Source organism: Halichoerus grypus, chromosome 7 (assembly GCF_964656455.1).
Source record: "Halichoerus grypus chromosome 7, mHalGry1.hap1.1, whole genome shotgun sequence".
NCBI classification, from domain to species: Eukaryota; Metazoa; Chordata; class Mammalia; order Carnivora; family Phocidae; genus Halichoerus; species Halichoerus grypus.
This window is the reverse complement of record NC_135718.1, coordinates 125,254,727-125,326,815: the sequence shown is the minus strand read 5'-3', so window position 1 is coordinate 125,326,815 and position 72,089 is coordinate 125,254,727. Positions and strand designations below refer to the sequence as shown.

Sequence of the window (72,089 nt, the reverse complement as noted above, 5' to 3'; positions counted from 1 at the left end):
CATTTTCTCTTGGTATTTCCTAACTGGGATGTGTATAGGGTTAAGGTCAATTTCAGCTTTTTGAGCTCATGTTTTAAAAGCCAGATAATTCTGAACCCTTCCTCTTTTGCTTTGTTATATTCTCCCCATTCTTTTTGGTTATGAATGAGCTTGAGTCCCTGGGGTCTCCCCTGTGTTTCTCCTTCAGATATCTTTGTTTTGTTACTGTGATAAATTAAATCTACCAAATCTTTTTAGATGTTACTCGGGGTTTTCAAGAACAGCTCTATATGGGGGTGCTGTAATACAGGAACCCCAACAGTATCTCATTTTACTAGAGCCTGTCACAACAAAGTAGAGCAAAGGGACTGTGGGGCCATCATATTTACCTCCTTTATAAGTTCTGTGCCACTGAGCCCCTCGCCACTGCTCTGTGTGGACTTCTGGTTTCTGGTTCTTCATGTGAGGAGCTTGAGAGTCACCACTCTATCCAAGCAAGGAGTAAAAAGCCAAAGAGACTGAAAAATCAACAACTCTTCTTGGCCCCATAAGAGCAGGGAGGACACAGGGTGAACCATGGCCTCAAAGTTTGGAAAGACAGGTGAATACAGGGAGTTGCAGCTTATGGAAGCAGCTGCTCGTGTCCCCTCCCCCCTCCCCCTCAGAAACCACTGGGGAACTAGAGCTGGGGTAGGGAACCCTGAACTGTAATTGATGAATTGCTGGAGGCTCAGTGCCCCAACTCCGAGAATCAAAAATTCCAGGGGGACCTAGTCATGGGTAGGGCCCTCAAAATATTGTGTGATTTAACTCCTGGAGTTCCACCAGGTTCCCACGGTGAATCTGGAACAGAAATCCCTTTGGACTTCTGGCAGAGGGAGCCATTTGAAATACATCAGTATGCCCTGTTCTTAACAAGGATTGCCCTTAGGGGAAACTGCTTAACTGGAGCTTACTCTTCTGGGGGTTATAGGTGCCTAACTGACCTGGGAAGTGAAATAAACAACTCTAGTCCACTCTAGCCATCCTGTTTCACCACCTAAGGTGGTGGTGGGTGGGTGGGGGGGGATGGAACATAAGAAACTCTTGTGAAGCTCACAGTCCAGAAGTGTAGGTTCACTAAAAGGCTGAGACCTAATCAAAGGACTATAGAAAGCTTTCTCTCCTCTCGTACCTCACCACCACATTACTACGGGCCTACTTACAGCAGTTCTTTTTACCCTGCACATTATGTCTGGCTATCAAGAAAAAAGAAATTACAAGGCATACCAAAGGGCAAAAAGCACAATTTGAAGAGACAGAGCAAGCATCAGAAACAGGCATGGGAGGGATGTTAAAATCAGACCAGGAATTGAAAACAACCATGATTAACATGCCAAGGGTTCTAATGGATAAGGTAGACTGCATGCAAGAACAGATGGCCGATGTAGGCAGAGAGGTGGAAATCCTAAGAAAAAAACAAAAAGAAAGGCAAGAGACAAAACACTATCACACAAATGAAGAATGGTTCTGATGGGCTTATTAGTAGACTGGACACAGGTGAGGAAAGAATCATTGTGCTTGAAGATATATCAGTAAAAACCACCAAAATTAAAAAGCAAAGAGAACAATTGAGGAAAAGCAACAGAATACTCAAGGACTGTGAGACAACCACAAAAGGTATAATATATGCATAAAGGGGACAGCAGGGAGAGGAGAAAGAAAAGAACAGAAGAAATATTTGAAACAATAATAACTGAGAATTTCCTCAAATTAATATCAGACACCAAACCACAGATGTAGGAAGCTCACAGAACATGAAGCAAGATAAATGCAAAAACCAAAACAAAATAAAAACAAACTCTACCTCAGCATATCATTTAAGAGTTACAGAATATCGAAGATACAGGAAAAAAAACAACCTGAAAGAAGGCAGAAGAAAAAAAAAACACCTCACTTCTAAAGAAATAAAGGTAAGAATTACATCCAACTTTATTCAGAAATCTTGCAGTCAAGAAGAGTCCAGTGAAATATTTAAAACTTTGAGGGAACAAAACCATCCAACTAGATTTCTGTATGCTGCAAAATTATCTTTCAAAAGTGAAGGAGAAATAAAGACTTACTCAGACAATCATAAATTGGGGGAATTTGTTGCCAGTAGATCTGCCTTATGAGAAATGGTAAAAGAAGTCCTTCGGGAAAAGGAAAATAAAACAAGTCAGAAACTTAGATAAAAGGAAGGAACAACATTAAAAAAGGATCAAGTGAAGGTAAAATAAACCTTCATATTTCTTATTTTTAAGTAACCTAACATATAACAGTTTGTTCAGAATAATTGAAACAATGTGTTCAATTATGTATGCTTATGTATCTATCTTATATATGTGTATAATATATCTGTATATATCCATGCTTATGTATGCTTATATATGAGTGAAATGAATGAGAGCAATGATACAGGGGGAAAGGATTACGGCACTAGGATTGCTTTGTTATTATAAGGTACTCACACTACCCATAAAGTAGTACAGTGTTATTTGAAAGTGGACTTGGATTAGTTGTAAATGCATATTGAAAGCTCTAAGGTAACCACAATAAAAAAGTTAAAAAAAAAGTATTACAGATATGCTAAGAAAGGAGAGAAAAAATGGAAACATGTAAAGCGCCCAATTAAAGTCACAAAAGAGAAAGAGTGAGAGAAGCAATGTTGTTGGCAGTGTTTGGTTATTCCTCAGCCATCAGAAATGCACAAATTTTGTGGGCTCAAGTGACTCTATCAAGTATATCTGGAAGTAATGAGTTTAAGGGAGAACACAACTTATGAAACTCTGATGGGTGTACCTCTTCTGTCTTTACTGTCTATATCCTCCATAGCCCATGGTGAGGGGTACTTCTGCTTGTTGGAAGTACTGTTCCTAAAACTGGCCCAACCCCTTCCCTCAGTGAATCTGCAACTTCTGTCTCTACTGCAGGATGACCGGACTGTCTGTGTGGGTGGACTTCTGCTTCACTGTGGGATGGGTCCCCACACTCCCTTACATGAGGAGGGTTGGTCCCCCTACATGGATGGAAGAGGGACATGTGACTCTTTCCTCTTAGATACATGTGACTAGGACTTTACCTTAGAAAGAGGTAGCAACTTGTTAGTATAATTTTCTTTCCTCATTTTCCCTAGAATGGCTCACACATCTCTTTTCGGGGACTTGGGTCTTCTTCCTGTCGTCTTTAGGGTACTTGAGAGCTTCTCCAGTGCCTTTTCCACTCTGGTTGCATACCATCACCCTCTTCCTCAAGCAAAGAATTTCCTCTGCTACCTTCTCAATTGGAGTAAACAAAAGCCAGGCTTCTACCATTCCCTCCCGTTCTCCTCCCTCCTAATCCACCGTTGGTTCACTTGATAAGCCTGCTTTATTTCATGTATCCCCACATCTCCTACATCACTCTATACCCCGGAGCAGATAATAGCGGGTCCTCTCTTTGTTTTTTCCTTACCCAGCCACTTTAATCTTTGCCCTACCAATTCAAAGGATGGGCTGTAACGTCACACACTCCCCATGGTTGTACTGACTTATCACAGAAAAGAGATGAATTCAACCAGTTGAGGCAATGTATTCATCACACAAAAGCAAACTTCCATGTGGGCTTATGCAGGCAGTAAGGGGTGTCTACCAGCTCAGAGGATCTCCAAGTTTCCTTAAAATTTTTATTTTAAACCAATTCCAGGGGCCATTTAGTCAACATTTAATATATGAAATGTCCACCATGTCACAATACTTAAGAACTCTCCAACTTAAGGCTTCTAATCAGAAATAGAGTTTTCCAAGGAGTAGAGACTACTGTTTTTTGAAGTAGACCTGCCAATGTCTGTAATGCCCTCACAACTACTCAGCCTAATACAAAGCTTCTCTCTACACCAGTTAAATTCCCACCTTGCCACCGGGACTATCTCCCTAAAAATAAATCAGTAAATTTTGTTTGAATGTCTCAAAGCTCCATGCCCTTCATGCTCTTTATAAACCTTTTATAACTTGTTATAACCTTTTCTCTCTTCTTCTCTTGGAGTTTTTTATTCGATAGAACTAACTCAAGGATGCCACATACACGAAGCCTTCTGTTAGCCTGCCTGGAAACTAGTCATTTCTCCCTCTATGGTGTTTTTTCAAAAAAAAAAAAAAATAAGAATACAAAGTTTAGTTATTGCGTTGTTTTGACATTTAACTCTCTGCAAAGCTATATTTGGTCATATGCATTGCTGGAAATTTTTATAGCACATAGATAATTACTCATAAAAACAGATAACTTGTATGAAAATAAACCCTGAATGTAAGCAACCACAAGTAAGCACATTTGCAGAAATCTGTTTTGAAAGTCTAGTGTACAAGTGAAAAATATCTAGTGGTTGGAATTGAAATCCAGCTGCATAGGCTTGCAAGAGCCAATTGTACACATCTTTCCCCCACGTGTTCAGTGATGTCACATCAGCCACGTTAGGTGTAGGTACATCATGGAAATCAGCAAATGTTCCAAATCAGGACTTTTTCCTACTTCCTCTTCCTCCCAAAGTCAAACATTCACCAGCACTCCACTGAAAAGATTTTTTTAAAACCATCCTGCATCTGCGGTTTGTAATTAAACCTTCTTTATTATCCTTATTTTAAAATTCTTAGTCTTATCATCAGATTTTATTTTCAAAGCATGTTTTTGCTTAGGAATACATTTCGTGGCAGCCTTAATTTATCTTTTGGGGTTACTTCCACAAACACTTGACAAGTTAAGCTCTATAATTGATTCAGTCTGATTGGTAAAATAATTCTGAATTTTAAAATCAGTATTTTATATCTTTATGATGTGGGAATATTATGTAAAAAATTACAAATGATGTCACCAAAGCTAAAAATTATTTCTAAGAATGAATGAATGATTTAAATAAACTATGAAATATAATGTAATTCTTCTATTACTTTTAACTTTTTAAAATTTTTCCTTGATACTTACATTCTGTTCCTTGCCTTTCCCTGCCGCTGGTGACTGTTGACATTCCTTGGTTTGTGGCCATTCTCTACCTCCATCTTAATCTTGCCTTCTTTTCTGTGTGTGTGTGTGTGTGTGTGTGTGTGTGTGTGTGTGTGCATGTGTATCTTCTCTTCTGTCTGTGTCGAATCTCCCTGCACCTCTGTCTTACCAGGTGACTCATAAATGTGCTAACATTGCACCCACCTGGATAATCTCAAGATATTCCCCATCTCCAAATATTTAATTACATCTTTTACTATTTAAGGTAATTTTTACAGGTTCCAGAGATTAGAACTCAATATCAGCCCACTATATCACGAATCATATTTTTAGAAAAGCTACAAAATATTTGCAAAAATCTATTCCAAGGGAGCTTAGATGTTTCAACTATTTTTCAAATGCTTGAACAAAGTTGTCCTAGAATTGCTAAGCATTCACTGAACACTCAGCAGTGGCTAAAATAAAGATGCAAACTATCTACCTTATTAATATATATGGATTATTTTTGAACTTCATCTTATGCATCTGTCATTTTAAAATTTGTTATATGTGAAATACCTAGTCTTTTCCTTTCAGAGGTATAGTTATAATCCCATAATCATTTTTAAAGCTTGGTTATTTATTCATGAACAAATATTTTTCAATACTCATCTTGTTTTAAGTGCTTTTTTATTTCTTACCTGAAGATTTTATGACAGGTGTTACCAATTATGTATTTTTTCATAAGTTCTAATATACATAAATCACATTGATTTGCCAAAATTCCTTATAATCATAAGGAAATGAAAAATGTTTTCCCACTAAAAATGTTTTCATTGAATGCCAAGTGTGCCTTCACTGTTTTATCATCTCAGAAAAATAAAGAACCACAAACTACTGTTAAGGAATTAGAGTTTTAAGGAAACAGAGAGAAGTGATCTACTTCCCAAAGATTCAGACCCTCAGTCGGCACAGCGGGTTTAAAACAAGGTATGAGCTTATTAATTCATATTATTTTACTCCTCCAGTGTTTCATGTTTACTACCTCATTTAATACATGGAATTTAACCATGGAGAAGTTATTCGTATGATATAGGCAGCTTAGTAGGGGGAGGGGGAGTGCTTTTGGATTCAGGCATAGGTTGATTTCTTGATTCTGGCTCATATGTAAGAGTGGACAAATCATTACCTTGCTGTATTCATTTATTCTAAATGACTAGACATAGTGAACCTCACAATATATGATAATGGCTATTAGGATAAATAAGATATAAAAAGACCTATATTATGTGGTTAGAGGTGAAGTGTGCTTGTGTGTTCATGAATTTTTGTTTAAGTGGCAATCAATTATTTTTAAGGGAGTAAGAGAAGGCTTTAGGAAGGAGGGTTTTCAACCTTTAAAGACTGAAGAAAGGGATGAGGAGAAAAGGCATTACACACACACACACACATGCACTCATCACACACACATGCACTCACACACACACACACAAGGGAAGAAGAAGAGGATCAGGAGGAAGAGGATAAAGTTATGGTGGATGAAACTAACATGGTATGTTTACATGACACTAAGAAGCAGCCCGAGTGCATTAGAAAGAATGTTGGGTAATACTAGAAAATAATGTTGCACAGTTAGAAGGCACAGATACTATAGATCTTGAAAATCAGGAAAAATTGGTTACATGTGATGAGACAAGAGATAGAGAACCATTGAAGGTTTTTGAGCAGAAGAGTGACATAATGGAAATAGTTGATAATTTGCATATATAGTGAAAGAGTTTAAAGAATACTAATCAAATGAAATTGGGAACTGAGAAAAATATTTCTTCTGAAATAGACAATTTAATGGAAAATAGTGACAGTATCCAAGAAAATAACATAACAAGAAAAAGACTTTGCAGAATATTGATTTAATGAATCACTTAAGCAAGAGAATATCTCAAACCTGCATTATCTATGCTCTATTTCCTTGTACCTTGGACAACTTATCTATTTACCTCCCTCCAAAGAACAGGCACATTTTTCTACATGAATTGTTTGCTTATGATGTATAGTATTTAACAGTATGATAAGCTGCATCTCAAAGAGAATTCAGCACTTTTAGAAGTTATGTATTTGTTAATATGCCATGGGTTAGAATATCATAATAAAAATGACTAAAATTAAATTCAGACCAGCAGAGGATAACTGCCATCATCATCATCTGTTGAAAACATATCACTGCCAAAGAAATCACTTTCAATATGCACAAAAGTTTGTAAATTGCAATTTGACCCCATTGTATAAATTTCAATAGTCATCTGAAACATCAAAAGAACTCATTTAAAATAATTATGTTGATTCTAAATTGTACATTCAAATGATATGTTCAGTTCACAGATTGGGGATATGACAAGAACATATGCCATAAAACCAAGATGAAAAGTTGAAGTTAGTTATCAAGACTACTGTTAATTTTTAGATGCAGGTATGGAAAATCTACCTCTTTAAATTAAGAGGACTAATCTGGAAAAAAACCCAACAAACAAAAATTGTGTGGTTATGTCTATGTAGTTACCATATTAGAGATAAAATTAGCCTTTATTACAAGGAAAGCTCTGTGGAATTATTTTAGGATAGAAAAATAAATGTCATTCCCCATTAAAATGAAGCAAATGCCTTATTTGGTCAAGGCAGCATGCATAATTTAATTAGATGCCTTAATATTCTGGAAAATGGCATGAAAGGGCAGCTCAAATATATTTAGCAGTTCTGAATTTTAGAGATACCATAGCTAAAAGATGTGTATCCTTACGAATACTTTATGACAGCATCACTTCTGCTCATGACTACAAAGGGGTGTTAGCAAATTTCTATTTCCCTAAAATGGCAGAGCACAGAAAGAACAGGAATGAATGGATGTGAAAGTTGAGAGGCAGAGAGCTTCATGAATTTCATAACAAGGATCTGAAGAGATCAAGGTTTGCAGCAATCTGGAACTGGTAAGAGCTGCAAAGGATGTGGCTTTAGGGAGCAGAGGGTAGAGAGCAAAAAGCCCTTGTAATTGAAATTCCTTGGGGGGGATGAGAAGTTTGATCTCACTTTTGTTTTCATGAAAATAAGCAAATAAGAAAAGTGATATCTCATTATTTATAAAACCCTGAATATTTTGACAAACCCTTAATTTGGGGTTGGAAGTCAAAATCAAATGAAATACATCAGTGTCATTTGAGTTTCCCTCCCCTAGGAGTTGATTTGACTCCAGCTCAAGGAGAGAATTAGTAAATGTGAAGTGATGGAGATGAACTCAAAACATCGATAAAAACTCCCCCAAAGAACTTAATGAAAATCATACCCTTTATAGGCACCATAGAACATCAAAAATCAAAAAGAAACAGTTGTAAGAGAGATTTGCAGAGCAATGTTCTTGAAAGTGTTAGTGTTGACTGGACTTTTACTTCCTTAATGTCAAGATTATTTTCTTTTCAATGGTTCTCATTTTTAGATTACATATATAATACATTATATATAATTCAATATATCAAAAGAAGCCTAAAATTCAATGCCATGTTTATTATTCTAGATGCATTTCAATGATTCTATACCTTATTATCTCTTCCTGTGAGGTAATGTTCTTCACTTTCATTTTCTCAACTGATGATAGTGTTGGAAAATAGTACATTCTCAATAAATATTTATTGGCCAACTGATTCAACCTTACTATACATATTATAAATGAAGAAAATGCTTGCGGCAAACTTAAGGACCACTTTGCCGTTGCTCCATGAGGCTGGAAGTGACTCTAATCTGTTTCTATTAAAATGCAATTGATTAAACAAGGTAGAGGGAAAGTGATGCTTACTTACACATTATATGATGGTTATGCTCAGAAGTTGCACCAAACCTTTCTAGAACGGATATCTGTTTCTGTGACCAGCCCATGTCTGATCTGAATCAAAGGAACATGGGTCCTTGGGAACTGAAGGAAAGGTGTCAGGAAGCCCAAGGGCCAGAACATAACCAACTGTTAAAACTGAGACCAGACTATGGCATTGTAGAAAATTCAAGAAGTGTACCATCCACATCTGGAGGCTCTTCTGCATCACTCCTCATTCTTGCTGAAGACTTTCCTTACTTTCTAGTCTATAGTCTTGCTGAAAATGGACTGTCAGTCCTTCTTAGTCTATTGACTGGAGGTAAAATCTTTTAGTCACAAGTTCAAATTCCTAAGAAAAAGAACTGAAATTAACTGGGCTTAGATGAAGTCCCATATCTGGGCCAACACATTGTGGGCTAGGTAATAGGACACGACTGCTCCAGTTTCAGGGTGTGGATGGAAAGCTGCAGTGGGACTTCTTCGAATTCTGGGGAAACTATGCACTAGGCATCGATTCTATCCTTGTCTACCTATAGCTGCTGGCAGGAGTTCTGCTCTCAACAAGAAATACCTTAAATCCCTTTCTTCCCTGCCATGCCTCCATATCCTCTCAGGTGCGCTTGGCTAAATTTAGCCAGTGGATTTTTATTTGATCTAGTAATTGTCAACCTAAGGACCCGTCTACAATCATCTTAGTATGCTCCATCCTTTCCTGCTTTCTTTTGCTCCTACCCAGACCTGCAGCTCAGATTCTAGAATACTTTCACAGATGATCGCGCCCACTATATCGTCCCTTCTGTCCCCACTGATGAAGAAGCATATTTTTGTCATTTGATTTCATTCCCTGAGCCCATCTCTAGTGCTAAAGCTTAACCTGGAAATTTCTAATATGACAATCATCTGTTAAAACAGCCCACTGATGTCACTATTCCCCTCACTTCCCAAACCCGTATGAGTGGAAAAAATAATCTGTTTGAGGGAGGGAGCAGAATGATTTCATTTTCTTTTTAACCTTTCTTTCAATCATTTTATTGCTCCCATCACAGACAAGTCCATTAGAAGGATTTTTTTTTTCCTGTTTTTTAATGTCTTTTAAAACAATATTTAAAAGAGTACATCCAACAACCCATTTTTCTAACTGATATTTTCACTACTTATTCTGAAATTTTAAAATTTTAAGCTTCACTGGTAAAACTTTCAACATAAATTATTAATCCAATTTAATTTAAATTTTCATAAGTTATTAAAGAAGATTGCATGTGAGTAACCAATTTTCAGATTTGGTAAGTTCTAATTCAAGACAGCGCTAATGTGCAGCCTTTGGCTATTAACTTTCCTTAAGTAAAGCATGAAATAATTTCTTTCATCCAAGACAAAATGTGGATGGCAGATGCTTTTCAAAGGGTTTAATTAATTATCTCAATTTTAGACCACCCAAGAGTTGGAAGTAGACTTGGAATTGAGTATATAGATACAGCTCAAAAGTAATGTGATATTTGGTAGGCCTAACAATTTTCATAATTGAAGATCTTAATAGATAATTTGGTGCGTCTGTGAAAGCCATGTACTTACCTCTCTTAAGAAACTAGTGTCGTGGAGTGAGTTATTCTTCTTTGTGCCTTCTTTATTTTATTTTCTAAGGTCAATAAGATAATTTCTTAAAGTTAATTGCCTATAAGATACACGCTTTCATTAAACTATCAACTCAGCCATTATCATGGTGTGAGGATTATTTTTGAAGGTAACTAAGAAATAACAGAAAAGAAACCTTCGTCAAAGAATCCTAGGAAAGCTAAAAGAACATTCCGCAGAAGTATCCATAAATTTTTACAACTCCCTAAATAGGGGTAAAAGTACTTCAACCTTGACATCTCACTGTGTTACAATCATATGGATACTCAATTTATATCGAGGAAGCTAGAACAGCTTAATTTAAGCTAATAATTTGTGTGATACTAGAAAAAACAAATGCCAAACCGAGAATGCAACAGATAATGTATCAATTAATGGTATTATTTGGGTATAATTATTTGGATATTATTTGGATCATAAAATAATCTCATCTTTTACCAAAATGTTTCCTCTCCAAGTAGTCATTGCCTAAAATTTTCACCACTGGACATCCAAATGGATAAATATCTTACCTAATTCTACTTATTCACACTGGTGCTGTCTAGTGGAACAACGCCATTGGGGAATGTTCTTTAACAAAATCAGTCTAGCAAAATGCTGAGCAAACATTTCAGAAAAACAGTAGATTATTTTCAAATTTATTTTGTCATAAAAACATAACAAACACTAGGCAAAAATTAGTTATCATATTTTTAAGCCAAAAAAAAAATTCCAATAGCTAAGTGAAATCATACCAGAGTTCAAGTTGTGGATGAAAGATGAATGTAATACCTTGAATGGATAAGTAAGGTAGCAGGACTTTGAGTAGGAGCTTTGGCATGGTTCGACAGACTTTTTATAAATTCTGTTTTGCTGGCGTGTGGCTGAGGATCAGAGGATTGCTGTGCCCCTTTGTAAAGGTATCCCCTGCAGTTCGGCAACTGCCCAAGACATCATATGCCAACAAGTGATAGCAAGGTATGATGAAATGTGGAGAGTTAAGGAGACAATAGACAATAGAGGAAAAAAGGGGGGAAAAGGTAATGAGACAAACTCCCATTGGAGATAATCAGTAAGTCCCATTGAGTAGCTGGCCTCTAATGCTATGTTCTAATTGAATGCTTCTAAGTGGTTTCTAGAGCTTTGCTAATAAAAGTGTCCTCAGCCAACCAGCATCATCAGCATCACAAGGGAGATTGTTAGAAGGGCAGGCTGAATCTAAAACCATGCCTCCCACCTACAGAACCAGCTTCTGCATTTGAACCAAGTCCCAGGTAATTCATATGCATATTAATGTTAGAAAAACATTGCTGTTTGGTAGGTAGATAAAAACACGTAAAAGATGTGCTGGTAAGTGAAATCAAGACTCTAATGAAATCATTGTTCTTCTACATAAATGTAATTGTGTTATTTTAATCTGAGACAAGGTAATAATGATACCCTGTTTTGGTGAATTTTCATTTTAAAAATTAGTCTGTTCACAGGTTGTATGTCGTCTACATAGCTTGTTTCCCTGTGATTGGAAGAAACAGAAAATACACTGCCTTTTATCATCGAAAGCATTAGACATTGGGAGATTTAAGACAACAGTATGTCAGCCTGCTTCTCCCACTTGTTCACATGATGCCAAAAGAGCCACATGAAAAATGACAAACCGAAATAGTGGGGTTTTTACTGTGTTCCACATTAATCACATGCATATTTGGGAAATCCTCTATGTCTGAGTGTTAGTTTTTCCTTACTTGTAGGAAATGCGAACATCACACTCAAGAGAGGATAATAAACCGAGACAAATCAAAAGCCTTTCAGTCACTTAAAGGTAAACATCTAAAGTTCATAAAAGGTTTGTCTTTTACAGAGTTCAAAAAAGAAGAAGAAAAAGAAAGTAAGAAGCAAACTCTTCAGCATGTTTGGCCCAACTCCCTAAGATCTGACCACACATCCTAATGTGTGCTCATTATAAATTCAGAACAGTTGAGAAACTTCCTACTCAGATATCATTTTCATCTGATCCCAATTTTCCCACCCAAGTCTCAGACCACCCATGACAAACAAAATTACGACCAAGAGCTAACTTTATAACAAAAACAGTTTGTATGTAAATGTGTGAAAAGCAGAAATTTCTATCCTTTCTTTTAGAATACAAGTTTGAGGCCAAGTTAGAAGTCTTAACATAATCCAATAATTCAGTACTTGCATGTCTGAGCTACAGAACTCTTAACATTTTCCCTGTCATCATAGCTCTAAGTGTTGGGACTGCAAAGACATGGTTTCTATGTTGTGCTATTTCTACAAATCAAGTAATTTCCCATATCTCAGTTTCTCTCTATGTAGTAAAGGGGATAACAGTACTTTACCACGCGCTTCATTGAGTTATTGTAAATACCAAATATAACAGTAGACCTTAAAGAACTTTGAGATATGAGATGTGTCAAGTACTGTATAAATATAAAAGACAGTTACTGGTAAGTGTGTTTCTTAAAGACATTTTAGGATTTATAATATGGTATGTATTCTGGGCTTATTTAATAATATGCAATTTAGAAAGTCCAATTCTGCCATCAATGATGTTCGTTCTTCAATAGATTTTCCTTCAGAAAGTTGAAAGTAGAGATTGATCTTTTTAATATAGAAAGACAAAAACATAGATATACTTTTTTTTTTTACTTTATTGACTGGACTTGAATAATTATAAAAGCATATATATGCAAATTTGAAAGAATGAGCAAAACATATAACACAAAATTAATTTATTGCTATTATTTTTGTTTTATTTGCATCACCACTGCCTTTGGGCATTTTATTCAATTTCATTTTCTCAGCCAATCCTTTATAACTGAATATACTGAATGGCTGTTGTACACTATATTTAGAATTTTTTTAGCTCAAATTTTGAACAATAAGCACAACCAATTTCAGAAAATTAGGCTCATATTCAGGCGGGGAGAGACATATAACAGACAAGTACATTTGAAAAATGAGATATTTTCTGATAGTAATAAGTTCAGTGGGCAAAACCCAAAACCAAACAATAAATTAGATAGGATAATAGGTGGGTATCATCCTAGAAGAAACATTTCTCTGAGCAGTGACATGTGAAGAGAAACACAGATGAGGGGAAGGAGCCAGCAGGTGAAGATCTAGGACAAGGGTATTCTAGGCAATGGGCACGACTAATCAAACAGCTTGAGGAGAGTCTGAGACAAGGCAAGTGTGATTGTAGTGCAGTGAAAGAAGGGTGGATACAAGATGAGATCAGGGTGTTAAGTAGGGACCACAATAGGATGATGTTGGATCTTATAGGTCATAGTAATGGATAAGGAGGCTATTTTAAGTGTACTAGGAAGCAATTGCAGAAGTCTAAGCAAGAAAGTGGCATGATATATTTTATATTTTAGAAGCTAGCTGCTCTGTGGAGAACATACTGTGGTGTGAATACATGTGTAGAGGCAGACGGACCAGATACAAGATGATTAGAATAATGCACGTGAGAGATAATAGTGGTTTGGATGTGTATAGCAGCAGAAGGAAGGGTAAGAGGTAATTGCATTTACAGTTCATTTCCAAGATAAGCCCCACAATATTCACTTATCAGTGGGCACGTAAAGGAGAAAGAGGAGAATCAAGAATGGTAGCTAGATTTCAGACTCAGCAGTTTTTTGGATGGATGTGTTATTAGCTGAGTTGAAGAAAACTGGAGAATGAGCAGCATGTGAAAAAAAGAGGAGGATCCAAGAAAATTAGAAAGCATGTGACTTGCCCAACCTCCTAATTTCGATTAGTTCTTTTATGTTTAGGAAGTCCTCACTTTTTACAGACCCCCGGAAGGGGAGAGAGATGTGTGATAATACTTAAGATTTCCTAAAATTCTTCTGGAGTTTCAAGACAGATTTTAGGCCAGGGGAAATCAAACCAAGTCCCTCTGAGTGTGCAAGTGGGTTTTGAATCTTCTCTAAGAGGAAAGGCATTGAATCCACTCTGTCTTTATAATTTAGGGCTGAGATGTTAGTTTCCCCTGGGAATTCTCCAAATCATTAAACAAATGTGGTACTTTGCTTATTGCATCAATTTTACTTGAAGATTTCAAAGGCTTGGGAGGCCAAGTTTAAGAGGCTTAATTCTATGTGACATATGATGCCATTTATAAATTATGGAATAGAATTAAACATTTCCATTCACTTTTCTAGATAAAACATGAAAGTACAAAAACAGGCACCTAAGCGCCTTTTCAGTTTTGCCTTATGGACAATGGAGGTCACTCAAGGGTTTTAAGCAGAAGAGTGAAAGAATCAGCTTCCCTTTAGAAGACCCATTTGGTTGCAGGTTTGAGAGAGGATTGTTACAGTAGTGAAGATGGTGGAGTAGGAGTAAGCAAGACTGGAGACAAAGGAGACCCCTAACCCGAACTATCGTGCACACTAAAGCATATACACCAGGAATGAGATGGAGTGAAATGGACAGATTCAAGAGATCTATGGACATGACGATTAGTTGGATATGAAAACTCAGTAAAGGAAAGGATGATTTAAATATCAGGTCCAAGTTTTCTGTCTTTGGTCCTTGGTGTACTATTCAGTGAGACAGTCAACAATGAAAGATGCACAGATTAGAGGAAGAGATGATGACTTTAGTGTTGGATGTATTGGGTTGAGGTACAGCGGGATCTACAGTTCTGGTGCTCAGGAAAAAGGCCAGGGCTTCGGAGAGAAAGTGGAAGTCACCTGTGTTGAGTTGTCTTTGAAGTCATAGACACAGTGTGACTTACAGTCTGTTGAGTGAAAAGAGAATAGGGTCCGAGAAGGAATCTGAAAAACAAATATATTAGAAACAAGAAGAGAAAAACCAGTTTTTATAAAAGAGAATGAGAGGCATAAGAAAGAAAAAGAAAACCAGGAATAAATGAGACCAAAAGGAAAGAATACTCCAAGAAAGAGAAAGTGATCAAATGCCTAAATAAGTGATCAAATGCCTAAATAACACAAGTATTAAAAGGACTGAAAATTGTTCATGACATTAAGCAACACAAAGGTATTTGGTGATCTTGCTAAAAATAAATTAATTAATTTTAAAAAGATGGAAAGGACACAAGCCAGATTGTAGTAGGTAGAGAAAATGAGAGAAAAGAAAGTAGAAATAGTGAATGTCACTAAATTACTTAAGAGGTTTGCCCAGGAAGGACAGAATACAGGAAAGGGGACCTAGTATCAAAGGCAGGAATTTTTAAATATTGAAGAAACTTGAGCTTCCTAAAATGCTAATAAATAGACTTTGTAGGCAAGGAGCTGCTGACAATTTGAGAAAGGTAGAAACAACTAAGAAAAAATTTCTGAAAAGTTATCATCTGTGAACCCTGTAATTGATTTGCCTTGGGCAGCTTGAAAAACTTTTCCATTGTAATGGGAAGGAATGAGAAAAGGATGAATCTACATTTTGGCAAGTTTGTTGGTTCCCTCTGAGAATGGGAAGGCAATGCAATATAGGGAGAACAATTGAGTAGAGAGAGAAAAAAAGGATTGGAAAACATTGTGAAAAAGCTACATGGGCAAACAGTTTTATACAGCATTGAGTAATCAGATTTGGAGGCTATGAGCTTATAGTAGCATCTTTTTTTTTCTTTTCCTCTTCCCCCTTTTCTTTTTTGCTTCCTTTCTTTCTCTCTCTCTCTCTTCCTTTCTTTCTTATTTTTTTGATGTAGTGTTCCATGATTCATTGTTTGCATATAACACCCAGGGCTCCATGCAGAACGTGCCCTCTTTAATACCCATCACCAGCCTAGCCCATCCCCCCACCCCTCTCCACTCTAGAACCCTCAGTCTGTTTCTCAGAGTCCATAGTCTCTCATGGTTCATCTCCCCCTCCGATTTCCCCCCCTTCATTTTTCCCTTCCTACTATCTTTTTTTTTTTTTTTAACATATAATGTATTATTTGTTTCAGGGGTACAGGTCTGTGGTTTATCAGTCTTACACAACTCACAGCGCTCACCATAGCACATACCCTCCCCAATGTCTATCACCCAGCCACCCCATCCCTCCCACCCCCCCACCACTCCAGCAACCCTCAGTTTGTTTGAGATTAAGAATTCCTCATATCAATGAGATCATATGATACATGTCTTTCTCTGATTGACTTATTTTGCTTAGCATAGTAGCATCTTTTATAGACAGATTAAATTTTTATCTAGCAGCTCTTGGAAGCCCAGAATAGCCTAGAGGAGATTATCAGTTGGATGAATCTGAAATTGGGTTTTGCCTGGTGGGACTGATGGGACATCAGAAGGAAAACAGGGCAAGAAAGTTACGTATCTTGAGCAGATGCTGTACGACATCCTGGAATACGGACTATAATAGGGCGGGAAGTATGAAAGGAAAGGGGATGGGACATGGAAGAGGATGATAGATAAGGAGAAAACAGAGGAGCCAAAGAATTGGAAGTATCAAAAAGGTTGAAAAAGAGGTGTAGTAATAGAGGTGGAAGGGTTGAAAATGGTAGATAGAGAGTAGGTGACTTGACTTTACAATATTAACAGTAAACTTTTCCAATGTACATTTTGGGTGCAAGTGACTTTGGTGGGAGTGGAGGTGGCCAAGTCATCAGAATTGATATCAGTAAAGTGAGATATTAGAGTGTTGAGTGGATTGCCCTTGTGAGCACTGAACTAAACTGGGGTGATGGCAGAACTAGAGATGAAGGGGAAATCTGAGGCCCAGTTGCCTGGTGTCCAGTGAATGAGAAAGACTGAAGAAAAAGTTGGTAGGTGACAACAAGGAGGAGTTATGTAAATGTGTGCCAATCAGTTTGGTCAGTGTAAGTGTCCTATATGATTAATTTAGACCAATATTGGGGACAATCTGTGGTCTTATGGTGATTTCCTTATTTGTCCTCCAGTGTCTGATTCATTTATTTGGACTCTATTTTAAAATATTCTTTTTAACATGCTAGCATTATCTACCAGATTTTTTATGATCTGTTGGCTTCTAGTGAATAGGTCACTGCAAGACAGAAAAAAAAATCAGCAAAAATTAATCTCATCTCCATTATGAGGGATTAAAATAGTGAAATACAATTCAGCCCTTGAAATATTTACAGCCAAGTAGAGAAATTTAATGAAAATAGGGTAAGATAATACTATCACAGGGTGTCATATGAGAAGGCAGAACTAGAAAGATTCTGGACAGCATGGGGTGATGACTATTTATTTATTTTTAAAGATTTTATTTATTTATTTATTTGACAGAGAGAGAGAGCACAGCAGGGGGAGGGGCAGAGGGAGAGGGAGAAGCAGGCTCCCTGCTGAGCAAGGAACCCGATGTGGGACTCGATCCCAGGACCCTGGGATCATGACCTGAGCTGAAGGCAGACGCTTAACGGACTGAGCCACCCAGGTGCCCTGGATGATGACAATTTAGGGGAAACTAGGCACCATTCAATGAAGGAGAAATATTCAAAAAAGCAGAGGACTAAAAATTATCTTCTAATTCTACTTTGGACCTGCTTAACCTATCCTAGCTACAGCATATTCTAAGAGATAGCAGTGTGTACTTTAGATTGGATAGGTGATGAGGATGCAATCATATTTCCTTCAGAAATTACCTCCAGTCTACAAGTAGACCACACAGGGGTAGGAGGAGTGAATGGGAGTTCCCTTTAATTTATATGATTTAGGCTGCAGGGACACATTCAAGAAACTCCATGAGGGCTCTTGATATTTCCCTAACAGAAATGGAATTTTTGATGCCATTTTGGAAAGGATCCATGACTTGTCTGATCCTATTATTCCATGGGTTTCAAGCTCTGAACCAGTTGAAGGGCTCCTTAAGCCCCAGACTAATGTTCTGGGAAAAGTGCATTCCTTCAACAAATATGGAAGCTTCTATTGTTGCAAGATTCTGTGCAAGGGCTCTTGTGGGGCCCAGAGAAAAATATGGCTCCATGCCTGGTACTCTAATGCCTATTTATAGTCACATGTGGATTACTTTTAATGGTATGGTCTGGGTCTGAACCAAACACACTTACATGACCAAAGTAGATATTCTCCATTTATGCTGAAATATTCAAATATATTATACCAGAAAAAAATAAAGAAAAAAAAAACTTATTCAGCATCATGATGAGAACGTATATGGTGCGTAAAATGAATGAGAGTTGGTTTGAATCAAGTACCATCAACTACCAACTCCATGACACTGGGTAGTATAAGCCCCATTTTCTCATCTACAAAACAGGGATAACAGAATAACTTATTTATTAGTAGTTGTAAAGATTAAATAAGATGATGTGAGATGCTGTACACATTACCTGGCATACACAATAAGAAGGTACCTATAACAATGATAACCATTATTATTTTAGAAGGCAACATATCTAGTTGAAAAAAATGGACATGCAATCAGTCATATATGGATTAAAACCATGGGAGTAAAGTACCCGTTTTTGCCAACAAGAAACAAAAGTAATAAAATGGACTCTATGGGTTGTTGCAACGATTAAATTAAACAAGACTGACTAGGTCTTAGCAGGTACACAGTAAGAAAGAGCAAACTACTACTCACTTAGAAATCCCTTCACTTATTTTGCATAACTCGGTGGATCAGTATAAATGAATAGAGTTATTATTTGTCGGAGTCCACTTTCCTCACCTTCAAAGCTGGAAACATGGGACTTGATCTCTGAGATAACTTGTACCTCTAAATCGTTACAAATTCACCAGAGATTTTTAGGAATCAGATGAATGAAATCATCCTGAGATAGCTGAAATATAACTTCTGGCTGCCAGTTTTGAGAAATTTTTGCATTACCGTAAGAGGTAAATTAAAAAAATGACTTTGGAAAAATTATACTTCCTCTTCATCCCTGCTTAGTTGAAGCCGTTTCTTTGATTTCCTTGACATTGTTGCCTTTTAATGTTTTCCAGAGTTATTTTCCCACCTGCTTTCTCCAAAACGTAATAGCTCCTCAGAAAAGTTAATTCTATTTCTGTGTCACGATTGACTAATTTAGCCTGCTAGTTCAGAACTGCAATAAAACTTCTTTATCAAAATAAAATCTGTGAATTCATCACTGAAAAAAAAAAAATGATGTTGTGCTTCAAAACGTGATTGAGTTCCACAAAGGAATGAGATGATAATTTACTTTCTGTCCCCTCCAAAGTTAACCGGGAAAACAAACAAATAAACAAACACGTTTTTCTGACAGGCAAACAGGCAAATCACAGGCAAAACTGCAGGGCAGGGGGATCCAAAGGAAAAAAAAAAATCTTGAAAAAGCTGAGCTTCCAATCTCCTCCCACTAGTCTCTGTGAAGGATGACTTCAGTCCCTCTCTTAACTAATTCTGTCACTGTAAAATCCTACAGTCATTCTTCCACACATAAAGGACAAATAAGCTCAAGAGGAGGATCTAGATGCTTTCAGTTTTAACTATTCACCAATGGTGGAAAAGGCAGAATGCCTAAGCTATGTCCCGGTGGCCAATAGGATGGCTGTGTGTCTCCCACATGACTCGCTGCCCCTGCCTTTCACATGGGCTGTAATTTGGTTCAATTCAGAACTGCAGATAGTACAGCTTTTAGAGGAGCAAGGGATGCCCGGGCACAAGTGGCTGAGTTCCGAGTGACTTTAGGAAGCGCTTTCCTGCCTCCCTCCTTCAGGAAAACGGGGGATTTTGCACCTGTACCAGGGACAGTCTGGCAAAAGCCTGCTCTGCCTCCGGAGACAAGGAACTAGCACCAATAACCATTTTGAAATTGTAAGTATACATTTCTTTCCGTCAAGTGTACTGATGAAAATAGTTCTATGTCATAAGCATCAAAGATGTGAGGATTTTTAGGGCACTCTTTTGTAAGTGTCCGGAAAGGTATCCGGCAGGCAGGAAGATGTTTCGGGAGGACAATTGTTGCATGCTTTGTTATGTTAAGGATAAAGAATTAAAAATAAAAGTCAGGCATTCCGAAGAGTAGCTGCAGGAGGGCTGCACCCCGGAACCTTGCTCCTGTATGCTTTGTTCCTAAGAAAAAATGAAGGCACACACATATGTACTTAGTTCACTTCTTTTCGTTCTTTATGTCTAATCAGATCTGATCTGTCCCCAAGAAAAATAAAAGGCAAACTTTGCTGACTCCACTGACAAGGATACCACAGACTTTCCAGACATCTGACAGTTATTATAATTAGCTATGAAAGACTGCTAAGACACTTGGGAGCAAATAGCTCTTAAATTCTGAACAATGGCTTCAAGCCAGAGCTTTCTTTTTATTTATTTTCTAACCACCACTTTTCATTTCATAGTAATGATAGAGACCAAGCTGGTTTCGGTGTTTTCGTCCACAAAATGGGAAATAAAGTCCCGGCAGAAGTGAAAGGTGACTGGGTAAAGTGGTCAGTGTAAAGATAGAAGGAAAAGACAGCTTTCTGTGTCAGGATCCAGCCTTCCATGTATAAAGATTTTTTTTTTTGAAATTCCTAATAGGGTGGAGTGAGGATGTGGGGGTGGGGAGGAAGCATGCGGAAGCTTCTTTATAGAATGCTTGAAGAATAAAAGAATTTGGGATTTCTTCTTACTAGAAGGCAAAAGATACACTTAGCATCTAACTTACATGCTTGGTAAGGTTTTTTGATGGAGTTTCAAACAGAAGCGACATACAAACCAGTTTTTTTTTTTTTATTATTTATAAAATAATTGGAAACAAATGGGGGAAGAATGATCCTGTATTATTGCTTTCTTTTTACATTGAGCTAGGGTAATCTAGCAATGCGTTATGCCTTTACTTCTAGAATCATCCAAATTCTTAAAAAGTTATAAGCTAAGTCTCATAAGAAATTAAAAGGCACATCAAATCGATGTGATTGTGACTGATGAAGATTTTGAAGGACAAAGCCTCCAACAAAAAGAGAGTTTGTAAGAAAACATTGCCCTCCTTATTTTTAAAAGAGAGTATCAACTCCATCAATTATTGAAAGGAATTATTCAAAGGCTCCAGACATAACTAATTATGGCTTAAAGAGATCTGCCAGAGCAGAGCTTGTGTTCTAATTATAAAAGTCCAAGACGGTAGGATTCATTTTTTAAAGAGGACTTGGACACAAATTTTCACATAATCTTTTTAAAATACACCATTTTTTTTTCTTTGTCTGCTCTCATGTTATCTACACCTCCCCCACCGCCGCCCACTGTGTGCTGAGACACCTGAAGGCTAGACATAATGATCAACAGAGCTCCAGCCTGTCTGGACTCCAGCCAGGTTTTTTTCCCCCCTCTACAATCAAGGAGCTTGCACGCAATGCATGCCGAGCCTATTCCACTGCTATGTGCAGATCCGGGATGGAAGTCTTACACATACTGCGGAAAGATTAAAGACAACAATATCCCCTTTCTTTTACCCCAGACAGCCTCAATTTTTAACCCTTTCATTACCTTTAAAACCAAGACGTCTTATCCGTTCCAATGCAGGTCTCAAGGGACCCTGCAACTCCTGCATCATATTATACAGATACCCATGCCTCATTTGGTATAGAAATCTCGACAGACCCATCAGGGGGATATTTTAGGATTAACAGTGTGCTAACTAAACAAAACACAATTTACTCGTGTGGGAAATGCATTTTTGAATGAACTTAAGCTGTATTAAATCTGGAAAAAGTCATCTGTGGAAAGATTCTTGCAAACCTTGCAGAAGGTTATAGCATTTCTGATGATGCTGTTCTTTAACCGTCTTTCTCTCTCTCTCTCTCTCTCTCTCTCTCTCTCTCACACACACACACACACACACACACACACACACACACTCAAGAGACACATTCAGCCAGGCAATTATATCATTATATCACAGAGAAACCCTGGTTTGCTGGTGATGTCATCACATATAAAATTTCGCCTTTGTGGGCAACATTTTCAATCACCTAATCGCCAATGTCTGTTGGGTGTGTGCCCATAGGAAGTTCACATGTTTGTGGGGTTAACCAACACCCACAGGAAAGGACTATTTTATTTGTAGCTATCTCTTTCTTGAAGATGTGTTTGTGGGGCAGTATGGGCATGTTTATCAAGGTATCTGTAGTCAGGCAGAGTTTTCTGGTTCTAGGAAGCCTTACTAATATGCTGGTTGAACATTTTAGAGGTGGCTGAATTTCAATGCTATGAATAGGGTGTAGAAATGGTGAACATTTTGCAATCACTTGGATAAAAATGCTACAATACTGATAGGTGTTATGACTTAGTGATTCTTATTTGTCATTTAAATTTTTGCAAACATTAAATCATTTCACTCTTAACTTATTGGTTAAAGAAAGAATATATACCAATGATTTAAAAGTAATGCTCATTTCACGGGCTCTGGGTTAGAGGATAATTGGGTTAAAATTTTGTGGGCTGGTGCAGTGTTTGTATTTATTTTCAAGTTTATTTTATGGGTCTTACACTAAACAGTTATATCCCGAACAAATTGTCTAGATTTTTAATAATGTGTGTATTTAAGTGTACCATTTTATTTTACTTAACTCAAATAGAACAAAGTTTAATAATTTTATGGAGACATATTGCCATATCTGAGACATAAATATAGAACAACTGTGCATACATAATGTCTCTTAATTACTAAGTTTTGATATGTAATTTAAGTTAATCTTCATTAATATAGAACGGCCAGGTATACCTAACCAGTTCCTATATACCAAGTATTTGATACAATATTTTTTTGAATTTTGGAATTTGCTCTGAATACTTCTTTCTTGCATACTTAGAAAAGGATTAATTTTGAAAGGATTTGCAAGACATACGTATATGACCAGCACGATTTATACAGCAACATACAAATTAATGAAATTAATTTTGCTGAGGTATTGTGTGATTGTTTTAAAATAAGAGAAAAAGTGTTTTGTTCTTTTTTGCTTTCATGTTACTTCTGTTGAGAAAAGTATATAGCTCAAAGAACAGACACATTTTGTACTTAGAAAAAACAAGCTACACAAGTTAGGTGACATTCTGTGGGGTAAGACTCCAGTGTGAACTAATAAATAACTTTTTTGAGAAATTTTTGGGCTTGACTCCATAATTTTTACATAAATAGTTCTTCCAGCCTATAGTGGAGTTCTTGCCTGAGGATGAATTATATAATTGTTTTGTCAAACATAAAAAATGAACAAGTAGTTGGATTTAAATTTCACCTACTTTCTAAAAACAGAACATGACATTGCCCACTGGGGATACAGGTTACGAAAAAGGCATCTTTCAAAGAAAAGAAGATAATGGACTTGATTGAAATAGTTGAACTACGTAACGCCAATTCAGAACAAATGGTTTTTCAGAGCATAAAGGAGAAAGAACAATTTACTATAGTACAGTTTATTCTTCTTACACAATAGTAATGATTTATTTGAAATGGCAGAACAAACATAGTAAATATACAAAAACAAAAAAACACAAAACAACTGATATCTTATGTCAGAGATATGTCAAGATTCTTGTTTCATATATTAGAATATCCTTAATTCAATTATTTATCTGAAGACTTTAGTGGAAACCTACACTCTTGCTTAGCATGTATGTTGATATTATAATCATGTGTTCTTGAACATGTGTATAGATTGGCTATATATAAAATATATTTGAACATAGTTTTATGACCCAAAATAATTGTTGGTATTTTATTATAGCCAGAGTTTTGTTTTTTTTTTAATGATCTTGAGTTAGAATATTAACATATTTTAATACAATGAAATTTAGATGGGGAGGTCAACATAGCTAGGTCTATGCTAGCAGGGGGACGTACTCAGATCATGGCTAAATTAATGTATTGATGTAATTGCAAATGTCTCAAAACAAAACATATTTCAATCGTATCAAAAGATATGACTTTAATGTGGCAAACAGTATAAAATGTTATTTTTTAGAAAAACTTTGTTTTTTAACATTATGAAGATGACTTCTAAAAGTAGACTCACGCTCATAATTTCTCTTTATGAAAGAACAGATTGTGTTTTTTTAAGAAACTTGCCTTTAGGCTTGAGACCTGAAATTATTCTGAGTAGATGCCCGAGCACTGCACAGAGAATGCACAGGAACCTCAAGTCACAATGAGAAAAGAAAGAAAATTGGTTTGGTTGCCTCATGCCTCAGATTTTATTCTTTCTAGCCTACATGCAGACAGCACTCAAAATTAATTTGAGTGAAAACTCTCCAAGTTATTTTCACAATTTTCAAAAGACCCACGGTCCTGTTGATATCCCATTAAGGAGTAGTGTTCTAAGAGTGATTGAATGTTCCACTGCCTGAAACTCAGTCAAGCTCAGTGAGGCGCTGGGGTCAAATGGGCTCATGAATCACAGATAGGAAATGAACTGTGTATTGCATATTTGGAGGTTGAAAAAGAAACATTTGGGATATTTTACCGTAAACAGATTTGGGGTTGATTTCTTGGCACATCTTTTTAAACATCAAGCCTGCAGTTCAGCTGAAATAACTTTTTATATGTATAGCTAAGACCAGATGGCCACGTGCTCCTTTCTTATTTAGATGAGACTTTTCCTTTCAATAACATCTTTCTTCCTGACCTGCTTAAAAATTCCAGCGAATGAAATCAGCACAGGATTTTCAATTCTAATTGACCATGTGCAGAGGAAGGGCCAGTGGAGAAATCAGTGGAGGCATTGTAAGGCTCACTGCCTCAGTTTTGTCTTTGTGTTTTTCCCTTACTAGCCAATCTAAACTAATTGAAAACATTTAATTTTTATTAAAATTAATATAGCCGTGAGATTAATCCTCAATGCAAATTATGTGAGTTGGCTGTTTCTGCCATTTCATCATTAGTAATCCAAAAAAAGTTATCACGCACCTCCATAGTCTCTCAACTAGCTGGTAAGCAAGTGATTGGTTTAAAAAAGCATTAAAGTACTGGCATAATGATTGAGTTAAGAAGAAAGAATGACGATACTCAATTTATTTTGAACAAATCATTATTGGAACATACATATACTTCTAAATTTACCTTGAAAATATCCACCATATAAAATTCTTGGTCCATTATGTGTGTAGTCATTAAATAAAAAAGAAAAAAAATTCCGGAGATTTCATTTGGACTTGGATTACTGAAAGATAGCAAGCAGTGAAGATGATCTATATAGTGAGTGGCTCACTTAGCAAATCATATATGCTGTGAAAGTGGCCATGTGAGTTCTCAGGTTTTGTTTCTTCTGGACAAGTTCTTGACTCAAATAATTTTCTTCATAGTTTATTACTTCAAAGAGTCAAATATGTTCTCTTTTTAAAAATTTAATTTTCAAATGGTAAAAGTGTTAGATGAAAACAAGTTATCCTTCTGATCCTGACATTATTTTGACTAATAAAGATAGAAACATGTACCAAAGGTGCATATTTTTAAAATGTATAATAGAGATTAGAAAAACTCTGAATTAAACATCAGTGTCATTAAAAAATATTGGCCTCACAGTAACACTGTCTCTGATTTGGAATTCTTTGCTCATTCTTCTGCAGGTAACCTTTTACCTCAAGCATATCTACTAGTTGTCAAAAGTGGGATGCCTCATCAAAGGCACACTAGTGCAATTGTTTGAAAAATGCATCTTATGACTGATCAGATCAATTAGGATTTCTTTGCATTTAAGATTTCTTTGCATCAAAATTTCACAACAACTGAAATGCCGTTGCCCATGGGATTCACACCTATTAAGGCATGTTCTAACTACCAACATATAAAGTCAGTTCTTTATGAACCTTGTAAAAAGTCAATTTGTATTACCAAAATATTTAAACTCTCGTTACATCATTAAGTATATGCATCAATTACGATGTCTCATATTTGATAATTTTCCTCCTGATTCATGAATGTAAAAAATCCATTAGAAATAAATATATATGACAATGATTTAGCCCATTTTTATTCTGTTACCCTAAATGCATAAAATATATTTAGAAACTTGAGACATCAAAATATAAACAGAAAACCTAAGCATAATACAAAGTCTAAAAATTATACAATTTTTAGCTAAGTTTTACTTTTAAAAGAACAAATTCTAATTAACAGTGAATCTAGCCGTTTATGTAGGAGCCCTGAGTTACTCCCACTTTCTCTTCTTCCATGTTATTCTGAAAAATAGACGGATCTTAATTCTGTAGGATCACAGATAATCACAAATACTAAATGAATTTTAGTATTTTTATTTATGTGGGATCATGGCTGAGATTTGCTAGTCTGTTTTCCTGTACATCCTAATTCTTTAGATGAACAGCACAAGAGAAATTGTGATCAGTTTTGGGAGCTTTGCAGCTGTGTAAAATGTCTGCCCCTCACTATATCCCCTTTCCTGGTCTGTAAGACTGTGATCATCAGTCAGAGAGAGAGATCCTCGAGAAACCCAGGCCCCCTTTAAGTCTCCAGGGACACCATTTGTATCTGTTTTCACGTTCCTTCTAAAGAATCTTTCCCCAGACTAGAGCACACATCTGAACATTTGAGGCTTCTCAACCCAGTTTGCTATGTTCTCAGCCATTCCTGCTTAGGTAAGACTTTGCTTCACCCTTAATTATGCAGCTACGGTTCACACTCAGAGCTGAATTTTTTTTTAATTTTATATTTTTAAACTGTGAAGGAAGTGGGGCAAACAGGGTATATGTGACATCAAACGAATAAATGTAGGGGCAGATGCAGACGTCTTTGGCATTCTGAAAATCTGCAGTGTCGTAAACAGAATAATGGGATTACACTGAATGTGATTGGACAGCTCTCACTTCCAGCACGTGGACTCTACCCACTTTGGAGTGGAAGTTTTCTCTCAAGTAATGCACTTGAGGTGGACTCTTCATTCCTGCAGTTCATACTTGATTTGGTATGTTTCCTACAGGGAAATTTGCTGTTTTAACTTAAAGGGCCTAACCTTTCCTTAAGCAAATGTGGTATGAAAAGAGATTATGTCCATAAGAATATGAGAGTGGGAACTGTACCAGGGAATCCAAAGTGAGGCAAATAGTCAAAAAGTTGATTCTAGTTGGTTCTATTTTTATCATCCATATGGATTATCTAGAAATCTGTACGGAAATGTAACCTCTGTGTGATGGAAAACCAGAACTAAACCAAAATTCCATTTAAGATTTTAAGCATTATGTTTATTGCTTAGAAACATTCATGAAAAAGACATATTTCACTGATTTGTAGAGTCGTCTGATCACCTTGTTGCTATTAGCCATCTCTGGGATATCCATCAACATTTAAGGGGAGAAAATGAAACACTCGGCCACTGCTCTGGTTGTCGTAAGCACTTCACAGAGTCTCCCCCCAACCCCCCCGCCCCACCCCAGCCCTGAAAGCTGAAAGGACAGAAAGATTTAAGCTGACAACAGTGACCAGGAAGAAATTCATTCTTTGGTTAGTCTGAGGACAGAAAAGGGTTAATTTTTCAAATCTCTGTGAAGAGGGGGGAAAAAAACCCCTGGAAGATAAAAACCAAACCAAAGCCTAAGCTGCTAGTGATTTGGTTGTATTTATGGATTATACTACATCTTGAAAAGAAGAAAATCAGAGCTGTAAGATGACGCTGCAGGGGTCGTCTGGACTTTTCACTGAGTCTAAAGTCTGTTTAGTCAATGCTTATTAAGGCCTGGATTTGACCTTTGCTCTCCTCACTCCTCCCTGTTCCAGGTGCAACATTTTTGCAAGTGCTTTACCATTATTGGACACTATGTACAAGCTTCAAATTGTGAATGAACAGAGTGTGCTTAGCATAAAAAGCAATCCAGTAGTTATGATGCCGCATTAAAAAAAAAGAGGGAGAGAAAGGTTAAGAAGATCTGTAAACTTACGTCCACTTTCTTTTATAATTAATACACGGTGACTATAGGTGTTCTTCAAGAAGATCTGTAAACTTACATCCACTTTCTTTTATAATTAATACACAGTGACTACAGGTGTTCTTCAGGATACAACTAAATTCGTGATTCCATTGCAGCTTACATTAAAACCAGTTTGGTACATTATGATGAATTTTTGTAAGAATATTTCAGGTAGTGATTTCTGTCTAAACAAATTATCCTTGAAATTAACAGAGAAAATCATCTATAATTATTTTGTTTAAATTCTTACATACACACTCTTAGTAATACCTGAAGCTCTTATGTTCTAGGTTTTGTTTTTGTTTTCTAGAGGATTAATTTTACTTCTAAAAATTGCATTCACTAAGAGAAGAAAACACAAAATGCCCTAGTATTTGATCCTGGAATATAGTCAAACTTGTTTACTTCAACAATTCTATAAAGTATATTTCTGTATTTACATAGTGTTTGATAACTCTAAGAGAAAACCATTTATACATATGCATTAATTGATATTTTGAATAAAATAGCCATGTTTTTGCCTCTGAAATGTTAGATAATAGCCATAAAGCATATAAAATGACTCAAAATTAATTATATAAACATAAAAGGGGATAATAAAGCTATTGGGTATAGAATACATTAAAAGCTTTAAAATTTTATTTTATCTTTCTGCTGAAAGTTTTGATTGACAGTTCTCTAAATTACATCATTACTCATTTTAAATATATAGTTTTGAAATTTGAAGAAAAGGAAATCTCTAACTTATGAGGAAAACAAAGGTTTTAAAATTTCACAAAAGTCATATATAAACTTGTCTTTGTAAGCTAGAATACAGAAAGTAGGAAAAATCGTTTTTAATTTAGAAATATTTCAAACTGCACAAAAGGTATAAGCAATGTAAATATATTTTCATGTTTCTACCACCAAGATTTTTTTCTTCATTTACTTCATTTTTCTTCATTTACTCCAAGCCATTAAGAAATTAACCATAAACTGGTTGAAGACTCCAATCCCCTTTCTATTTCCTGATGTCCCTTTGGCTTTAGGAGTAATCACTACCTTTTACTTGCTAGATCATCTTTCATATCTTCATTTTTAATCACCATGTTACGTATCACAAACAAAAAATGAACAAAATATCAAATATGAAGTTCTTATATTCGCTGCTTCTTAATTTACATTAAAATTATTGAAAATTTTACAAGTGAACATATTCACTGGAAACCGTATTTATTCATTTCTAGTTTAAAAAAATGATGATTTAATATAAAGATTTAAGTTAAAAGATTTCTTTGCCCTACCTCCACTAACTCCCTTGGTTGCAGAAATTGAGAAAATGTCTCCTGTCTCCCTTTTATTCAAATTCTTTAGAATTGAGCCTTTTACATTTTACTGTTTTCACGTTACATAAGAGGTTGGTAATATGATTAAAGCTTTATACTTTAACATGATCTCCATTGCCCTCATTTTATTGTTTTTATAAAGGAGCAGGTATTATAGGTAGCTTCATGGATATTAGTTTTCATATTTTTACACTCATAGTATCTCATACAGATGCTTATTTTAAAATATTCTAAGGAGCCACAGAGTTATGTTTGGTTTGATTTGATAAAAAAATGTCAGCAATGTCATAGTTAAAGAAATGAGCATTGACTTTAGGATTGTTTTTTGCCTCTTCATGTGGAGTCAGATTTCCCTTTAAAGAGGAGCAAATGCATTTCTGAAAAAATGTATTGAAACCGAGATCCTTATTCGAGCACAGTATTGCTATGGATTTGCATGAGCTATGTGGTAATTCATTACCATATAGACCTCTTAATGCTATGTACCCCTCTGTGAGGGCATCAGAGTGGAAATCTGCATCAGAACCTTTACATAATCTTCAGAGAGAAAATTTTAGAATTACCTGAAGGTGAGTTTAAATTTATCTTTCCCTATAAATCCCTTACTAATTATTTAGGTAGCAATCTATCAAGAGATACCTAAAGTCAATTTAAAACTTAAGTCAACATCTTAATGCCTCAGAAAAGATGCATCTAAAATACCTAGGTCAGATACTTGAGCTCGCTCTCCAACAAAACTGTATTTTCAACTTTCATTTATGAACTACATGTGTTATTTCAAGACTGGACAATAGTAACCACTAGTAAATATTTACTCCAGGCAATAAGTAGGCTGACATAGTTCAAAGATGATAATAGATAAGTATGCAAGACTCCCATCTTTTTTTCAGGTTCAAACCAGAGTATGTTGTAGCCCTCAATAAATGTGACCCTGATCCTTTAGGCTAGGTGTAAATAATAATAATAATAGTAGTAGTAGTAGTAGTAGTAGTAATAATAATACAATGATTTTGACTGTACCATTTCTTAAAAGAATAAATTGCTATACATCATATTTAAAATTTATCTCTTCTATAATTTTTGTATATCAAATCATTTATTGAAAGATATCACCTTTTTACTATAAAACAAATTCAAGAGTATGGAAAACTGGTCTTTAAAGGCTCTTCTCTTATAACATGGCCAAAAGAACTGCAAACACATTTATGGAACTTTTTCACTTTTTCTTTCTTTTCTTTCTCCCAGCCACCTATCATCTTCCTTAGCCTTTAAGCTACCAATATCCTTTCCCTTCAGATAATTTCATAGTCAGTGTCACTCATTGGGGTTTTTTTTAATTCTCGTTTCTCCAAAACTCTGGTCAATTTATTAACATCTCTCAGTATTTTTATGTCTGTTTCTCATTATAGTCACACAGCAAATAAGAAGAACACTGGGTAAGGAATGAGAAGATATGTTAATAAGTAACTGTGTGACTCTTTGGGGACCTCAGTTTCCCTGTCAGTAGTTTAGGGAATTAGGGCTATTGGATCTCCAAGGTCCCAGGACATACCTCTGCATCATCAGCTGAAATTGAGACTATTAACAGATCAATGAATTCTGTGCTTTCAAAATAATCTCAATATGTTACACATGTGCCAAATGGTCCAGCCTATTGGAAATCTAGTCATATATTAACTTTTTCAAAACGATTCCTTTTAAATGTCTAATTTTCACTTGTTAAATCCCTTTGTCTATAAACTTTGATTCCTATTTGTGCCTTCCAAAGGATATTCTTCATCTGAATCTGCTGATTTCCTGCATGAAATAGCATATGTAAAACCATATAGTTTAAGGAGAACTTAGATAATTCAGAAAATGTATTTTACTGATGAACCAAGTCAGATCAGGAAACAACATGGTCACTTCTTCATAAAGATTGTGTGCGTGTGTGTGTGTGTGTGTGTGTGTAGGATATTCTTTGCAAACTCTGTAATAATCTGGAACCACTGGGTTGTGCAACAGAAGAAGGGATTCACTAGATCTTAACTGTTATTATTGCAATCATATGATATGACTGTGGGGGTTTCCCAGATGCTGATCTGGGCAGTAATACTAAGAGTTACAAAATAGACATCTTCAAGGTATTACCAAAATTGTATTTCAAGTTAGCACTACCCCTATTTTTATTATTGGGAAGTTGATCATTGAAACACTGTTGAGGAACTCTAACAACGTTTTTTACCCTGAATTTTAGCAATGCAAATTTACTCAGATCTCTTGTTTATGAGCAACTTAGGAAAGTTATAAATTCTCTTGCTAATTCAGGCTATGCTTTAGGTTTAAACTAGTTTATATATATGGTATATGTAGATACAACTTCCACAGGGAATAAATGCAAGGAGTTGAATTTTCACTTTCAGATGTCAGAAGCAGGGCTCATACTAAAAGTCCAAAAATCGGGAGTGCAGCATGAGTGATGGGAATCCATGGAGGAAAATATCATGTCAAGTGAGTTAAATAATAAATGTAAAGTGAATTATAAAAATACACTTGAAATATAAAGAGTTATAACTATACTGAGATTTTTTTTCTACTAAAGTCTATATAAGAGATTTAATTTATCCTTTCAGGAAATTGTGATCAACAATTTAACAACTATTCAGAGTATGTCATAAATCAGACAATTAGAAACTGATTTCTTTTTTTTTTTTTTAAGATTTTATTTATTTATTTGAGAGAGAGAATGAGATAGAGACAGAGAGAGCATGAGAGGGGGGAGCATCAGAGGGAGAAGCAGACTTCCTGCTGAGCAGGGAGCCCGATGTGGGACTTGATCCCGGGACTCCAGGATCATGACCTGAGCCGAAGGCAGTCGCTTAACCAACTGAGCCACCCAGGCGCCCCTAGAAACTGATTTCTTATGCCTGTTTGTCTACCAAAATTATCTCTGCCTCTAGAATATGGTAGAAACACAGAATACATCCAAATTAAATTGCCTTTATAGATATTCACAGCATACAAAAATGAAGTATTATAAAATTATCTATAATATGAAATTGTAGAAATGTCTATGAATTTCTTTATCCCTCTTTTTAAAAAAAAGTCACTTTATTCAAATCATATAAGCCTAATCTTTAGAAAGGGAAAATGAAGGAGAAAAATAAAAGTATCATATTAAGTCTAGAAAGTAGTTTGTTAACTGGAAATGTGAATTATTTAATGAAAATCATGTAGACTTTCAGAAATATTTACCTATATCAGATTTGAATTTTGTCTGTCATTCTGTAAAGCTGTGATACATTATACCATGTGCACACAGTAACACACAATACATTATTAATGGTCACATTTGAACTTGGTAGGGAAAACTTTAATTCCATAATTTCTGTCAATGCTAAGTTGAATTTATGCATCTGAATTTCCATGATAACTTTTTTTGAAACGGGATGCCAAACCAGAGGAAGTCGTGAGCTAGGAAATACCAGTGCCTAAATAATATGCATAAAATGAAATGTAACGTTTTTCATGTTCACAATGTGGATTTCTTTTCTTTTAATTTAGGAAACTTATTTATTAGAGTCAAACTTCAGAGTTCAAGAGTTTGATGATCTAGTTTGTGAAATAATATTATTTTCACTCAGAAAAGGGCCTTAGAGGTTACTCGTAGACAAAGAAACTGAGCCCTGAACAGAGAAGTGAGTAATCCAAATTCATGGAGTAAATTATCTAGCATGATAAGATAGAATTCTTTCCATTTCTCAGGTGTCTCTAGAAATGACTGGATAAAAGAAAACATAGAGATGAAAGCACAACATTTCCATTTGCTTAATAACATTAGTTCTGATAAAAGCCCTGCTACAGATAAAGCTGAGTCAATTTGTTTTAATAAGAAGCATCAAACCTCCTACAGAAGCACTTAACCCCTTTGTTATGCAGCTTCCCATTTGTGAACGGTCTCACACATACCCTATATATCCCATGATACTAGGGATTTTTATTAAGTGCTTACTGCCAGTAAATCATAGTGCTATGTACAGTACATATAATTCTCATTAAAATTTCTATGATGTAAGTCCCATTAGTATTCCTTTTTTGGAAGTGAAGAAATTTAGTAAGAGGGTGGCTAAGTAATAAATCCAAGCTGACACAATGCCTGTATGGTGGACTAGCATTTGAACCCAAAGACCAGACACTTCACCTGTGCATCTAACTGCTTTTCTTCATGGCTTTTCCTCTATTATTGTCCTAAAATATGGGATAATAAGGTGTGGGGGGGGGGAACGTCAGTGTAATAAAGCATTTTATAAATGCAAGATGGTATTAATTCTAGAAAGGATGCCTGCCCGATCTCACATTATCATGGGTAATCAGTTCTTAGATGTGTGGGTCAAATCTCTCTAATGAGTTCCATTACAAGGAAGATTGAAACAGAACATATATAAGCACCATAGAAAAGCCCATTTATTTTACTTATTTATTTAAAATTTCTATATACTGAGTTCTCTTGAAAGTCACTATAATAGGGTTTGACCTGTGTGGATAACACACCTTTTATTGTCACGCCAATTATATTTGTTTTATGAAATCAATTTGTTCTCAGTCATATTTCCCTATGGCTCATCAGTTTCCTGTTTTTATCTCCTTTACCTCATCAACATATTATATTCTGCTATTCCATCTAAATAGCAGTAATGCTGCAAAAAAGTGTATATTAGTATTGGTTGCAAATTTAAAAAATTAATCTCATAGCATTTTAGTAACTGCACTGAACTCAGCTTTAAGACAATTTACAGTAGCACAGAAGTCAGCCTGTAATGGCCTCCATCCGAATGAATGCAGCCACCAATGATCCCCATGAAAGGACAAGATTATACCCACAGACAGTGCTATCAAATTGTTACAATGTGGCCATTTCATAATCAATCTAAAATGTTTACTGACTGAATGTTAGCTCCAGAGAAGATATTGGACATCAACATAGTTCGTGTTCTCATGGTTTTAAAAAGAAAATCTGTAAACAATCTCAATCTTGGATCAGGGTTAATGGAGTCTGTCAAGAAATAAAAATATGTACTTAGAAATTCTAAAATCTCACACCTCTCAATTTTTTTCTGGCATTTTCTAAAATTTATATAAACAACTAAAATTTAGTTTAGTTGGAGGCTTGGTTGGACTCACAAGACTTTCTCTCTCATGATTTTTTAAGTGTTATTCAGCTGGATGTTTCTAGATGTGAAACTCTGACTCAAATCAACTTCTCTCTTGGAGAAGAAATGTCAGTCATTGCCCGAAAATTTTCTTGTTGCTTCTCAGCTTTCTAAAAAAAAAATAGTTCTTGATTTCATGGCAGGTAGTGAAACTCATTACAGAAACTCATTCATTCCACAAACAACAGTAGAACATTTTTTAAATATACTACATCTGAAAGAATTCTTACTATATGTATTTTTCATTCACTTGAAAATATCTTTGAAGGTATTCACTGGTTTAAAACATGTATCTATGTGCCTATGTACAATCTCAGCCTACTGTGGTAAAACTTGTTAAAGGTCAAGCATAATAATGAGGGACTGAAGCTAGTTTGGCAGTTTCCTGTCTGCAATGTTGCTCTGAATTCTGACAAATTCTACAGTAAATTTGAAATTGTCTTCTAAATCTATGTTGACCATCCTAAAGAAATTCCATTATTTATCTCTGAAAAGTAACTACTCTAACCAGTCTTTCAAATGTTACTGAATAGTTATTGCAAAAATCATTTAAAAAACCCTTATTAGAAAGTTTTATATTTAAATACTTGTTCATAATTTGCACCTAGTTTTCTCTTAAACCTTCATATTCATAAGTGATTTTCAAATCATTCAATAAGACATTCATGTATTATCATGAATTTGTTACCATATACACAAAGAGTCAAGTTAAACTAACATGGTGTCCCTGAAGAGTAGAAAGCAAAAGAGATGCTCACCAAATTACATAGATTCTGGTCACAGGGAAAAGATAGAAACTGGATCACTATGCTACTTTAATTCAATGCCTATTTATGGAACTCTTGTTTATTCTAAATACTGGCCTACACAGGTAGGAAGATATCAAAAACAGGAGAAAAACTTATTCTCCATCCTCAAAGTGTTCATAACCAAGTTGATTCAAAATAAAATAAAAGTACTCAAAGTAATTAACTTTTATTCAAAATACAGGCTGAGGTTAAAAGACAACTCTCTTTTTATATGGTTGTAGAAAAATTTATCACAAAATTCTTAAATTTGAGGATAGCAATCTCCTAAGTATGCACAATCCAAAATAAGCAGAAATTTCAAGGAATTACATTTTCAAAATTATCCTAATTTCAATAATTTTCAAATAATTGATCCCATAATAAAGACCAGAGGAAATAGAAGCTCAGAATTATAAAAGTAAACATTGGATTATATACCGTGTAATTTTGGGATGAAGTCTATTCTTTGATTCCTACAATATCTGAAAACGGGAATTCAAGGATTAATCAAATATATCAATTCATTTTTAGAAAAAATAGACATCTGTATTAATGTTTCTTATTTCATGTAATTGGAAGGAGTTTTTTTTAAGATTTTATTTATTTATTTGACAGAGGGAGAGAGACACAGCGAGAGAGGGAACACAAGCAGGGGGAGTGGGAGAGGGAGAAACAGGCTTCCTGTGGAGCAGGAAGCCCGATGTGGGGCTCGATCCCAGGACCTGGGATCATGACCTGAGCCGAAGGCAGACGCTTGATGACTGAGCCACCCAGGCGCCCCTTGAAGGAATATTTTTAATCAGATAATTACCGCTGGTTTCGATACTGCATAAAAAAGTGTTGTCAAGTCATCATTAGTTGACTATAATCACATTCTCCCCAACTCTGAGAGCATATACATGAAAGAAAACACCAAGCATGAGACCCTCGATGTGATCAAACAAGTAGCTTCTGCTGTAGGACGTTTGTTCCAACAAATCTACAGGCATTTGGAAGAACTCGGATACATTTCAAATAACACTTGGGATCTTAACATTCATTCATGTCATTCTCTTTGTTCCAGAGTTCATATTCATCAAACCAATGTTATCATTGAGAATGTAGATGGCATAGCATTAACACAGTTAGAGTAATCATTGACCACATGTTCTGGGTCAACTCAGTCCTGTCACTGCTTCAAGAATCTTCAGAATTAAAGCTGCCCTATTCTTGGGTCTTCAATGTTTGATACCAATATAATTTTTTCAGCAGACCTGGAAACCAAAAAAGTAGTAGTCTCAAAATCATTTCAGAGCAGTAGAATTGATGGAATACCATGGTGCTTGTGGAGTTAGACAGAGGGAAACAAAATACTCCCATTAAACTGCAATTTCTGGAATAATTTGGAGTCTCATAGCAAGAGTAGCTCTTGGGATCATTGATTTTAGAGCCATTGATCCAATTGACAGGTGAGTTCTTGCCACTTGTCACCTTGAAATTTGGCCCTATATTTCTTAGATCTTTTATCTTACCAGTGAATCCTCATATTAATTCTGTACCATTCATCAGTATCACCATGATGATCTTTCTACTCCTTTCTTTGTGCAAGGCAAATGAGAAGGGGCTTATTTTGACTTTGACTCATCCACAATTAACCTCAAGGATATTTGAGCCAGATGACAGAATCATACTTTCTAGAAATTGCCATATCAACATCAGGGATTTTGATTCATTCTGGAGATGGACCTGGAGGGATACATGCTGAATGGAACTGCTAAAAAGACTTTAAGTTACGATAATTTGCGAGACAACATAGAATAGTTTTACGAAGAACACAGAATTTCAGGGAGATAGCAAGGGAACACACCATGAAGACTAAATGGAGGCCAAGGGGCACCATGACCAGGGAATCAGGATGAACCTTATGAGGCACTCAGAAACAATAACCCCATTTCTAGTTTGGTTATAGAGACTCAGGTGCACAGTGCTACCTCCAAAGAAATTTCAAGTGTCACGAGCGGTAGCCCCTGGCATTCTGTTCTCATCTCTCATTTTTGTGGAAGCCACACCTCAGTGTAGGATTCCCAGCAGCTATGATAACAGCCACCATGGTGCTCCTGGAGGAGTGTCCTCTCTTTCTGCTGACTCAGCTCATTATCTCAGTGAGCCTGTCAGGATAAATATTTTTCTTTATCAGCCACCTCTGAAGTGTTGACTATATCTCTTTGCCCCCAATACAGCCAGAGTTTTTCAAGAGTTTTGACTAATTTGTCATAGCTTTTATATGGTTAAATATTATGATGCTAGAGTAGCCTCCTACCTCTATTGAAACCCCTATGGTTCCAATTGCTAAGAAAGTAACTGAGAAGAGAGATTTTTACTTAGCTCTTGGTTTTAATAGGTTTTCTCATTGGAGAGAAATGCCACCTCTAAATTAATGGGAACACCCAAGGAAAGAATAAAGAAATCATAATACAGTAACAAGGCAGTCATCAACCTCTATCTCGGCTCCTTGTGTATCTAAAAGTAATAAAGAATTAAAAGGTTTGTAATGGCAGTGCATGCCAGTTCTACAAAATAGCACAATCTGTGGTAAAACATAAAAAAAAAGAAAATTGTCAAATTGCTTTGTTTTGGGTCAAATTTATATATTCTAATAGAGCAGAGGAAGTTATAATACAGGTGTTTGCAATCAAAAGTCTTCATCTGTATTCATTTGATTTATCCTAATTTAGGTACAGATTATCATTTCACCTCAGAGGAAATGAAGTGTCAGGACAACTAATTGAAGAAACTGAGTTAGGTTCTTTAAGAGAAAAATAAGAATATGTCAAATTGGGCCTTATTACACACACACAATTCTGAATCATCATTAAAAAAATAAAGGGGTTATAATAACAGTATGGAATCATTTTGAAATATATGGCATAGACCTTTGAGCATGCGGGCTGAAAACTATTTTATGGAGAAGGTCATCCAAGAGGATACACATTCTGCAGGCAGGCTAGTTCTTCAGGGAGAGAAACCGAGAGAATGAAAGAGAGAAACACACACACACACACACACACACACACACACACAGAAGGATATATGCTGGCTCACATGCACAGTTTTTCCTTCCAGACTTTCCAATTAAATGCCTGTCTGGAGTAGAATGAATAAGAGGGAAGAGTATTATGCTAGTGTGCTAGCATAATAATAATAATAATAATAATAATAATAATCTACACATGAAAAGTCAGGAGCAAGAGAAGGAACTTTTCCCCATAAAGATATGCATGAAAGAAATAAAAGGCAGTAGAATATACAGTAGAAAAAATAATAAAATACACCTTTAGAATAAAAAAAATCCCATCTTCTATTCTTTATCTAAATTAATGTTCTTAAAGACAGCTAACAGATAACCTATACATATATGATAAAAAGGAGAGAGTTCTCCACAGGGAAGAGTCATGACCAAAGGTTGAAGTGATTGCCAGAAGTTTCCATTTAGAGCCGTGGGTAAAGAGCCCTTGGAGATTTGCACCAGAGGCAAATTCCCTTTATTCCCCCCCAGGGCTGAGATATAGGGTTCCAAACTGCAAAGACTAAAGTAAATTGATCCTTCACCCAAGCCATCCCCAAGAAAATTGCTTCTCAACCTTCTGCCCACCCTTCTACCAACCATTCAACTCTGGTTTCGCCATCAAATTAAACATGTCCTTTTAAATAAAAGATTCCATTCGGTGTTTCTAAAAAGGCTCCTTCTAAAACCACCTCACTATCCTAATACTTAAAATAACAGGGCATGGCAAATATCTAGAAAAATAAATATTCCGTTATATGAAAAGTTTTGTTATCTGAGATTCATATTTGATGAAATTCTTCCACAAATACTTAAAATTGTGACCACAGGAAGAATACCTGTCTAGCCGAGTCATTTCACCATGTAGTATTAATTAATTGTTGCAGATATTGGAAACAATTTTGCCCAAAATGTTGATGGAGGTGTGGGATTCTCTCCTATTTCTCCCCCATTGTCTTCTATTCTCAGCCCTTCCACTGATATCAACCCTCTGCCTCCTGGGGCAGCTAACAGCAGGATGCAGCGTAGCAAAAATAACCTTCAAAGTTGCTGCTTTTCAGCACAGACATTCTAGAGACGCAATAGTGACTACTGGGATAGCCAGTCCTGAGTGTTGGAATAATTCGCGTACAAAGGTGAAGCCAATGCATCCAACAGATCTCTACTGACCTAGTTCTAAAATAATTCTAAGAGGGAGTCTGTGACAGGATTTGACAAGGAATTATATGGCAAAACCTACCTGAAGAGGGTGGTTGGTATTCAGATAGCCATCTTTAAGACATCCAACCTTCTTGTAGCAGTCAGTGTTCTCCCTAAAAACAGAACAAATTGGGTTTGCCTGTACACTTGCGTGTGTGTGCATGCGTGTGTGTGTGTGTGTCTGTGTAGACATAAAAAGAAAGAGAGAGAGAGAAAGATTGATTTTAAGGAATTGCTCATGCAACTGAGGAGGCTGACAAGTCTGAACTCTAATACAGGCCAGCAGTCTGGAGACCCAGGGAGGAGTTGCAGTTTGGATCTGAAGGCAGTCGGCTACAGAATTCCCACAAAACACCTCGGGTTTACAGAGGCATTTACTCAATATACACATTGGGAGTACTCTCTTCTGGGAATCCCATGTAGCTCATTTGTAAACACATGGTTCCTTCCCACAGCCATGAAGCGCTTGCTACATATCAGGTAGTCAGGGGTCATTTGGTCATTCTAGGATTACAAACAGAAAGTATGGCAGGTGCAGATTTGCATTTTAAAGGGAGAACGCAGGCATCGGTTCAGATGAGGTAACGTTGTATTTGCCAAAAATTAAATAATGATCCAAGCATGAACTATAACTTGTGTTTTTCCCAGACGGTTTACCCTCTAAACAAAACACTAAAACACGCAGCCATTTATTTTCCTCTTTATTTTGTCCTCATTTACACATTTGGAGCACATGCTTAAGTCAGTGTAGGTAGTTTCAGGCTAAATATAATTTTATTCTTGAAAGTGTAAAAAGCAAATGCAGCTTCCATAAGGAAGAACTCTAGGTTGTTAATCCTAAGAGCATGTGCCTGGTCACTAAGGGGCTGATGGTGGCTTGGGCCTCCCAACACCCACGTACCTGCTCTGCCTTGCTCAATATCCACTTTGCACAGGAACATTGACATTTTTCATTTGAAAATGATGCTATATTAAGTGTAAGATGCTTTCAGACGTGGAAAATGCACAATGCTGACATTCTAACTGAAAGTAATATTCCCTTCCTTTGCCACATATTTGCTAGTAATGCAACGGATCATGAAAGCTATAGTGAAATTATAAATTGCACATGGAAGATAAAATGTTGACTCTTACTAGAAATACAAAAATGGAAGAACGGTATTACCCTAAGGTTTCTTAGCAAGTTTGCCATGTTTATATTCACTGCTTACACAAAACATGAAAACCGTCTCAATGTGCATATGTAAGCATGCATCATGCCACATAAGCAAAGATCTGATCGTGTTAACACACTTCCAATGTGACCTAATGTATGTGGCACATTTCCTAATTACACTGCGTATAAAGAATGGTTTAAAAATTTATGTAATTTGGGGCGCCTGGGTGGCTCAGTCAGTTAAGCATCTGCCTTCCGCTCAGATCATGATCTCAGGGTCCTGGGATCGAGCCCCGCATCGGACTCCCTGCTTAGTGAGGAGTCTGCTTCTCCCTCTCCCTCTGCTGCTTCCCCTGCTCGTGCTCTCTCTCTCTCTCTCAAATAAATAAAATCTTTAAAAAAAAATTATGTAATTTTTTTTTCTTCAAGTGCTCAAGGCTAGATATGAGTACATTACCTGTGATAATATGTGATTATTACTTTTGAATTTTCTAATCCATTGAGATCATTGAAAATTTCATTTTGTTTCAAAATGTAAAACTAGGGAAAACAATGGAAATTTTTAGTTTTTTTAAATGCATATTTTCAAGTGTATACACAAGTGCATTTAAATGTAGGCCTTACTATGTATTAGAGTTAGTATATTCTTATACAGAGAACTTAAGTGTATAAATGGTCATAGCCCAAGGTTTCCCATTATTATGTGAACCTATTGTTTTGTTTTCCATATACCTCCCTAGTTCACTTATGCTATTTCCTCCTATTGAAATGATTTTTTCCCTACTCTTCTCCAAATGTCCAAAGTCGCTCAACTCACTACCTTCTCTAATACACCTCCCTATCTATCACTGCTGGGCTTCATCTCTTCTTTAAACCCTAATAATCTTTCAGCTCTATCCCTCTCAGGGCATGTAACACTTTGCTCCTTGTGTTATTGTCTTTTCATCCTTAGAAGACCAGTCCTTGAAGGCAGGATCCCAATCACTCAGCAGAGTGCCCTTAATCTAGTAGGTGCAAAGTGAGTATTTGTTGAAATACTGAATGGATGGGTGAGGACTTAGAAAAACCCCTGCAGAAGTCAAGAATTCGTTCTAAGAATGAAATAGCTCTAGCAATTTTAAGAGTCCTAAATTTTCTCTGTCCAAATTGTAATAATCAAATGGTCCCAATTTTCTTTATAAGTTGAATACAAAAACCTTAGGAATTGAGGGAATCAGATAGGAGTTGTAGGATTTTATCATATAAATTGCATTTCCTTTAATTCCCATGACTTTACAAATGTGACCAATAAATAGCCAGCACTGAAGACAATCGTTACTTTTACAGATTTTAATGAGACCCTAAGTATTAAACATTAAAAATACAGATAAAGAGCTCATCAAAGAATAAACCTTGAGAAATAAATGAATCACATAGAGAGATACCATTGTTAAGATTAGAAGAGGTGACTGTGGAATACAAGAAAAAGATGGAATCTTAAGAGATTTTATGGCTTATATACCTCTAAGACTGATTGCTATCCATTCATTTTGTTATTCAACACATATTTATTGAGTACCTATATTTTAAGTCTAACACTCCTCTAGTTACTGAAAAGACCATGGTAAACAAGCACATTCTCTGCTTAACAGTAAATGCATCTATGATATCAGTGACAGGCAATAAGTGGGATATGAAATTTTATATAAGGCTATCAAGGAAGACCTCTATGATATGGTGGTATCTGAGCTAACTGTTGAATGAAAGGGTGGTGGGAGCAATATGAATATTCAAAGAAAGCTTTTTAGACCAGGGCACAGCAAGAGCGAATGCCCGGGGGAAAGAATGTGATGAAGGTGCTTGAGGAAGAATAAGGAGACCACATTAGAGTTAAAACAGAGTGAACAAAGGAACAGTGGCAAGAGAAAATGTGTGGGTGTGGGGTGGGGAGACCTTGTAGGGCTCTTGCAGGACATGGTTATGATTTGGGACTTTATTCTGAGTGAAATGGGAATTTACTGGAGAGTATGAGCAGTGGACTTAATGTGATTTGGCTCTAACCCTAAAAGGGCCACTCTGTCTTCTGTATGAAGAGTATGTTAGGCTAAAGAGGCAGTAATGTGTAAGGATAAAGCATGGAGACCAGTTAGGGCATGATGGCAGTAATCCAGGCAAGAGAGGCAGGTGCCTTGTATTAGGATGATAGCAGTGGAGGTGGTGAGAAATAGCTGGATTTTGGATATATTTTAAGATAGAACCTAGATCAAATTATTCGTTCACATTTTTACTAAGTAGGGTTCTACCAGATGTCAATGAAAGAAAAGTCTCTATTCTAAGAGACCCCATGGTATCATGTTTATCATGGCAATTATTTTCCTGCTTTCTCTTTGGGGAGCTCATCTGTTAGGCTTAATCCCCGTTCTCAAAGAAGCCTGAGTGACATGCTTTGTGTCAGAAGTGAAGCCAGATCCCAGAGCTCCAAAGCTACTCTTCTTTCCACTATATTTCACATTTTCCCAGTTTTATTCTGCATACCGAAGAAAAGTTTTGACCTAAAAGGCCATATGTAAAGTATTTTTAGCATTAGGAAATATCCTGAATATTGACTACATGGTTCGTGTCATAAAAAACCATCAGTATTTTCTTTTCAAAAGATTATTGTAGTGAATTTTTTATCAATGCTTTGAATTTTGTAGGCCCAAAATAATGATGCAATAATTCATATTTGAGTGATTTTTAAAAGGCACTCAATGTGGGGGAATGCTTACATTTGATTAGTGATATTTTCTTTGTTGCCTTTTTTAAATATGTGTTTTTAAAATTTAAATGTTATTGAAAGCAGACCTGAAGATACCACTTAACAAACTATTTTTAAAAGTAAAAATATAAGTTTCTTTCTGGTCTTGACTATTGACATAGTTTTTATTGTGAAATGTCAGCCAAGGACCTATTTATTTTAATTCTGAGAAATCTCTCAATCATCTATGCATTTACTTTAAAATATTAACTCATCAGCTAACAGGTTTTACTGTAATGATAGTATTGTGCTAAACAATACTTTTTACTGGACCATTAGGGTTCTACCTCATTCTTTTTTTCCTGTTCTTGAGTAAGAGTTGAAGTATTCTTAGAGAGTCTTAGCTGCTATTATATTTAGACTGCTACAGCATGATGCAAATGTCCATATTTTAATCAGGAAATATGGACATTGACATTAAAAAGTCTTCCCCCTCACATTCTTGTGAGTCATTTTTCCTCCACAAGATTCTTTTCTGCATATTTCTACTAGACCCACACCTGACTTAAATAAACTCTCAGCCTCTTGAGTCGAGCATTCATTTCTCTTTTCTCCATCCTCTTCCTCTGAAAACTCAAATAGAATTTAATGCATTGTGCATCTATTGATGGTCCCTAAAACGCCTGATATTCAAGCCAAGAGATGGGAAGAATAACAGAGAATTGGACACAGACCTTGCTTTCTAAAGACTTGACTCCTACATAATCATTTTAAATGATCTAAGGAAAATCTTGCCATTTGCCTTCAGAGGCTAAATAATTGATACCTGGTGACTCCTACCAGTTGCTTATTCTTAAAGGAAAAAAAAAAAAGAGCATTTTGTCCAGTGTCCAAAGAAAATTTTTAACTTTTTTCTGTCCCATCAAAGGTAAGTTTCATCATCTCCTTTAAGACAGTTTCCCTCTGGATCTCTTTTTTTATTTTATTCCTCAATGTTGTCCTCACCCTTGATCATAGGAGAATTTGCAGATGTAAGTAAGATAACTGAAGAGCATAAGAAACAGGAAACATCAACCTTCTTCTACCAGGGTTACTCATTCCATGCATATTTACTGGACTAAGGATATATTAAAATACAGAAAGGAACAGTGTTTGTTTAAGCATGGATAGTCACCAAGATGGCACTATATATTGGTTAGGTAGAGTGTCTTGGTCAGATGGTGTCCAAGGCCCCATCCAATGAAAATCTTTCATGTTCCCATACAGATGGTAAGGGGAACAAGTGATTTTTTTCCTGTCTTAGGAGATGCTATAATGGATGCATGTAGATACACTATAAGTAGGATAGAATAATTTATCCTCTCAGAGTCACTGATGCTCAACCCTATCTTTCTAAAAATTGGATTGATTGAAAGCCAGGCATGCTTAAACCCTGATTGCATATTTTAGATGTTTTCAAAAGATTATGTAAGAGTAGAAATTGGAGTGTATTATCCTCTGTGCCTTCAATTTAACGTTCTGTTCTGTTTTCAATGAGCGTACTAAATATGATGAAAGAGTATAATGAAATAGCTATTTGGTAGTTTTGTTAGGTTCCAGGGCCCCAAATTTTCTAATCCCATTAACAAAAAATACATTGCCCCTCAAAGCCACAAATATCTCAAATATTTAAGTTTATGAAACTAATAATTAGCATTAGAAATATTTTCTCATAGAGACTTACAACATAACCAAGTAATTTTTTCTTGAAATTATACATGGAAATTTAGTAACATAATACAAAAAATAAAGAAGTTCTCTTTTTATACTATATTGACAATAAATTTCATAATCTACAGTGCTAACTGTGTAAGAGCTAATTATAAAAAAATATTGCTGCATTATATATAATTAACATTGTGTGTTATGCTGAAAGAAAAATAAAGGTTGAATGGTTTTGCTTAAAAAACATTGTTAAAGGAAGAATTTTTATTATCTGAAATTATAATTTAAACTCGTATAGCAAGTTTGGCTTGATCGCTATATACTGCCATAGAATTTATAAGAGAAAGTGCAAGACTTACCAAAAAGAAAAGAAAATCTGTGGTTTTCCTGTTCAGTGCATTTTTTCCCGAAACATGTAAATGGCTGTTGATTCTTTTCCCACCCTGTGAAATGGAGAAACCAATGAAGAAATAGAGTCTACCAAATAAAAGGGCACACACCCTGTTTATATGAGCAATAAATGCTTATTTAGGGAATGAAAAAACAACAGAAACAAGCAGAGCTGATTTGTGTCCCATTCTCTATGTACAATTTGACATGCCTATTTATCACACTTCAATAAAAGTGAGCTGAAAACTTTTGGGATATTGTATCCTCTGCAGAATGGAAATGTAGACTTGAACAACATCAGTCCCTAAAAGTAGCACACACATTGTTCTAGTTCCCTTTCATGGAGAATTTATGTACCATGTTTTTAAAGTTTCAATAAACCTTTTATCTGGAAGCAAATAAAATTTAACAAAATTCGTGATGCATACTTAGGTTTTTTAAGTAATCTATAAGAAAATTCACAGGTTCTTGAAACATCAGGAATTCTCTTTAAGCAATACCATTCAGATTTTTTTCACTTAAACTTTTAAAATGCAAATTATTCTTTCATGTTATTTTTATTCTTAAATATCCACAGATTTTGTAAAGCAGAACAAATTCAGCTTCTGTATATATTATGGATGAAATATATTCTACCTGTTAAGCTACCAAGACAAACTTCATGCTTTTACTTTCTTTTTTTCCCCTTTTTTCCTTTTTACTCTTTTTTTACTTTAAATTAAAATTTATACACATAATTTCCTCTCTAGCAAGGCAAATTTGGTTTTCCTTGAAGGACTACTACATGTAACTGGTAGGAAAAGAAAATGAAAGAGAATAATATGCGTTAAATGGCATAATAATTCACCATTTGCTCTTATCGTAAGGCAAAAATTAGAAAGGTTGATTTTATATCTTAGGCATGTTCTGTTGTTTATTATGGAAGAATCAGCATTCCTGGTATTTATAGACCATGTACACATCCAGTCCTGACCTATATTTATACTACAAATAAAATTTTAATTGTTGCTTCAATGTAAGTGCCATCGCAACCATCATTTATTCATGCTTGGGTCTTTAAAAACAGCTCTTCAATCTTAATAGTTTCTGCTACTGGCACATTATTAACAAAATAACATGTCTCCCATCCATAGGTTCAGGGTATATTGCAGGGTGCATGCTTAGAAAGACAACAGCAATAGGAAATATGTTGAGGTGTGCTAACTCAAGCACACAAAAATGCGGGACAAAAAGAGCTCTAGAAACCTGGCTGAAGTTTGGAAGAATTTTCTTGTTTGAGAAGAGTGGGATAGTTTTAGAGTTTTGTTTGATGATAACAACGAGGCTGAAGAGGGAGCAGGGAGGGGGGTGTTGAAACTGCTAAATCCTCTGTTAGAGAATTGGACCAGTACCCCAACTGTTTCCTAGCTCTTCAGCGAATGGTGTGAATGGAGATTTCCCAGCTCACACCTGACAGTCACAGCAGAAATTTCCCAGGTCCTATTGGAAATTTGCTAGGTACCAGGTAGACCACAGGAGCTATTAAAGATGTTAGAAGGCCAGAGTCACCAAGCAGTCAAGAAATAATTTTGCCACCTTCCATTCATATCCATGTTTTATCTCTTTGAAATACCTTTTAGAGAAAATTTACAAAGGACTACATATATAAATAAATACATACAAAAGAAAATAAAAGAGGGAAAGGCAGAAGTCAGGAGATAGATTTTCAGTGTTTCCTGAGGCAGGTTCCTAAAATGCAAATAAAAGCTAGAAAACAGTGTGACAGAGAAACCATCATACATTTATATGATGAACAAACAGAAGAGTGAAATTCACATACCATGCACAAACCACTTGAACCAAAAGATGTTACTATTAGAAAATTTACACAAGTCTATCTTTGCTTTATCTATATTAGCTCTTTGATCAAAATATTGCTCCAAGCCCAGTATAATACCGAGGTTCATATCCATAATATTTTTTTCCTTCCAAATCGCATTTTCAGGAAATGAAATTTTAGTTAGTCCTTTCCTACATAAGCAAGATGATTTACTGACTGTGACAATTATGTGCTGAGCTCATTGTTGTTCTCTTAATAAATACACCAAATTTTCCCCATCAGGTTCATCTAAAAACTAGTAGTACATTGTGCTCTGATGGAGTCAAAGAAAGGAAGGGAAAGTTAATCTTGCCAGGCATTGGTAATTCTATTCAACCTAACCTACCTGAGAAATAGGTGTAACCAGATCTTGGATGGCTCTGGGATCATTTCTTTGAACAATGTAACTCATATCATCTATATGATCTTTAGGAAGAACCATTTCCAAGAATAACTTTTAATTTTATGACATGAATGTGTACAATAATGAATTTGCCTGTGAACATGATTATTTTTAAGTTTATCTTCATTGTTTCCATAAAAATTTATGGTTAATAATTAAAAGTTTGTAGTTTATACTTAAAAGTCTTCCAAGAAGATCCTTACCTAAGAATTTTGGAAAAATATTTTATATTTTTCAAAGCATCAATTTGCAAATGGCATAACCTAGTACTAAACCTGCTGGGCTTTACTTTTCTTTCTCTAAGGATCTAACAAAAGAGAACTGTGATGGCATTTCTTGTAATTTGGATTTACTAATTTATGTTTTTCTTACAGAAAATATTCTGAATGACTGGCATACTCCTAATAATTAACATATGTAGTCCACCCTATACTTAACAAAAATCCAAATAAATATGCTTTAAATTTAATCATTTTAAATTTGTACACACTTTTCTTGCTCCTCTATAAACTTATTACATTTTACAGCCTAGAAAATATCTTACTTGCACTTGCAATTAACAAAGCTTTACCCTGATACTTTTTTCAATTCATTTTTTTTCTTTAAATTCAAGATATTCATTTTGTGGGTTTCAAATTCCACAATGAATATAAGATTGTGGAGATAAAGTGTGGCATCCTTCTTTTCCACACCCATGTATATATAAAATATGAAAATTCACATTTATTTTTAATTAGACCCAAACAACTCTGAGTATAACCCTTCTGCTTTAAATTTATATTTACTGCAGATTTTGCTAAGAAAAAAATTAATTTGGCTTTTAGCTCCTAGTTCAGTTACATGGGTGTATATTACACATGGGCAAACACCTCTGACCCTAGTACCCAGGGCACTTTCCATTCTCATTTTTCTAGTGTTAAGATGTCACTCACTGGGTGCTTACCAGGAAAACACGTAACTCTGGCTATGTAACACAGTTTAGGTTTCTTTTATTACACTAGAATAGTCAAAATGCATCCTTTAATTTGCTATATAGTACATCATAAAAGCATTCCCTCACTTTTGCCATCATTCTTTATTTTCCTATTCATCTTGCAAAACCAGAAGTAGACATCTGATAAAGCTTAATTTTGCATTTAACAGCTCTTGGATGGGTAATTACCTTTAAAATGTAATAAAACATTGTCACTTAAAGGATTGCCATTTATACCTAAAAATTAACTGCAAATTAAGTGGCTAATGCTGTTAAAAAAGAAAAAAAAAGAAATTCAAATCGGGTTCAGTGTTTCTAAGAAGCAGGGAAACCACATATCATATCAGTTTGCTGCTTTCAAGGTCAGTACTAAGATCAGAGAGTCCCCACTGTATAATACAATTGGAAGATAAAGACACATTACTTCCCTGGGAAGCTTTGTCTGAAGCTTCAAGCACAAGTGGGTCAAGTTCCCAGTGATCCTTTGCGCCTGTCTAATTAATGACTGCTACATTTAGTTTGCCTGAGACTTCATGATGATATCCCCCCTCCCATCCCAAAGAAAAAAACGAAAAAAAAAAAAACCCAAAAAACCTTACACACACCAAAATTATCCTGTTAGGTGTTCTCATTTCCAGAAGTTTGCAGTAAGAATAGCCTTTAAAAATCTCATAACAATTTTTTAATTAGTTTCTTTCACATTTACTTGATTGTCTAGAAAATCTGTATTCCAAGAAATGATGATTTTTCTGCCTAAATGTTAAACATACAAATAACCTGAGATCACTTCAAATACTAATGAGTGGGAGAAATGATTACACTCTACAAGCATGTGTTTAAATGGTCAGAATTCACCTTGAAATGTAAAATTAATGACCATTTACTCTGGAGTTTCTGTGAGTATTGCATAAGTATGTGGAAATGGAGTCACTCTGGTATAACTATACAATGCTGCATTGTTTCATTTCCCATGTTTCTGTGTATATGTTACTGTTTCAGTTTCATTTGTCAGCAAATGTCTGTTTACCCCTCTTCCTGTTATTAATTATGGGAAACAGGTTTTCTTGAAATATATTAGAGATTCTTTTAACTCTTGTCCAGACACTTCAAGGCAAGATATTGATGATTCCTTTAATGTCTGTACAAAGCCGGAAACTGAGTTAAAATACATTGTTTTCTCACACAGCTTACAACTTCTTATCTCTCACAGAAAAAAAAAAAAAAAGAGGCCGAAATAATTAAAAAAAAAAATCACAGCAGCTTCTATTCCTATTACTAGACACCAGCATAACAGAGTTGGATACTTTCTTCATCAGCCACAGCTAATTGATTAACATATCACCATGTGATTTCTGAACTCAAAAATGTTTCAAAGATCAACTCAAATAGTAAAGTGCTAAAAGACAATAAGATATATTCTAATGTAAGTGTATCCACAAAGAGACAAAAATACCGACCTTATTATTGGTGTATTACAAAGCTTTTTATATAGAAACATATGGTCAGTCCATCTAGCTCTCTGTCTTTGAAATAGGAGCAAATATACTTGCATGCATTAAAATCATAAAGGAGCCAAAACATCTGGAAGTTTTAGAAGAAAAGCAAAATAGTTATGGGAGGAAAGTCCAGATTAAAAAATGCAGATGTTTAATTGGGCTGTCAGTTATGTTACGAGGAAATAAGGGAAATAAGAAATAACCAGAAGCCACTGGTGGAAAATTAAAATAGTTTCATAAACCATTGCCAAGCTAAAAGCAATAAAATCGGTAACATAATATGGACAGGGGCTTTCCAAACTGAGATCTGAAAATGTTACCATGTGCAATTTTATAAATTAGCCATTTCTAAAAAATCTTTTTCATTAAAGCACAATAAAAGTTTTTCAGACTCTCCTCTCTCTCTTCGGTCATTAACATCGGGCAGTTATTCGGAGTTTGGCTTTCATCAATGACAAGCTCTCCCCCCACCCTCCTCACCCGGTTTCTAAGACCCTCTAATACTGCTGAGTGGCCAGAAATTACAGATGCAAGGAAAGCTGACAAATGCCTGCCAGACCCCTCCCCCAGTGCCTCGATAGTCAAAGCCCCTGCCAGAACATGCCTGAAAGCAGCGCACCGAGAGACAAAGACACAAAGATTCCATTTTCTCAGTGAAAATAGATTTCATGTGTAAAACACTAGTGAGAAAAAATTGAAAGCTGACACATATGTGCAATTTTAGAGAGGCAGGGCTGAATATTTCAAGAAGATTGAAATTGCATTTGATTGCATCAAAGCTTAACAAATGTTGTTTAACCTAAAAGTCTTTTCAGTCTGTAAAAAGACATTCAGTGGCAAGATATTTTATTTTTTTTAAGCACATGGTTAAAAAGAAAAAAGAATCTTGAGCTCAGTGGAGAGATGTTGATTACATACTACTGTTGCATAAAGAATTAACACTGGCTCACATCACAGGGTCTACAAAATAAAGGGGGAAAGTTAAAAAAAAAAACCCTATTGAATCAAAGGGTTCAGAAAGATAATATTAAATCCTTATGAGTATGTTTCCTATAAAAAGAATCCCCTCCCAGCAGCCCCAGGGTATCATTACTGGAGAGGCAGCGAGTGGTTTATTAGAGATTCAAACCTTGGCATCTGAGCCTTGCCAAGCATGCAAGTTTTAGCTTGTGAGCCCAGGGCCCTTGGCTTGCATAGTCCCTTCTGGCATCTAACAGTGAGGGCCGTCTGGTTGGTCTCCACACGCCAGGCAGTGTGTGGGTGCAAAGGCTCAGACTGGGAGACAAAGGAAGATCATCATTTGCTATGGAAGGTCATGCTCCATGCTTTTCTTCCTACCTAAATTCATATATGCCAGCATAACATTTAGGGATGAAAGGAGAAATATGTGAAAAAAGGAAGACATAACAAAATGAATCAGGGAATTAACCTATAACATATCTTCAAGTGATATTATAAATAAATATACAGAGAGAAAGAGGGCGAGAGAGAGAGAGACAGAGAGAGAGAAAGAGAGAAGGAGAAAGATAGAAAGAGGGAGAGAGAGAAGGGAGAGAGAAAGTTCGAAGTTTTGACTTAAAATGATCTTTTCATGCACGGGAAGAAGCTTCTCCCCTCTGCCTCCTTAGATTTTTAACTTTGGTGGGTGTTTGTATTTCTTTAACTTCATATACCATGCAAAGCCAATTCAGTTGTATATGAAAAGAAACTGTGTGGTCACTTTTATTTATTTTTTTAAAAAATATTATTGAAGTATAATTGACATACAATACCCTATTAGTTTCAGGTGTATGTCATAGTGGTTTGATGTTTTTATACATTATGAAATGATCCCCACAATAAGTTTAGTTACCATCTGTCACCATAGAAAATTATTGCAATATTATTGACTATATTCCCTATGCTGTACATCACATCCCCATGAATTACTTATTTTGTTACTGTAAATTTATATCTCTTAATCCCCTTCACCTATTTTGCTAACCTCCTAAACCCTCCTCACTCTGGTAACCAACAAATTATCTCCTGTATCAATGAGTCTGTTTCTGTTTTACTTTTGTTTTGTTTTTTAGATTCCACATGTAAGTGAAATCATACAGTATTTGTCTTTCTCTGTCTGACTTATTTCACTGAGCATAATATCCTAAAGGGCCATCCATGTTGTCGCAAATGGCAAGATTTCAGTCTTTTTTATGGCTGAGTCGTATTCCAGTGTAGGTATATACCACAGCTTCTTTATCTGTTCGTCTGTGGATGGGCACAGCTGCTTCCATATCTTGATTATTGTAAATAATGCTGTGATGAACAAAGGGGTACATCTCTTCAAATTGGTGCTTTTATTTTCTTCGGATACTTACCCAGGAATGGAATTGCTGGATCATATGTATTTCTATTTTCAATTTTTTGAGGAACCTCCATACTGTTGCTGCACCAATTGACATTCTAAACAACAGTGTATGAGGATTTCCTTTTCTCCACATCCTCGCCAACCCTTGCTATCTTTTGTCTTCTTCGCGATAGGCATTCTGACAGGTGTGAGGTGATGTCTCCTTGTGGTTTTGACTTGCATTTCCCTGATGATGAGTGATGGTGAGCATCTTTTCATGTGTCTGTTGGACATCTGTATGTCTTCTTTGGAAAAAATGTCTATTCAGGTCCTCTGCCTTTTTTAAAATCAGATTGTAGAGGTTTTTTTTTTTTTAAATATTAAGCTGTGCACATTCTTTATAATTTTGGATATTAACCTCTTATCAGATGTATGATTTGCAAATATCTTCTCCCATTCAGTAGGTTGCCCTTTTGTTTTGTTGATGGCTTCCTTAGCTTTGCAAAAACGTTTTAGTTTGATGTAATCCCATTTGTTTATTTTCCCTTTTGTTGCCCTTGCCTGAGGAGACTGCCCCCCCACCTCAAATATTTCTATGACCAAAGAGCTCACTATGTTTTCTTCTCTCTCAAATTGAGCCTGCTTACAATCCCGTTCCAATCCTTTCAACAGCATGCTGTTCTTAATAAATAGGTTCAATATTTGCAGAATATTTGGAATGGGCTTAATATATGTTGAAAAGTGTGAGACCATTAACAGGTTAAAATGTAATTAATAGTAGCTGTCAAGGGTTAGAGACCAAGAAAGCGCACTGGGAATATTTTAATTTAAAAAAAATTACATAAAGTTTTTAAAACTTGAGAACACATTCTGTACTCTGCCACTCCCTTTCAAGCTCCCGCAGTTCTTAAATTCCTTTAGTCAATAGGAATATCAGAGAGAGAAAGAAAAGAAACTAACAAAGTACTTCATAATCTTATAAGAGATGACTGAGAGGAAAAATGAGAATATTAGGTTAATCCTATGACCACTAAAATGTTTTACACAAACTCTTAATTTCCACAACAATATTCATGTCAGGAAACATTCCAGCTCTCCTTCCCAATCTAATCAAAATACTATACAGCATTTTGAACAAGATATTCATAACATTAATTAATCAAACTGCTATTTCCATTAGGTTATTAAAAATAACCGAAATGTACAAAGCATTCATCTATTTGCTATCAAAAGGGAGTGTTCCACATATTTGAGAGTTGGGAGCATAATTACTTATGAGTGTTCAGTCACTGTAAGTTTAGTGAGTCTCTGAGCCTCAGTTTCCCTTTGTATAGTATGAGGAATTTTGTCAATCATAGGAAATTTGGGGAGGGGGGATTAATCCACAAAGGCAGTGTTGGCCCCAAAATGCTAACATACATGTGTGCACAGTGGGAAGAGAGTGTAAAACTTTTGTTGTTTTAAAACTTTAAAGTTTAATATGAAGAGCAATCCCATGTCATTAATGGAGAAAAGAAGTCTCCGGTGAATTCAGTAAAATAAATCAGGCAAAAGCTATGCAATCAGCACACCATGGACCGGTTAATTGATGTATTTGTACACATTTCAGAATGTTTCTGTAACTTTGAATCTGATACTCTGCGATCTCAAATTTCTTAAAGTATATGTGACATATTTATATTAACTTTCTCCCCCCGTTAGTCATGTTTCTGCTAAGTGGATGTGCCCGGAGTAGCTGAGTGAGCCAAAGTGAATCGGCATCAGGTCCCAAACCCCAAATAGAAAATGAGCTACCTTTGGCCCCAGCCCTCACCGCCAAGCCCACTGCCTTGGCCTCACAAGACTTCAGAACAACAGTGGAGGATGTGTGAAGTTCTTCAGTACACTTCCTAGCAGTGCCAGCCAACAGGGTCACTCAGGCCTCTTCCGTCGTACTTCCTCGGCGGCCCCCAGAGCATCACCTCAGGGGCCAATGAACAAAGAAGAAAATTATGAAAAGAAAGCATATTGTTATATGGAAGATACCGAGGAAAATATTGCTATTCTTTTAACAGAAATGCATTCTCGAAGAGAGAATATATACGTCTAACCTAAGAAGATCAACAAACTTACACATTCGAAACAGTGTTTCTTACAGTAATTTTTAAAGCAAATACCAGGATTCCCTAATTTAAGAGTAAAAAGGAAAATAACAATGTGCTTGTCTTCATTTAGCCTAATTGAAAGGGAGAAAACCGCATCACTTAGTCACATTCAATATTTTCTTTTTTGAAAATTCAACTGCTATCATAGACTAGAATAATGATACAGAGATAACATTGTGTTATTTAGATAAATTAGTCTCTATAGGGAAATTAGGTGACGAAAAACAAAGCAAATACGTTTAATATGTCTGCTAATAAAATCTAGATTTATCTATCAATTGTACTGATGGTAGGTAATATTTTAAAACCTTTTTAAACATGGGAAATACATCCAAAGGAAAACAAATCCTTATAACTAATTAGCATAGCAAAGGTAGCCAAAGCTATTTATTTTATCTCTTCAGGGGTTTCTGGTTGTTGACAAGACATTTTATGGTGGGGAAACCCAGACAGTGTTTTCTAGGGCCAAATTAGTAGCCCTAGAAGAGGAAAAATTTAGGACATGAGAAGTTGGCAGATCTTCTACGTATTGTTGGATTGGAAAACATCCCCATAAGAGGACAAAAATCAATTTTAGCTAATTTGCTTAGCATGGCCTGAGTTTCATTTAATACCACTTTTTGTTTTGTGCAGGGATCTTGGCAAAATTTGCAACGAATCCATAAAGGAAACTGAAAGCGGTTTGATCTTCATCTTCAATGACAGTCCCACAAAAGTTGAAGAACTACATTATGTCTCCAAAGAAGAGTACAGTGGTGCCCTAAAATTAGGACATGATTAAGGTATGACATTTCTTTTAATTCAGTTGCAATGCTTTTTTCTTTCCATAATTTCTTCTTCTTTTTCCCCAGTCTCTCTCTCTCTTCCTTTTCTTCCTCTCATTAACAGATTGTCTTTTATAATTGATGCTGTTTATTGTCCTTTCATCAAATATATGCCACATCACTTAGGCGAGCCATCCGACAGGGCACCTAAATACACATTAGAAGCTCCTGGGAGCCATGAGTCGCTTTGACCGCCTCGTCAGGGAAGTTATAATAAGCATCTTGATGCCACTGAATGCAATGCTGTATTCAAATAATAGCCTTCATCTTTGCCCTCTTTAAATATAAAAGTAAACCTTGAAGCCTTTGAAGGACCTAACCAAACAACACACATGTGAAAATGGACCAGTGAGCCTTTGGGGAAAAAAAATCCTTATGTAAAATCTGTAAAGAACCTTAGCAGTTTTTCAAGAAATACCTCCAGGTAAATGATGGCTGTGAATGAGACACATGACCATCTCAATTATGAGGATCATTATTGTGGGCCCTCTGTGCCATTTTTGCTCCCCGCAGGATTTTTCTTTTCTCATCAAGTTTTCAGGGCTATCTACTGTTCTCTGTGTGTAAAGCATATTTAAGTGGTCCCACAAAGCTGCACTAATTAAAAAAACAAAACACATACACACACACACACACACACACACACACACACACACAAACCCAACCAAAAAGAAAAAAAAAAAAAAACAACCACCAAAAAACTTTGTCAAGTGGTCAGACAGACTGGAACTAGAGGATTATAGGTAAGAGGGATAAAATGAAGGGTTGAAAGCTATAATTTCTATTTCTGTGGTGGCAACCACATCAGCTATTGGAGTCAGGCCGTTTAAAGATATGGCTACTTAAGCATAGAGTCTGGGAAGAAGACATTTCAAAATATAACAGTAAATCAGGCCTCGAGTGATAAAGATGCACTAAATGATGGGCGTCCCTTGCTGGGTCCCTTTTCCGATTGTCCTGGCTTCCCTCTTCCCCACACCCATGTCTTCCACTTCCATTTGATTCCATCCCTGTCTTTGACAAGGCCACATCTACTACTTTCTTTCTTCCCATTTTCATATAAATATATATATATGTATTTCTTAAACCTTATATTTTAACCCTAGTTGCTTGGCCTCTGACTACCATCGCATGCTCTATGCTCCTAGAAAACAGAGAACATGTTTTAAAAAGGAGACGCTGCATCTCAAAGGGCTTCTTCATTTGGCCAGAGAACACTTCGTTCTTGAACATGATCTGACTGTCGATTTTCAGAAAAAAACCCTCCCTAAAACTGGCTTTAAAGAATGTGTATGCACATATGGGTGTCAGGCAGTCAAATCTGTAGACGGAGCAATTTGAAGAATGAATTATTATAGTGACAGGATCGCTTATAAAATGATGAGAAATATAAATGTCTGTCTAGCCTATGTAATATTCACTATGATCTTGGGAATTTCAGTCCATAATTTGGCCTTATCCTTATATTTTTTTATTGGAATTAACAGAATCAGAGAGTTGGTAGAAAGCACAGAGATTTTGTAATACAGTTCTCATATTGAAATGAAGAAAATGAAGCCCAGAAAATAATCTGTTCTAAGTCATTCTGCTTGTCTATAAATGCCATTGGTTTAATTTTAGTTTTGCATATATTTAGACAAAGAAAATATTTTCCCAGAAACTGGTTACAAATATTTGAGAAGAGATATAATCATTAAAATATGTATGTAGTAAAATGTAACTATCATTCAATAGTTGATAATCTATATTGAAATTGCCTGGGGATTTTATTCATATAGGAAAACTTACTTTCATTGTTAATATATCCTCTGATCTCTATATATGTATAATATGTAAACCAGCTCAAAGTATCTATATAAATGAACTTTATTTTTGTATACAAGTACAACCCCCTTTTGACTTTTTTGTGTTCTGATTATATATTACTCACAGTTCTGTAGTTTTAACCAGAACAAAAAGGAGTGCCCAGAAGAAAAGAAGGTAAGTTATTTCATAAGTTGGGTTGGAAATTCAGAAGTTCTTTTTCCATTACCAGCATTGTGTTCTTAAAAAAAAATAAGACAGACTCTTACTTTTTCATTTATGAGTACTCCCATAAGAGTTGGCAGAAGTCGGGGTAGGGAGGAAATCCACCATAGATACACAGCTAGACCCTATTATTAGAGGCAATTGGTTGCATCCTATAGAAAATATAGTTTGCTCTTGAAGATGGAATAGGCTTAATGTTAAAAAAAAACAAGGTATTATACATACCAAAAAATATGTTTATAAAACAAAGATTTTAAATTTTTCATTATACCCCTAAGCTGGCTTTCTAGTTTTTCTAGGATATCAAGGCATAAAAAAAAGAAAGAAAGAAAGAAAGAAAGAAAGAAAGAAAGAAAGAAAGAAAGAAAGAAAGAAAGAAAGAAAGAAAGAAAGAAAGGAAGGAAGAAAGAAAGAGAAATATTTACTCAGATTAGTGTTGGGAACATCACATAGAAATATGTGTGGTGATGTTACTGGAAATGAGTATTTTTGTAAAGTAAACAAGTAGAATGTCTGAGCTTTAAAAAGCCTGCCATACTGCCTTAAGGTTAAAAATGCAAGTCTAGATACATCTAAGAAATTGTAATTTGTTTAACTTTTTTAGTTCTAAGCATTTTCTGTTGCAAATATTTAAAAGATGGCTATGTCTTCAGTTAAAAATGATTTTGATGAAGTAGTACTACTTAGGTTGTTTTCACTTTCTATAATTAAATGCTACTTGCTACTTATTCAGGGCATATGTTTCAGTCCCAAATCATTGAGGACACATCTAAGTGACATAACATTTTTTTAAATTAAACAACAATTTTGTGACAGTTTTCAAGTTTATTTTAATTTGCGTTTTAGGGCCTTCAAATTTAGTTAAATAGCATCAAGATCTTGTCTCTATGATTGTCATAATTTAAATAATAATATGGAGCATGATAATATATAGACTTATGGAAAAATTGCATTCCCTTAGCCAAAATGTGGGGGAAATCAGAACAAATGAGGATGAACATGATTATTTTTCCTGGTACTTTCATAGACTAATCTATAAAAGTTGGGTTTGATATATCTTGTCTTAATGGTATATGAAGAAACCCATGGCTGACATCGAAGTTTGTAGGTGTGTGTTATGTGTATTTTTAATAAAGATATCTATGATCCAACATTGCAGAGATAATTAGGCTTCACGTAAAACTACCTCTTCTAGAATCTTCAGGGACCAGGAAATGCAGCTGTGTATCACCTGCCCCTTCTACAGATAGTGCTAAAGGATCTAACTCAATGAAAATTCAAATCAGAATGCACAAAAATACAGTATTCCCAATCTGCTATTTATATTGCCAGATAAATTTTATATGCACAACAATATCTGCCCATTGTTAATTTTTATGTTGTACAATTATACTAAATTTTGAATGGCATCTTTAACAAAAGAAGCCTAGAAACATCCTTTGGCGAATAAAGGAAAAAGTCATCATGTACACTTGAGAAAACATTTTCAGAGCTATTGCAGGGATTGCTGAAAGACACATTGGAAGATGTTTAAGGCTCAAGAATATATTTCATTTAGAAGCTGGGCTGTGCTTTAGTATTTTATCAACTTCATAAAATACTTGATTGATAGTGTTTCAATCATAAAGGAGATTTAGAAAGAGAAGAAATGTAAGTGAAAATCTTGTTAGGAGCAGTAATCATATAGATAGCGAAGTGACTGCTTATTTTTTCAAGATGAAGTTTCATTTTAAGTAAATAACATTTTCAGGGAAAGAAGCTGATTAACAAAACTGAACATTCACACAAGGCAGTGCAAAAATTGAATCCCCCCATAAAAGGGGATTCAATGCTGGTCTAATAATTAGCCATATTTCTCCACTAAGAAGAAGAGGTCTCTTCAGATCTTGATGGCTAGTGTGGATGTGGACATTTTGAGTGTAAGAAAAGGGAATTTGATTCATGTTCCATAGTTATACGGCCATGATGGAAGGCTTTAATTTCTCCAGTGGGTATCATGGAACTTGTCTTGACTAAATAGTACTTAATTTTTCTCTCGGCCAGGGTTCCTCAACAGAGGCACTAGTGATATTTTGGACCAGATAGTTCTTCGGCATAGGAGATTGTACATTGTAGCATTGTACATTGTAACGCTTTTAATCAGCATCCTTGGCCTCTACTCACCAGATGTCAGTAGCATTCCTCTCTCGCCACATTGATATTATCAGACGTTGCCTTTGCTTGAGAGCCACATGTCTAGACATTTTTCATTTCTTCTCTTATCTCAATTGAAAGTGAGTTATGTTGGCTTTTTGCATTAACAGATATTTTCTATAAGGTACTCTTATGTACTAAGTGAAGAAGTAGACATTATAATGTGAATATTTCAGCAGGAAACAAAAAATTGGAATCTCAATGGTACATTCATTACTTGAAACATTAAATATTGTATTAAAAATACACAAATTATAAGGGATATTGAATGTGAGCTCATACTTTGTGCCATACCTGAAAACTTGCAATGTAAGCCAGGAAAATTAATGCAAAATATGTTTGCCTCTGATTGGACATGAAAACTTTTTTCTTGTGTATTATAGTTAAATATAGCAATACATTTTCAGAGGTAACTTTCTGCAGCAGAGAACAAACTAAGACCCTACCAGATAATTCTTCATGGAGCTGATTATAGCAGGAGAGAGGCCCTCATTGTGCTTTCCATAAATGTTGGCTTTCTCCGTGTACTAAAGCACAGTTTCCCTGGAATGGCACACAAAAGACTGAAAACAAAAGAAAAAAGTCTGCAGAGAACTGGGGAAATCATCATCAAAATGGGCTGATAGCCATGTATTTAAAATGCGGATTATCAACGATTTTTTTAACTAACAACAATGAGATAGTAGAGAATTATTAACTTGATATGTCTTTGGGACTTGAGGGTTTTTTTTTTTTTGATGGAAATATATTGATAGGAAAGGAAAAAAAAATAAGCTACATGGAAGTCTAAGAAGCAAGCCATCAAAAAAGAAATATGCAGAAAGCAAGGAATCCTAAGTTTTAGACCATAGAAAAAAAATATGTTGATAGTATTGATCCATTGGTCTTCTAAAAACTGTGAAAGTCATTAAGCCAGTAAGTTTTAGCCTGGTTTAGCTTTAACAAAAAAAGCTATATGAATGATTTCAATATATTAAATGATGTTTTATTTAGCTTTTGTATACAATTATAAATATATTATGAATGTGTTTGGCTTCCCCAGTGAGCACCTGGGAAAACTGAGCTGATTTGCCCTTCCTTCTTGATGGCATTCATGTACTTTTTCCAAAGCTCTTTAAGATCGCCTACTTAAAGACCCTCTACTAATGATATGGAGGCATTAAAATTTAAATATAACCAATATTTATTTTTTATTATATTTTTCAGACTTGAGATTTAAAAAAAAAAATCTCTGGATGCATGAAAGATAAAATAACAAGTTTGCCTTTTAAAGACCTTGAGTTGTACACTAAGAATAGATATGGGCTGAGTTCCTTTCTAGCATGAATTAGATTATCACTGAACATATAGCCATGAATCTATAATGCCAAGAGTTAGACATAAAACTTGGAAAGCTTATAGTTCCAACTTGTAGTAACGAAATTATAAGATAGAGTTATGCATATAGCTTTTTCTTTCTTTATGAAGAACTCAGAGTAACAGTGCTTTTTTTTTTTTTTTTTTTTTTTTATCAACAATGAAGTCTTTCCCTGGTAACATATAAACAGAAAAGTGGATATGAGGACTTATCATTGTTACTGAATTTTGAAAGTAATAAAGCATTTTTACGGAAAATATGTGGAAATTGAAAATACAATTTCCTTTACCAATGCACTATGTCAGTCTTTCTTGCAACTTAATTACTAAAGGATGACTTTGATTATCACACATTTTCTAGGTCAAAATTTCCCAAACTTCTGCTATATCAGAATTACTTGGAAGGCGTGTTAAAATATAGATTGCTGGGTTTCAAGCCCAGGGTTTCTGATTCAATAGGCAAGGCCTGAGAGCTGCATTTCTTGCAAGTGCTCAGGTAATCCAGGCCCAGAAAGGTCCATGGCTCTAGACACATGTTTAATTTCTGATCTAGCTTCTTAGTGTGCTTAGTAACTTTCTCTTTATTGAAAATGGGAAAGGCTGCTTAAAGGAGTTGTATAAATTTCAGTTTACTCATCTGCAGTAGACCAAATCAGCTTTGTCACTGGGAAGAATGACTTATGACAGTGGATGTTTTTAATAAAAGATTCTTCACACAGCATTGAAAGACAGGAAACCTTAAAAGGAAAAGAAAACTGATAAAACTACGCCCAAACAGGGATTTAAATTGCTAAAAACCTTTTTTTTTTTAAAAAAAAATACTGCCTGCTTACAAAGTAAAAGTTCATTTTCCCACACTAGAAAACACTTAGTTATCAATATTTTGTTCATATTTTTTCCTTAGTCATCTTTTTTCCACTTGCCAGAAAAGAATTAATCATTCTCACCGCTCACTGTCCCCCCCCAAAGTATACAATTGCTCTTGCCCTTATATATTTTACAACTTAAAAATGTACAGCATGACCCTACTAATTCAAGACTTTTATTTAAACTTTGGCAAGGTCCTATTAAATTTAAGATGTCATTAAACTACAGGACATCTATTATATTGAATAAATTATTCAGGATTCAAAACAATCTTTTCAAAGGTATGCAGGGCATCACCTAGTTATAAACGCTGTGCACTGCACAACTTCAGGAGGCACCATTGATCTAGACGATGATGTAAATGGTACTCTCTGGAATTGTGCAACCAGGTGTTCCTTAGTCAGAAATAATAGGCCGGGTTTAATAAGACAGACATAAAGTTCTTGTCTTAACTCCAAAATTCTTGGAGAATGGAGGAGACATGGCAGAAGAATTGCACATGTGATTTATGTCTGATTTAGTTGACTGCTGTTAGCTCAATGTGAGTCAATAATAATCTACACCTGCCCACAAAAACCATGAAAAGCTTACTGTTTCAGTGGGTTGGGTGTCTGGTGTGAGGGAAAGGAGAAGTCTCTCAGCTTCGTAGCTGGTAGAATGGATCCAGAGTTGACCACTTCTCAGAAACTATTTTCAATCCTGCCTTGTTTGTAGGTAAACCAAGGCACCAACTGCTAATGTTATTTACAAAGAGCACTAAACAGATGTTCCACACTCAGCATAATAACCGAGAACCTTAGACAGAAAAGCAAGAAATTCTTGAATTTTTTTCAGTTAATTTCAGTGACCTGTGAACAAATATCTACTGGTTTTGCCAGTGAGGTATGCCAAAATAGCACCTTGATCCTGAATTTGGAATAAAAGTTTATGGAGTTTTTTGATAACTTCTAGCCTTTGACAACACAGCAGGGGAAGCTGAGAAAGGAGTTATTTTTAGCTGAATACTGGAAAACCATCCAGTTTCCTCTGCTCAGTCACTAATAATCACAGACAGCCTTAAATAGAGTTGTTGATTAATTAATCTGTGTCCAAACATTTTATTTTTTTATTTTTTTTATTTTTTTTAAAGGTTTTATTTATTTATTTGACAGAGAAAGACACAGCGAGAGAGGGAACACAAGCAGGGGTAGCGGGAGAGGGAGAAGCAGGCTTCCCGCGGAGCAGGGAGCCCGATGCGGGGCTCGATCCCAGGACCCTGGGACCATGACCTGAGCCGAAGGCAGATGCTTAACGACTGAGCCACCCAGGCGCCCCTTTTTTATTTTTTTCTTAATGCTGTCGTTCAGGAACACTTGCTGTTAAACCTTGTCGTCTGGTTCTTCTCCTTAGAAGACCAACGTTAGCTGATAATGCCTATTAACACTTTACAGATGCTTTATAAAACCAGCGATATAATGCTTTGAGCGTGCCCACTCTTTATTTCCCACCCATTTTAATAATTCTGGCCCATCCTTTTCCACAGAAGCAAATGTACAAATGTGGAGACACTTCCGCATGAAGACCGAGTTCATAATGTGCGTATCCAAAGCATCGACACTGATGCTGTAGCCATGGGTCTCTGAGGGGAGGGTAATCTGTGATAACAAAATTGTATCCCTTCCTTCCTGCAATTACCTCACTATCCTTACAGCCTTGACATCTGGAAACCCACTGCTACAGTAGCAGCTGTTATTCCTGTTCTCAGCAGGAAGTTGACCACACATTCCAAAGCGCCCTCATTGTTGTGATATTTTCTGGCTGCTTAAGGAGCTTGGATAGAGGAGAACACACCGTTTTATACCAACCGCAGCTTGGAACCATACAACAAAGCGTATCTTGTCACAATCTGAACCACTTATACGTATGGAAGTTTGTCTTTTTCTTCACGACAGATGACTGTTTGGTCAGAGTCCAAAGTTAGCCATGTTAGACATTGCACACTTTATTAGGGAATTAAACCTGATTTTGTTCATAATCGACTATTTTCCGTAGTTTATTTGGTGGTTTCACCTCTGCCATAATTTTCTCAAGTAATCAGCATGGAAGAAGGTGTATCCAAAGACATGCTTCTATGTAAATACTTGGAAGAGAATTGATTAATTTAAGTTAGAAATTGTATTAGTTAGTATTAGAATAGCATTAGAGTATTAGAATAGTATTGTGAGAATCATGCCTTGCATTTGCTCACATAGGGCCTCACTTAACAGAGATTTTCAGATCCTTATCAATCTGCTAGAAATCAAGAGATCTCCAAAAGTAGTGCAGAATTATTAGTATTGGGCAAACGCAGTTGTATTTTATCTTCACTAAACGTCTGAAACTATTTTGTGTTTTTGAGCCAGTAAAATTATAATATTGTTTATTCAGAATGCTTTTATTCCTTAAAAAGAATCAAAAGAAGTAACTACTGTGTTGTTTTACTGTTAATTTATCTTTAAAATGGCTACAAATAATAGTTTTCTTCATTATAAAAGCATTAGTGCTTTTTTACTCATCAAATTAAGAATGAAATGGATTTTAGTAACACCCTACAATTACCTTATTAATCAAAATTATTACCAGTTATCTCCATGAAGCTAAACTGGTTTGCTGCAGAACAGGTTGAGGACTGCTGTGATTCAGAGCATAACTCTGCAAAAATATATTGATGTGATTTTTATTTAATTTACAAATTTTACTAAAGTTTTCCTCTTTCCTCTATTTCCCCCAAGATATAACAATATCCCCCATTGTATATTTTTATTTGCCTTAAATCTCCAATTTAATTTAGTTTTTCTTCTTTGCTTAATTATTTCATCTGGAATTTTATACTCATAAGTGATGAAATCTCAATCTCTCATAATTAAATAGTTGATTTAAAATAATTATTTATGTCTTCTATTCTAGTGACTATAATCTCTGATATTCCCTTCTGGTTAGAAATATTTTTATGCTGGATTTATAATAAATTTCCTGTGATACTGATTCTGTGTATGCTTAAGCATTTGTCAGTTTTATCCAACTGTTCCTGTGATAACCAGAAGTTATTGTGCCTTCTAGTATTTTAATACTCCAATGTATGCTGAGTGTTTAAATAGCCATAAAAGCAATATTTGTTTGCATAGTTATTGGTTTGTTTACCTTCACTGCTCCAGAAAATCTTGCTAGGCAATCTGCCTAGGGCTGATACTTATAACCATTAGCAATTATGGATTCCAGAAAGTTGTTGACATGATTTTTTTAAAAAACCATTTCAAAATCAGATACAAAATATACAGTGTATTCCTAGGGTAGTTTTTTGTTGCCATTCATGCTCTTTCCCTTCTTGTTATCTTAGCTATAATTCACTTTTCATCAAGGTGCATTGAGTAATAGGAAATTCTGTATCAACTTTGGGTTCTTCCTAGACATTCATAGGCAGATGCATTATTTTCAAAATTAATAAAGCAAAATTATTTTTATATGATGGTGTTTTTACACATCATTTGTGTTTTGCAGGGGTTTGGGTAATATGCCAGTGATGTACTTTTCATTGTCAAGGAATCCATCTACACAAAAGAGGCGCGGGTGCACCATCCAGCAGGTGGGGACTTCTGTCATCTGACATATGTATTGAGCTCTGGGGGAGATACAAAGAAGAATGCATAGGACACTGCTCTCAGGGAGATTACACTTTAGAGTCTGTACTAATACTATGCCACTGATGGGCAACAACAAAAGCTAGGCAAAGACTTTTTATTTTATTTTATTTTTTTTTTTAAAGATTTTATTTATTTATTTGAGACAGAGAGAATGAGAGAGAGAGAGCACATGAGAGGGGAGAGGGTCAGAGGGAGAAGCAGGCTCCTTGCTGAGCAGGGAGCCCGATGCGGGACTCGATCCAGGGACTCCAGGATCATGACCTGAGCCGAAGGCAGTCGCTTAACCAACTGAGCCACCCAGGCGCCCTAGGCAAAGACTTTTTAACAGAAACCTCTCCATTCGTCCCCACACTGGGACAGGCAACAAAAGAAGCCTCCGTTTCTGAAATATTTAGAAGAACAGCATTAATGAAGAGTTCAGTTACAAGCTTTGGTTGTGATTTTGTTTGCTTGTTGATGGGTGTTTTGCAGAAAAGCCTGACGCGCTTGAATTGTCCTTTGAGCATGATCTGCTCTAGAAATAGTGCTGAATAAGCTTTTTCCTTTTCTTTTCATTTTTTAAATAACTTAATTTTCTAAAAAAAAACTGTCAGAAAGTTGACTTTTAGAATTTTGTTATGTCGTGATAGAACAAAATGTATCAAGGAAGAAAAAAAATAAATACTATTTGTGCGTATGACGTTTCACCTTTAAACTATTTCCAACCTGACTTCAGTAATTTATTATCAAGATTTTAGCAGTTTGTTGTCAAGAGAGTAAAATTTGACAGAATAAAAATATGATTTTTGGCCTTTAAATATACTACTTCAGTCATCCCCAAAGTTTCACCTAGAAAAGAAACTGGAAATAGTTCCTAAGCGTAAGAATAGAGAATAGAAATAAACGATATTTATTTAACATTAGATTCAATCTTGGCAAAAAATATTCTTAACTTGGGATCTATTTTTTAAAATGATCTCTCATTTTTTAAAATTAAAAGGATCAAAATGTAAATGCTTAAGACCTAAAGTTTACTGGATTCTGGAAACTATCACTGGCATACTGTGGTCTAAACACAATATTTGTTTTTGACATAAATTTACAATGAGCTATCAAGACTATGTGCAAATCACAATGAGTGATTCGTTTTGTCAGATTTTCCAAAGAACAAGACATAATGAATCTATTATGAACATCTCCCAGATCATATTTCCCCTTAAAATGTAACATACACATTTAGAATTTAAAGCTAAAAACTTGTTAACATATCACAAGTTTTCAGTAATTAAGAGACTTGGTCAGGAGAGAATTCAGTGTGATTTTGCAAATGGGGTTGCAGCATAAATTTTATTACAGATTATTAGCTAGTGTGGTTCCTCACGAAGGTCAAATGTATGTTTATGTTCTGTGAGTCTTCTAAGCAAAATATGTCCTTACTCTTTAAGAAACATGTATAGAAGAAGAGAAGAAAACAACAATGTTCTTAATTCCTAAGATACAAACCCCAGTAAACTGTACACATCAAGACATTTGGAATTAGAGTCTAGTCACTTTAAACCCAGATGTGTGTATTTTGAGCACATTTTTTTGAGCACTACATAGTCCTAAAGTAACCTAAAATAACAATGAAAGAAAACTAAGCTCTGCTGATAAAATACACTTTACTTTTTATGTGGTGTTAACAAAATGACTTAGATGGAAAATGAAATCTGTCTTAGCTTAAGACAGAAGCACAAAGACATTTCCCTTCTGGACAACAGACTTTGGCATTGAAAGATCAAAGGAACAATTTTATCTGCATTGTGACTACAGACCAAAAAATTTTACAGTATTCCTGTCTCCATGCTAGAGCTTATGTGTCTTTAATGGCATTTAAATTATAGCCCTTCGGCAGTCAAGCAGTCAAAACACCACGTCATCTGATGAGACACCATATTATAATCTGTCAGTATGTCTCATTTAAAAATTCTCCTATACTGTACTTGCCCTCATTTTTCACTTCTGCAAGAAAAATGGAGCAAATTGTTTTTAAACTGGGTTTATGAGTTGACCTAATCAAGCTAGGCAAAAGACATACTTTGGTTTATATTAACTTAATTAATTTAAACCAATTTGTAGATTTTTTTTTCTTTTTATTGTGATAACCCCTCTCCACATTTTTTGCTTGTTTGTTTTTAGGGTTTTAATCTTTCTTACATATGAAATGATACATGGTTTATTATAGACAAATATTAAATGAAAATCAAGAATGTGTGTCCATTAGAGAATAATAGCTAAAATATTTTGTTCTTAAAGCAAAGTATTTTATGTTAAGCTAATATATAATAGAGGGATTATTATATATAAATGGAAGGAGCTGTTTTCTGAATTTTTGTGTATCATACAATATAGATGGTGTTTCAAATGTCACTGGAGAAACAAGTTTCGAATGTGTTCCTTTAAAATAATGTTTATTGTAGTGATTTAGCAATCAAAACTTTCTGAAAATGAGTATTTCACTTAGAATGTTCCTGCAGATAGGAAAATAAGATGTTACATTTTCTACAGAAACAGTTTTTTTCTCAAAAGTGTAAAAATTTTAAGAATTTTATTAAAAAGATATCAGCAAGATTATGTAATCAATTATCTTATACCTTAATACTATCCAATATTACATATATTTATAAATGGTTATAAGAGATATTTAAAAAAGTAAGATTTATTTTGTCTAGAAACATGTTAGATTAGTAACTGATAGATAACTCTGTTTCCATGTTTCAAAAATATAACGTGGGAATTCATGGATTTTCAAGTAGATTTACCTAAGTTTTTAAAATAATGTTTTTAAATCATATTAAGATTGGGATACGAGATGCTTGTTGACAATAAGTGATTTTAATGTGCCCATGGGAGGCATTTATTTTTTTTAAATGAAAGTGACACTACCTTAGATAAGCTTGAACTGAAAATATTTCTATTATATTATGTCCATCTGTTTTGGAAAGAGCCAACCATTACAAGTAAATTGATTCTTAAATTTTCAAACAATTTTGAACAACTTTTATTGCTAATAATTTTGTGTAGAAAATCACAGACAAGTATGTGTGTGCTACATATTGAGTAGGAATGATGGGAATCACCAGACATACAGTAGGTTTGAGGAGTTAGGCCTAGAAATGCCAGGGTCCTTCAACATATTTTACTTACCTGAGGAACTGCAGAAGATATTTACTGAGCTTGGGACAATTTAATATATCACTTTTTCATGGAATCAGGATTGGATGTCTCCACACTTAGTTGACATTTGATGAGAAATCATGACAAGTATTTTATTTTCAGAATTTGATGTAGCTAAATGGGGCCTTACAGTGCAATATTTTGATTTAAAATATGTATTTTTTTTCCTGAGGTAGCAAAAAAAATAGTGATTTTTAGGGATGAAAGAATAGAGTAGAATAAAAAATTTTCCATGTATGGAAAATAGTTGATCTTATATCCCCACTCTCTTGTATCCTAAAACCCAAGATATATCCTAGAATTATTTCTGGGAGTCTATTATTTGATAAATACAAAAAATTATATACAATACAATGAAAACTTATAAATCTATTACCCAGTTTAAGAACTAGAACGGTATCGAAAGTGTTTCTTCTTCCCTCTCTCCCTTCTTCCCCAGAAGCTACAGTTATCAAGGCCATTACATACAAAGTTGTGTGAAGTGTGTACTTAACAAATGTACAAGATGTGCACTTTCATATCCAGCTGGGCCTGATATGAATGATGCCCTTTGAAGTGTGCAGTGTAACCTACACAGATTTTCACAATGGCTCTGCCACTTTCAAGACTTGTTTTGGGATTATCTTTTTATGTATGTATGATAGTTTTGCTTGTTTAAAGCTTTGCAAAAATGACATTTTCTAATAGCCTTACTAGTACTAGCTTTTTTCACTAAATATTACATTGCTAAGGGTCATGGACATTGTTGCCTATAATTATATGTTTGTTTACTTCACCACTATATAGTATTCAATTGTGCAATACCCTCAATTTCTTTTTCTCTTCTCTTTTTTGACATTTGAGTTATTGCCTGCTTTGCAGTTAAACATGCTGTTGCTATAAATATCCTTGCATATGTCCTTTGGTGCACATGGGCAAGACATGTTCTAATGGACTAGAATAGGAATTTTGGAATCTTAAAGCTTATGGATGGAGTAAGGGTGTATGTGAAAAGTAAAAATTTAAAAGCTCTGATGAGGGTATATAAAGAATATTATGATACTCGGTTACATAAGACTCTCTTTAAAAGACCCAATTGTAAATACTTGCAGCATTTGTATGAGTACTATTTGTGTATAGACCTCAGTTCCATTTATAGGGAGCTATTTGGATGGCTCTATAAAATGCCTGCCTTGCTAAATCAATCAATCATTCTAGTCCAAACCCATTAGCCAGAAGAAGAAGCAAACCCAGAAGCCATTTTGGTTATCTTAACATGGATTAAATGAATTTATTTTAAACTCAGAAAATGGGGATTAAAATGAGATGATTCAGCCAAAGCAAAAATGATCAGTTTTACTCTCCTTTCCACATCCCATTCAGATTATTTTTGGAAATACTGAATACACACCAAAAACTGAAGATTGTGATTACAATTCTGAGGCAGGAAAATGTACCAACAATTATTAGATAGGGAGATATTTTTATGATGTAAAATATATATAACCTAAACTTTAGACCATTTTTAAGTGCACAGTTCAGTGGCATCAAATACGTCGAAATCATTGTGCAGCCATCACCACCATCCATCTCCAGAACATTTTTTCATCTTCCTAAACTGAAACTCCATACCCATTAAACAGTAAGTCCGCATTCCATCCTTCTCCTCTCTGGCCCTGGCAACCATCATTCTACCTTCTGTCTCTATGAACTTGACTACTCTACGTACCTCAAGTGGCATCATATCGTATTTGGCTTCTTGTGATTGGCTTATTTTACTTAGCATCTTCAAGGTTCATCAAAGTTGTAACAAAACTTCCTCATCTTTTTGGGTGAATAATATTCCCTTGTATGTATACACCACATTTTGTTAATTCATTTATCTATTGATAGACAGTGGGTTGCTTCCACCTTTTAGTTATTGTCAATAGTGTTGCAATGAACGTGGGTGTACAAGTATCTGTTTGAGTCACTGCTTTGCCTTCTCTTTAGGTATGAAGATTTTTAAGAACTCCTGTAAGTCAGCCTCCTGAGCAGCTACTCCCCTAGGTGTCAAAAGAAAACCTAAAAATACTTTAAGATTGACAGAAGGAAGGATAGAGACAATCTACCTTTTATACTTTTTTTTTTTTTTACAATGTTTCCCTTTTACTTGAACGCATTCATTTCTTTCAGGAATTACAATTAGATATTGATATAATATCCTATTTGTTATTCTTTAACTTAAATAATATGTAATTCCTTGAGAATTTTAACTTTAGACATAAAGTTTTTACTTTAAAGAACACATTTGAGAAATACAATATTGCTCCTGCTACTTCCATTAATAATGGGTTATATTTGCATGGAATACTAATCAGCAAAATATTTTCTCCTACTTTATTAATATTTGCCAGCACTCACAATGTGATGATTACTTGATAGATGAGTATATTAGATAGATAGGTAGAAAGATATGATACATAAATAGATAGATGATAGAGGGATAGATAACTAGTCAGTCTGGCTCAGCTTTCTTATACCTATTTTACAGAAGGGAACTGAGATTTTGAGAAGGTACAAGGCCTTCAGTTAGAAAGTGGCAGAAGTCCAAATTCAAACTTGGTCTTCCTGCTACCAAAACCCATTCTAACCATTACAGATTCTGTCCTCCCTTAGCTATGCTAATCCTCACCACAACGTCATGAAGCTGATTGGGAAGTTGAGAGCTATTCATTTTCTCTTGAGGAATGGAGGTGTGAGAGATTAAATCATTTGTTTAAGATTTCATAGCTGATAGGTGGTACAGCAAAAACTCAGGTCTTCTTCTTCTTCTTCTTCTTTTTTTTTTTAAAGATTTTTATTTATTGAGAGAGAGCATGAGAGAGAGGAGGGTCAGAGAGAGAAGCAGACCCCCTGCTGAGCAGGGAGCCCGATGCGGGACTCGATCCTGGGACTCCAGGATCATGACCTGAGCCGAAGGCAGTCGCTTAACCAATTGAGCCACCCAGGCGCCCGGAAACTCAGGTCTTCTGTTCCATTCTTT

General features: G+C 35.4%; 1 long non-coding RNA gene across 2 annotated transcripts; it reads left to right on the top strand.

Annotated features, from left to right (window-relative positions):
- Window positions 1–19,964: 19,964 nt before the first annotated feature.
- Window positions 19,965–68,491, top strand: LOC118521243 (uncharacterized). 2 transcript variants are annotated; one of them, XR_013449912.1, is made up of 6 exons: window positions 19,965–20,161; window positions 55,597–55,745; window positions 57,720–57,767; window positions 63,754–63,805; window positions 65,748–65,973; window positions 66,201–68,491. It is a non-coding gene; the product is annotated as an uncharacterized LOC118521243 (long non-coding RNA). The 2 variants fall into 2 exon arrangements; XR_013449911.1 differs by lacking the exon at window positions 63,754–63,805.
- The last annotated feature ends 3,598 nt before the right edge of the window (window positions 68,492–72,089 follow it).